Source organism: Lygodium microphyllum, chromosome 25 (assembly GCF_053477565.2).
Source record: "Lygodium microphyllum isolate KBCC chromosome 25, Lygodium_microphyllum_v1.1.10, whole genome shotgun sequence".
NCBI lineage: Eukaryota > Viridiplantae > Streptophyta > Polypodiopsida > Schizaeales > Lygodiaceae > Lygodium > Lygodium microphyllum.
In genome coordinates, this window is record NC_141159.1 from 80963894 (window position 1) to 81035982 (window position 72089).

General features: G+C 40.7%; 1 protein-coding gene across 1 annotated transcript; it reads left to right on the plus strand.

Moving 5' to 3' along the window:
- Positions 1-28396: 28396 nt before the first annotated feature.
- LOC148014427 (uncharacterized) lies at positions 28397-52651 on the plus strand. The gene is made up of 3 exons (XM_087667031.1): positions 28397-28554; positions 28884-29245; positions 51466-52651. Exons 2-3 carry the CDS (start codon positions 28909-28911, stop codon positions 52362-52364), a joined length of 1236 nt encoding a protein of 411 aa, XP_087523157.1. The 5' UTR covers positions 28397-28554; positions 28884-28908; the 3' UTR covers positions 52365-52651.
- The last annotated feature ends 19438 nt before the right edge of the window (positions 52652-72089 follow it).

The window sequence follows — 72089 nt, forward strand, 5'->3', positions numbered from 1 at the left end:
TTCAAAACAAGGTTGTGTATTCCTTCGAGTCACAAACTCAAGAAGAAGATACTTTCAAAAGTTCACAACTCCCCATTCTCATGACATCCTAGCTATGTAAAATTTATCAATGCCATAAGGAAAAGCAATCATTGGGAGAAGCTCAAAGGCAATGTGCTTAAGTATATTATTGAGTGCCTAAGCTGCCAATGAGTAAAACCTATGAACGTTGTCATGCCACTTATCATCCACCATGGGAAAGCTTCCAATGTTGCATGTGATGGGTAGCTACAAGCTTATAGAAATAATGTGATAAAGACATTATCGGCATGGTTCATAATAACACTTTTAGTTACATGTAGTTGCATCTATAAATAAAACCTTGCTTGCTTATCCTTTATTGTGCAAGCATGTATGTAAGCCATGCTAGGATTCAAGTGTGTGTGAAGTGAAGTTTGTCATGGATATCTCTCTAATGCTTCACTAGACACAAATGACATGGTGTTAAAAGGGTGTGGCATATCGTTGCTACCCTTAAGATTGAGAGAATCTAATGTGATGTTATGTGTAACATATAGCCTTTGAGCATGCTTCAATGTTTGAGATGGAGGGTGATAATTAGCCTTAGGTGGCTAAAGGTGCATGGAAGTAAAAAGAAAGAGTGAAAAAGAAAACGCATAGAAGAAAAAAAAAAGATAAAGTTTGTTTAGCTCTTTCCCACTGCATTTTTTGCCATCTGAGACTATTTCAGACCCCGTTTTAGGGTCGCAAGGTTGTAGACACACACCAATTTCAAGGTATACTATGATTTTGATTGTGTTGTGGGTATATAGGTTATAGATTTTAAATCTATGAGTCTTAAGGTGTTTACTAGGAAGCAAACACATGTTTTATCTGCAAACAGGTTGCACATTACATGTATTGTTAAGCAGTCATCAATGAAAAAGGTTGCTTGGTGTATTGCTGTGAACTTGTTATGAAAGATTGTAGAAGAATTGCTTGTTATTTTGTATCAACTTTGTGATAATGGCAGAGGACAGTGGAAATCCCATCGTTGAGAACTTGGACAAGAACAATTACCCATCCTGGAGATTTCGTGTGATGAATTTCCTTATTGGAAAAGGCCTTTACAAGTTCATTTCAGCTTAAGAAAAGGAGTCAAAGAGCTAAGTAACTCTGGGATTGCATATGAATTAAAGGCATGGAAAGAATGGAATGCAAAGGACAAAAAGGTGATGTATTGGGTATCTGCAGTCAATGTTGGGGCATATCAAAAATGTAGAAACTTCACATGAAGCTTGGACAATTTTTGAGAACATGTTTTCAGTAAATACAAAGGCACAAAATAATCAACTCAAGCAAGAATTGAATACCTTAAGAAAGCAAATATGTCTGCCAATGAGTATGTTTTGAAGGTGAATAGCATTGTAGATGCTTTGGCAGTAATTGATGCAATGCCTAATGATGGTGATTTGGGTCTATCTACTTTGGGTGGCCTTAATAATGAGAAGGATTGGAAATCATTTGTCACTTTTATATATGTACAGAAGCCATTTCCAAATTTTGATGAGTTGGTCTCTCTTATGATCACTGAAGAGATCAATATGCAAGGTGAATAATTTGAAAGAAGTGGTGAACCAGTCCAAGCATTTTACTCAATTTTAGAAAGGAGACATGGCAAATCCTCTTCAAGAGGGACCATGGAAACTTTAGAGACAAGGGAAACTCTAGAGGAAGAGGTGGATAGTAGAACAAAGATTCTCGCAATTCTGGTATTTTTTGTCATTATTGTGGCAAAACAAGTAACATTGCAGCTCATTGTTATGCTAAGAATGATGAAATCCGCATAATAAATTGCAGCAAGGAAACTAGGCATCATCTTCACAACAAAATGAAGACAAAAATCAGTGTTTGTTTATTATGCAGCATATCATTAATGTTGTTACAGGAAAGAAAACACATGATGATGTAATAGTATGTCAATTCAGGTGCATCTAATCATATGACCAACCATATTGAATGGTTTGGAGAGATGCAAGATTTACAAAATCCAAGTTATCTATGGATGGGTGATGATTCACGCCACCCAATTTTACACATTGGAAAGGATCCCTTGTCTTTGCATGATGACCGGATAAAGAGTCTGTCAGATGTATTACATGTGCCATCAATCACAAAGAAATTTAGTGACTATTGGCCAAATGGTAGAGCAAGGGTTACAAGTTCAATTTAATGCAAAAGGTTGTTTTGTAGAAGACTTTAATGATAACTGCAAGTTGGTCACAAAAGGAAGTAGAGTTGGCTGCATGTTTGTTGATAAATATGACATATCCTAAGTCATATCCTATGGTTGTATGTATCTATACTACAAGCATATGTAAAGTGTCCTTAAGTTTGGGTATCTATCTTTTGAGGATATCATTTGTGGGTGTGGACTGTTGGAGAAATAGAGAAGAAGACATTGAGCTCCTAACTTATCATCTGATTTACCTCACGGATTCCCTCCACTTCGGTTTATTATGGTATCAAAACCTAAGTCTCTGTTGGGCTGATGATCATGTGAATCGAGAGCCCTACATTTAAGAGGATGGTATGTAGGCTTTTGTGAATGAAGAGGGGCCCTGTAAACCCATTGCGAGCTTGTGGAGGATGACAGTACCCACCTACCGAATCGAAGCTGGAGAAAAAGGGCCCATTTTGGCCAAAAGAGAGTTTGTACAAGAATGCAGAGATGATATTGGGGGGCACAGAGAGTTACTCATTGTATCACCTTCTCAGCTAACAGCGTCTCCCAAGTAGCTAACTTAGTAGAATAATGGATAAGCCACCTCACTGGTGTCGAAGACTGTGATGAAGAACTTGGCCATGATGATGGCACACTGGTGGTTCTGCTATTAAAGAAGGTTAGGATGTTGTGGTAGCTGTGCCTGCTTATTTCAACGAGGCTCAGAGGCAAGCTACCAAGGATGTAGGAGTTATTGCCGGATTGAATGTGGCTAGGATCATCAATGAGCCTACTGCCGCTGCAATCGCCTATGGTCTGGATAAGAAGGGAGGTGAGAAGAACATCCTTGTGTTCGACTTGGGACTAAATAAGTACAACAAGGACATCAGCAAAGGACAACCATGCTCTAGGCAAGCTTCGCAGAGAAGCTGAGATAGCCAAGAGGGCTTTGAGTAACCAACACCAAGCCAGAGTGGAGATTGAGTCTGTCTTTGATGGCATTGACTTCTCGGAGCCCCTAATAAGGGCCAGGTTTGAGGAGCTCAACAGTGACCTTTTTAGGAAGACGATGGGCCCTATCAAGAAAGCCATGGATGATGCTGGACTACAGTAATCACGGGATATGCTAAGCGCGGATATTGCGATGAGGCTTTGAAATGTTTTGGGTGCATGAAACGAGGTCCTCTATGGATTCTTTGGGTGCATTAGACAAAGTGATGACACTAGAAAGGTGCCCTACGTATGTGTTTTTGTTGCCTACTGATAAACATCTACAGCAGTTAAAGTAGTTTGATTATAACTTGTTTGCCAATTTGCTGGAACTAGATATGTGATGGCTGCACTAGACACTACAATACCAGCTCTAGAACCACCAAAAGCATTCACTTGATGTTCATAAGTAGTGACATTCAAAAAAGGTTGTTGTTAATAAGCAGTGGTACTGTTGAATGTCTGTTTCCAGCTAGCAACAACCACACTGCTGGTAGAAACATGTTCTTGTTGCTAAGCAGGCATTTGTGCTTGTTGGTATGCTGCACTTTGTGAATAATTATATGATACCTGTGAATGATTCAAGTAGTGAGATCTATTGAGGAAGCAGTTTCTTTTAAGCAAAACCAAAGCTGATGATTATATTCACCTGGATTTGGACCAACATCACAAGGTGGGGCTAATGGAAACCATGATATTGTGCTATAGATATGACATCTATGAGAATGTAAACTACAATGTGTGAAGTGCATGCAAAAGTATGAGAAGTATGTGATGAGTTTCCAACACAAGATTTAGTCTCTTGGACTGTAGTCATTGGGGCATACTGCTGAATACCATTTCTGGACAATTTGTATTGTTGTTTTTTTTCTAAATTTGCAGTAGTCATAATGTCTGACACAGCAGAGATCACTCAGATCATGGGAGACAAATTGACCAAAGACAACTATAGTGTTTGGTCTTACAGGATGGAGAATTTTTTGATGGGTAGAGGTCTATGGGACCTCATAACAGGTGATGATGAATGTCTAGAAGTTCCTGAACATCCAAGTGAAGAGTAAAAGAAAGCGTACAAGGATTGGACAGGGAAGAACAGGAAGATTTTGCATTGGATCTCCATATGTATTTCAGAAACATTAATTCCTCATATCAAAAAGGAAAGTACTTGTAAGGAAGCATGGAAAATCATAGAAAAAATGTATGGAACATGTACAGAGGCTCGTAAGATACAACTCAAGCAGAGATTACATGGTGCATGGAGAGGTAATCGCAGTATCAGTGACTATGTGGCAGAAATCAAGCAAATTGCAGAAGACCTTGCATCCATTAATGCACCTATTGATGATGATGATTTAGTGTGAGTGACACTAAATGGACTTGGACCAGCTTTCAAATCTTTGGATACCTCCATTTCAATTAGAGGAGGCTCTATGCCTGACTTTGAGGAGCTTATTGGATTGCTACTTACAGAAGAAATCAAGTTGGGATTGAATGCATCTAGCAGTGGCAAAAATGCACGTGGAGACAGTGTTTCCTATCACCAGAGAGGTCGTGGCAGCTCATCTAGAGCTAGAGGCTCTTCACTTGGTCGTAGTAACTATGGTTTTGCTCGTGGAAGAGGTAACTTTGGTCGTGGTGACTTCATGCATAGAGGTAGGGGGAAATCTTTCCCTAGAGGTAGAGGACGGTCTAGTCCTTCTTCACAAAGTGATGGCACTTGTCATTATTGTGGGCAGTTTGGTCACTTTGAGAGGGATTGTTATCAGAAATAGAATGCCATGTCTAGGGGTCGTGGAAGGACCCAATATGGCCACTATGCAGGCACTTATGGTAGTACAGGTTATGGACCTAGAGGTGGATCACCTATAGGTCACCTATTTGCTATGGAGCATGTGCTTGGGAGCATGACTCACCCTCTTCATGAGAATGACTAGTTTTTGGATTCAGGAGCTACAAACCACATGACTCATCATGCTGAGTGGTTTAATAGCAAGGAGAAAATGCAGAATGATGAATATGTTGCCACTGGTGATGATACTTTACACAAAATTACTCATATTGGTAGTGTGCCACTTGTTACTAAAGATGGGATTGAGAACAAGCTTGGTGATGTACTTTATGTGCCCACAATAACTAAGAACTTAGCATTGGTTGGTCAAATGACAGATCAAACATTGCAAGTGAGATTCAATAATTTTGGATGTTTCATTGAAGAATTCCATAATGGAAGAACTGGCAGGGTGATTACTCATGGTAGAAAGAAAGGGAGATTGTTTTCTTTGGATGCAAGTACTCCAGTGATTCAAGACTCTATATATGTTGAGAGAGGACATGGGCAAGATAAGGATGTGGAATTATGGCATAGAAGGATTGGTCATGTCAATTTGCAAAGATTGAAGCAAATGCAATCGAAATAGATAGTCCGTGGTCTACCGCATTTTGGATATGTGAATTTTGATCATGTATGTGAGGCTTGTCAATTTGGCAAGCAATCCAGATTGCCATTTCCAAAGAGGGGGAGAATAAGCAGCTATCCTTTGGAAATAATACACTCAGATATTTGGGGCCCATGTCAAAATGTTTCCATGAGCGGAAGATGTAGATTCTATATCACTTTCATTGATGATTTTAGCAGAATGACTTGGGTGTACTTTATGCAGCATAAAAGTGAAGCATTTGAAAAGTTCTTGGAATTTAAATCTATGGCTGAAAAGCAGTTTGGATGCTACATAAAATGTTTGAGGTCAAATAATGGTGGAGAGTACATGTCATATGAGTTTTGTGACTTATTGAGAGATCATGGTGTCAAAAGTCAATTGACATGCAGGTACACACCTCAGCAAAATGGTGTGGCTGAAAGGAAGAATCGGATTATTGCAGAGGTTGCAAGGACAATGATGAACCAAATGAACATGCCATTGTCATATTGGGTAGAAGCAGTGCATACTGTAGTTCACATTATGAATAGAACACCTACAGCCTTGACTCATAATATGTCACCATATGAGAGAATATATGGCAGGACACCCACTGTTGCATACCTTAGAGTCTTTGGATGTGTCTGTTATGTTTATGTTTCGGATGATTTGAGAAAGAAGATGGAACCTAAGGCTGCAAAATGCATTTTGCTTGGATATCCTGATGAGAAGAAGGGATACAAATGCTATGATCCAGTGAGTAAGGAAGTATACATAAGCAGGGATGTCAGATTCAGTGAATATGAATCATGGTACAAGCCCAAAATTGCAGTGGATGTTGATTCCTATGAAAGTAATGATGATGATGGCTATGGAAGGAAAATTTCAGCAAACGTCAAGGCTGAAAATCAGCATGTGGAAGATGCTTCAGGACCTCGAGAGAATGTGGAAAGCAGCTACAGTCCATGGAGTGGTAGATTGAGAAATGCACAAAAGAGTGCAGAAGTTGCAAAAGGAAAGAGACCTATGGCTGAAAGTTCAGAAGATGCATCTATAGATGATGAGTATGGCATTTTGCATGTTGAAACACCTGGCACTAGAAGTGCAGGAAAGTATGTGGTGCCACCACATGCTAGATCAGATGAGACACATGGTAGTGCACCTCAATTGAGAAGGTCAGAAAGGGTAAGGTATCCAGTTGTTGATAGATTGACTTATAATGGGTTCATGAAGATGCATTATGCATACATGGTTTCTTATGTACAACATGTGGAGCCTATTTGCTTTGAAGAAGCAGTAGAGAGCAAAGAGTGGAGACAAGCAATGGATGAAGAGATGGATGCACTAAGGAAAAACAAGACTTGGGATTTGATGAAACTACCTCATGGCAAGAAATCCATTGGATGTAAATGGGTTTATAAGGTCAAATGTAAGTCGGATGGTTCTCTTGAGAGGTATAAAGCAAGGCTGGTTGCAAAAGGATATGCACAAACTTATGGTTTGGACTATGAAGAAACATTCAATCCAGTAGCTAAAATGACGACAGTGAGATCAGTAATTACTTTGGCTTCTATGTATGGTTGGAAGCTTTATCAAATGGATGTGAAAAATGCATTTTTGAATGGCAACTTAGAAGAGAAAGTGTACATGGATCAATCAGAGGGCTATGTGGATCCAAAATACCCACATTATGTATGCAGGTTGAAGAAGGCTTTATATGGACTAAAGCAAGCACCAAGAGCATGGTGTGATAGAATCAGCAAATTCTTATGCAGTATGGGATTTCAGCAGAGTAAAGCTGACTATTCACTTTATGTGAGGCATACAGAAGATGGTATGGTTGTTGTGGTCATCTATGTTGATGATCTCATTATTACAGGTACACTTGAGAAGGAGATTATTGAAGTCAAGCATGGGTTACATAAAGAATTTGATATAAAGGACCTTGGTTTGTTGAGATACTTCTTGGGTATTGAGGTTATTGACACACCTCATGGTATATGGCTAATACAAAGGCAATATGCATTGGAGATGTTGAAAAAATATGGCATGATAGGATGCAAACCGGTACACCATTGGATCAAAATGTTGAGTTGATGGATGATGGATCTTATGTTGAGGATGTCACTATGTTCAGAAAGATGGTTGGTAGTCTTATCTACTTGACCATTACAAGACCAGGCTTGAGTTATGTTGTTGGATTGATAAGTCAGTTTATGCAGAAACCATGCAAATCACATTTGAATGTAGTGAGAAGAGTTCTTAGATATGTGAAGAAGACAGCTGGATTTGGCTTGTTTTATGAAGGGTGAAAATTGACCGTTGGAGGAGCATGGTGCTAAAGCATAATGGAGGCTCTCTAAGTTTATTAGTAGCTATTCATAACATTGGCGATCTTGAAGAGTCAAGACTAACACGTGTGTTAGGACATCTATGAGTATTTCACATAAGAACTTACTATTTATGCATAGTTTGTTTATGTGGTGATTTGCTACATTTCTATAGAAAGATTATGATTAAGATATCTAATTTCACATCTATTAGCAAGTATAAGGCTAGGCTTGTTGCAAAAGGGTATGCTCAAACATATGGCATAGATTATGAAGAGACATTTAGTCCAGTTGCTAGAATGGAAACTATTAGATACGTGATTGCTTTGGTGGCACCCAAAGGTTGGATTTTGCAACAAATAGATGTCAAGAATGCCTTCTTGCATGGTGAATTACAAGAAGAGCTGTATATGGAGCAACCATCAAGTCATGAGGATTTAGAGCATCCCACAGATGTGTGCAAGTTAAAGAAGTCACTCTATGGGCTGAAGCAAGCACAAGCCAAGGAGAAGGTGGGCCAATGGGAGATGAGAAATGCCAATGGGAGGAGAGAGATGCTAACACCATGGATAACTTGTCCACCCACCTAGCTCAGTGTGAATGTGAGTGAAATTTGACAAATGAAAGAGCCAAGGCAATAGAAGAGTGATGCAAATGCATCAACAAAGTTTTATCAACACATTGCTTGAATTCTTGAAGCCTTGTGTGGAGGATTCTATTGAAAATCTTAGAAGAAAGTTACAACTCACTAGAAAGGCACTTAAAGAGGGCTTGGTGAGTAGAAATACCCCAAACAAAGTACAAAATGATAAGAAAAGATCAAGTGCTGCAGCTAAGAGAAGTGGGGCTCTCAACAAAGGACCTAAATTTGATTGGCCAATCAAGAACCTACTCTAACCACAAAAGAACCACCACCATCACTTCCTACCATTGAAATAGACTAGGATCTAGAGGAACGTGAGGAGCCAATGCCACAAGAATAAAAAATGATTGCAAGGGTTGAGATGAAAGTTTCTCCCTTAGAAGGAATAATATAAGCTATGCAAAGAAGAAGAGAGAAAGTGAAAAGAAGCATGAGAGAATTCACTAGCACTTCTTAGCAAGTGTCAAATGTGTCCTACCCACAAAAATGAGAATACATTTCAATCAATGGTGGTAAGGAGATCACCGCATGGGAATAGTGGAAAACCCAAGAAGCACTGATGTAGTTTACCTTCAAATTTCCACAAGGGCTTAAGAAGTTCCTACCACTCAATGTAATGCAAAAGGTGATTGAGGTGTCCTCACAACTAGCGAAGAGATGTCTTGAGTGTAGAAATAAGTCTCTCGATTGTGGTAGCATGAACTAGTAGACTACTAGCAAGATAAGGTGTTCAAAGTGCTAAGGATGGTGAAATGTTATGAATCTCAAATAGGATCGAGAAATAACATATTGGATGATAACATGGAAGCTTGGGTTTTTGCTTGAGTTGCATTTTTCAATGCTTTATCTTTAAAAGAGGGGATCCTAATAATATGCCTTACCCCAAAAGGCATGGGGTTGATTATAACCCCGAAAAGCATGGAAGGAATGAATTCTATTTGATCTTCAATGTTAATACTTACAGGACAAAAGACAGCCTTAAGTTCCATAAAAAGGACTTAATACCCTCATTCAAGTGATTTATGGATGACTTTTCAACTTGCCCTAACCTAGCTTTTATTATCACATGCAATTTTTTGGGGTTACTCCTCCAACTACTCAACCAGATGAAGGTAGCAAAAGAAGAAGACTTACACCCACTCTTCTTCGATATAAATTCCATGTATTGATACAAATGCCATGGTGAGATTACACCTATGGGCCATGTTTCTACCAATATATCAGTTTGCACCACTAGAAGATATGAGTGCAACAACACATTCACAAGCTATAGCCACCCTTTCCTCCCAACTACACCCCTACTTGCAAGAGTGGCACCACTAAAAATTTACATGATGAGCAGGTCATGCCTTAAGAGACCATTGAGACCACTCCCTCAACCATGGAAGGGAAAGAAAATCAACTCCAATGAAATACCCATAAAATGAAAGAAGATAGGAAAAAAAGAAAAGAAAAGAAAGGAGAAAGAACAAAATAGAGCAAAATCTCCATTATGGAATAGGTGCACCCTGACACATCACCTAGGGGCCCTCAAGTTAGAGGCACATCTTGTGGCATGTTGATTGACGAGCTCCATTCCCAACCCTCTAGACCTTTCCCACCAGATATGTAGGGCACATCAAGTGCAAGATATCCTAAGGTCATCAACAAACTTGTCACCCTAAGCTTTGTACTGCACTTCCCTTTGCTTCAACTAGATCCTCAAGTATGAGATAACACCCAAGCTTGCTTGGGATTCTCGACCCATCTCCTAGTTGCACTCTCACTTGCACAAGTAGTCATGGCACAATAAGGCAGGATCACACGCTTAGGGAGTGGACATCTTTTTCTACTACAGGTCAGTCATTTGAAGATCTGCTCAACCAACCCAACAACATCAGTAACTCTCATTATTTTGGTCTCTTCCTTCTTTCCTTTGACTACAAGATAGCTCTTGAATATCAAATTAAGAAGGTAATTCCATCCACACCAACAATGATCCAAAACTAGAGCATATTTATTTATAACCCTCTTCATGATCCATTAACACCGACCACACACCAGATTGCAAAGTGCCATTGAACTAACAAATGTCTAGGAAAGAGATCATATTAACCCTTTCTCAAAAGGAAAATGAAGGCAATATAAAATTTTAGAAAAAAAGAGTAGAAACAAGAGCATCTCTCAAGAACTTGCATTTTTTGGTAGAAAAATATTTCAAAAGAGAGTGATGCTCATTCTTGTGCAAGCTATAATATGATTTGAGTGAGGCATGAGCATAGAACTTTGGCTCAACAAAGTTGGAAAGGATTTGTAAAACGAAAGAGTGCATACAAAGTGAGAGAAGGCTGGCTTAGACCAAAGAAAAGGTAGGGCACCCAAAAAATTAAGGCCATGTATAAGAGCTAAGAAATGAAAGGATAATTTCATTCTTGTGGTGTGCAATCTTGTGGAGCTCTCTTCTTACTTCTCACTTGAAAAGAGAGAGAGAGAGAGAGAGAGAGAGAGAGAGAGAGAGAGAGAGAGAGAGAGAGAGAGAGAGAGAGAGAGAGAGAGAGAGAGAGAGAGAGAGAGAGAGAGAGAGAGAGAGAGAGAGAGAGAGAGAGAGAGAGAGAGAGGGGGGGGGGGAGGGGGGGGAGGGGGAGAGTGTGAGGTAGGGTGAGAATCTGATATGAGTGAAGCTCTTTTATCATCATCTTCTTCTTTGTCTTCTTCTTTATAGAGCATGTCTGGTGATTAAGAATATGGAGTGCTTGGGGTGCGTCGCTTGAGTCATGGTGTTGTTGTTCTTTGTTGTTTGCTATTGAACAATCTCATTTTTCTAGTTGTAACATTACTAAATTGTAGTTTTGAATTATTTTATGGATGCTCAAGTTAATATTTTTTTGTATCAAGATCATTGATGCTTGCTTTAATGGGTCTATGAACAATATTTTGAACTCGTGAATAAATGCAGTAAAACATTGTGTAAACTTTGTCAAGTTTTCTTTACGCCTGTCAAAATGTTGTCTATAGCATGCACATAAGAACACACGTTTAAATATGATATGTAACGCCCTATTGAACTTGTTAATAAACGTGGTCAGATATTATGCAAACTTTGCTTAGGGTTTGTGATACATGTCTATAGTGTTTAAAGTCAGAGAAGGGTTGGAGCTTACTCAGTGAGGAGCTGAGAGCTCTCACTCATATCTACCATATCATTAACACATAACTGAAATGACTATTTACAACCGAAGGTCTCAAGGTCCATTCACACCAAAGACTCAAAGACAGCTAAGTGTTGAAGTCTAACACTCCCCCTCAAGCTCACGACAACATCTGTACACCAAGCAACTGTTTGAAAACACTAAACTTATCTTTACCCAAAGACTCAGTAAAGATATTTGCAACTTGTTCATCAGTCTTCACATGCATGATATCAACTCTCCCTGCAAGAACCATCTCTATGATGAAGTGGTAGTGTACCTCAATGTGTTTAGTCCTGGCATGGTATATTGGATTCGTAGTCAGGAGTACACTACTAAGATTGTCACATAGTAAAGTCACTGGAGCATCCTCCTATATGTCCAAATCAGAGCAGCCATGCAATCTCACATGCTGCCAATGCAGCACCCTGTACTCTGCCTCAGTCAATAAAGTGACCGTAGGCTGCTTCTTGCTGGTCTAGCTGATCATTCCGCTTCCAAACCCGAAAGCATAGCCACTCGTAGATCTACGGTCATATGAGCATCCTGCCCAATCAGCATCCATGTATCCAATCAATTTCAAGGGCTTATCTCTTACATAGAACAATCCATAATCTACAATGGACTTAGCATATCTCATAATGCATCTAACTGCATCCAAGTGCGGCTTTCTGGGCTTCTGCATAAACTAGCTTGTGAGCCCTAAAACATAGCTCAAGTTAGGCCTAGTGATGGTCAAGTAAATCAAACTGCCAATCATCTGCCTGTACATAGTCACATCCTCAACTTCGGCCCCATTGCTTATGTCTAGCTTTACATTCTGATCAAGAGGTGTATCCAGTGGTTTGCATTAAACCATGCCATACTTCTTCAGCATTTCCATGGCATATTGCTTCTGCATCAACCAGAAACCATTTTCAGTTGTAACCACCTCAATGCCCAAGAAATACTTCAAATCACCTAAGTCTTTCATGTCAAATTCAGTTTTCAGCATCTTCATTACATGATGTATACCCAAATCATCATCACCAGTGATTATCAAATCATCAACATATATGACCAGCACTACTAAGCCACTGTTAGTATTTTTCGTAAATAGGCTATGATCAGCCCTACCAACAATAAATCCCAAGCTTTTCATGTAGTTACTGATCCTTGCATGCCATGCTCTCGAAGCCTGCTTCAACCCATATAATGCTTTTTTTCAGCTTGCACACATAATGCTCAAAATCATGGTGAACATACCCTTCGAGCTGATCCATGTAGACATCCTCTGCCAAGTCACCGTTAAGAAAGGCATTCTTAACGTCCATCTGCTGCAATTTCCAGCCTTTAGCAGCAGTCAATGCAATCATGTGCATATGGTTGCCATCTTGGCAACATGACTAAATGTTTCCTCATAATCAAGTCCATACTGTTGCCCATACCCCTTAGCAACGAGCTTGGCTTTGTACCTTTCCACACTGCCATCCAACTTGCATTTGATTTTGTAGACCCATTTGCAGCCAATGGTCTTTTTCCCTTCAGGCAATGGCACAAGATCCCATGTTTTATTTTCAGCCAAGGCATTCATTTCTTCATCCATAACTACACACCAGTTCTCATCTTTTACTGCTTCAACATATGTACCTGGTTCTTTGATCTCCATCACTTTTTTCATGTAAGCATAGTGCTTTGCAGATTAGCCACTGTACGTCAACCTGTCAATAGGATATCTAACCCTCTATGAGCGTCTAGGCTATGGTGCACTGCTTGATTCCCCTAAAGTCAGAGAAGGGTTGGATCTTACTCAGCGAGGAGCTGAGAGCTCTCACTCATATCTACCATATCATTAGCACATAACTAAAATGACTGTTTACAACCTAAGGTCTCAAGGACCATTCACACCAAAGACTCAAAGACAGCTAAGTAGAGCTTGAATTCTATCATATAGTATAGCTAAGAATTCATGTTTAAATGCTACCTTTAATATCCTATTAAACACATTGAGCATACTTAGAATTGATAAGGTCTTTGGTTCATTCCACTAATGTAATTTTTCTTGTTACTAAGGGAGTAGCCTTCCAAACATGTATGAGCCTCCTTTTCCAAGTGCTTAATATAAAGAAAGATAGTGTAGAGAAAGAGAGAAAGAAAGTAGGCAAAATGTGTCACTTAGCTTCTCTATACATAGTAGCTATAGAGAGAGAGAATAGACTACAATTGAGATAGGAAAGAGTACAATAGAGAGAGTAGAGAGTGGAGGAATGTATGAAATGTCTACAGCTATAATTACTATCACCAAGTTTTGATCCTTGAGATAAAAGGGACCAAACTCATTTTGCTAGTGGCTCGTTGTCACAGCATTGGAGTATTGTTTGAATAACTTCTCACAGTTCATAATATAGTGTGTTTCTTGTAGCTACTTCTTTCAAGGTGACACCTAGTGTGAGCATACCTCAATATCCTCAAAAAGGTGAATGTAGCAATGAGTCCTTACTCATGGTAATTGTCTTATCCTAAAACCCCCATCCCAATTTATGCACAAGTTGGTATTCTTTATGTAGAGGTACTTTTTATTCAAAGTGAATACTTTTGTTGCATGAGGTAACTTTTAATCATGTTTTAAGGATTGTAACATGGAGTGTACAGAGTTCAAGTCTTTATGGGAGTCTTGTTCATGTGATTTCCATTCAATAGTTTTTAAGGATTGCAGCATGGAGTGTACAAAGTTCTTGAAGAGTTATAGCCCAAGGCCACAATGTGTATAGCACTTGAAGGGAAGAACATTCTTAATTTTATTGTAATTTGGTTCTTAATTCTACTATTGAAGTATTTGAGATTTTGTGCTTCAAGTATTCTATTATATTTTTGTAATTGCTAATTTGCAAGATATCTCGTTTGTGTGGCCAAAAGCATTGAAGAGGGATCCTTGAAAGAAATAACAAATTAATTGAATGGTTTTGGCAAGGTTAGTGGATTATATACACTATCTTAGGTTACAAAATGTATACTTTTTGATCTAGGAAAAGATTTATTAGCTTTGAGCTCATATGTACTGTATCTAAGCCAAAATTTGGCATCAAAATATCTACCTAAACTTATGCACAAATTGTGATACAAATAACAACATTATTTTGTCATTCTTTTTTTTAAATTTATATTGTCATTCAATATTTCCTTATGCCAAGCTATGTCTCATGTAGCTTTGATACAACTCACATAACTCTAATAGCTTGGATGTAGCTTGGTTTGGCTCAATTACAAAGTGAGGATTCATAAGCTCTTCTATAGCCTTTACAAATTGCAAGGTGACATTATAGATGACTACATACGTTATTATCCTTTAACCAAGAGTTGGTTCTTGTGAGCCTATTGGAAGGGCCTATTTCCAACACCCCTTGGCCCAAATAATAGGTAAAAAATAAGATAGATAGGATAAGTAGGATAAATACTTAGAAATGATAGATAGGATAAATGGGATAACAGGGCTATGTGGTAATCACTCTGAAATGATAGAAGACAAAATCATTTGGGACTCAAAATAACAAGTCTAGGATTACAAGATTCAAAGACATCTGATACCCATCAACACTAGGACTATTAAAAAACATTTGAAGTCTAGGATTGTAAGAAAAGAAACATCTAGAACTTAAATAATATGTCCTAAATTACAAGAAATAGTGAGGAGATACCAATAATTTAAAAACCTACCCATTACAATGATGGGAATCAGAATACATACTCAAGAAAGGTTTGAGCATATGCTGCAATTTCTTCTTTGTCTTCTACTTTGTTCTCCACCAACTTTTTTATAGTAGGCTCCTTTAAGAATTTGTAATACTTTTCTCCATGGCCTAGTCTTCCAGAATCCTTACAAGGATACTTCAAGAAGAGTAACTTTAACTTGTAAGTGGTCTTCTTGCAGTGCTTGCATGGGTCTAGCTTCCTCATTTTAACTACATAGGCTAGATCTTCTTCATAGGGCAAACACCATGCTCTTGTAAGTGGTCTTCTTGCAATGCTTGCATGGGTCTAGCTTCCTCATTTTAACTACATAGGCTAGATCTTCTTCATAGGGCAAACCCGATGCTCTTTTCTCCTTACAACTTCCAACAGAGAGTTTATCACACTTGCTAGGCTTGGAAAAGGTTCTTTCTCCTTCTGGATCTTGATCATTTGATCAAAGTTGGATGGCATACTTTTTAGTATCAATGCCACAACATGTGTATTTTGGACTGGTTCTCCAACATTTAAAAGTTAGGTCTTCATGCTCTTCATTTTGTTGACTATTGTAGCAACAGGTTCTCCATCTTCCATTTTTAAACCATAAAGATTAATCTTAAGGCGGCTGATAATAGAATTTTTCCTTTGTTTCCAAATGTAGTCTCCAATGTATGCTAGGTTTTGAATGCAAACCTTTCCCCATCCACACGATAGACAAGCCCATGTACAAGGCTGGTCACAATGATTCTTAGCACTTGTTCATATTGCTCATTTTTTTAAGGGCTTAGTTGAGATGCTTGAGCTTGAGCTATAGGTCTTGTAGTTACTCCAAAAGAGCTTAATGCAGCTCTTGATACAATTGATTGTTGACTTTGAGCAAAAGTTATAGCATGCCACTACTTCTTCTTTATGATGTAACTCTTCATATTTGCTTGCTAGGTATGGAAGATTGTTCCAATGAACTTGTTGGTCTTTCAATCCATGATGAGGCTTGGGAAAAGGGGATGAGCATGAAAAAGAGTTGGAAAATGCACTAGCCCACTCTAAGACTAAGACTAGTTACACTTATGGAGGGAAGAAATGAATCTTAGTCAAAACTGACAAGACATGCAACCAAATTGGAATGTTGAGATGTGCTAAATGGAAAACATGTTAATGATTGGAGAAGATACAATGGATGAGGTCTTGTCAAGCTGGAAGTAGCAAGACTAATGCACTAGCTAGCTCTCATGCTCTCTCATAGCTATGTTACAACTTTGATACAAAGTGAGGATCCATAGGCTCTTTTATAGGCCAATACAAGTTGCAAGGTAAGTTGCATAATGACATCATAGATGACTGCATACATTTATTTTCCTCTAACTAAGAGTTACTTCTTGTGATCTTGCTTGGAAGAGCCTATTTCTAATACCCTCATGGCCAAAATAACAAGAAAATGCTAACATAAATAGGATAAGTAGGATAAATAGGATAAATATTTAGATAGGATAGATATGATAAATGGGATAAATAGGCTAGGTGGTACTCGCTTTGAAATCACAAAAGACAAAATCATTTGGAACGTAAAATAACAAGTCCAAGCTTTACAAGGTTCAAAGACATCTAGTATCCCATGAAGAATAGGACTACTACAAAACATATGGAAGTCTAGGATTGCAAGGAAAGAAACATCTAGAACTTAGATAACAAGTCCAAGTTTACAAGAAATAAATCAAATGAAGAGATACCAATAACCAAATAATCTAGCCATTACAATGATGGGAATCAGAATGCATAGTCAAGAAATTTTTGAGCATATGTGGTTGCAATTTTGTGTATCCACACATTCATGAGCTTCACAACATAGGTATGGAAAGTGATACCTTAAAATGCTCATGGTTGTGAGAGAGAGAATGTGTATGTGGAGATAAAAAAGAGAGAAGAAGATAGATAAGCTAGCCACAAAGTAGAATTGTATTCATGGTGATAGATCAAATAGTTGTGTGTTACAAGGAGAATGAGCCTTGTTTTTAGGCTTAAGCAAGTTGCTTGATTACATCATCATTGATATCATAGTCACATAGGTCCAAATACTTCTCTCAAATGGGTCCAAATACATCTCCCCTTTTTTCTTTAAATAAGAGAGGATTCAATGAGCTTATTAGAGATGCATATTTCAACATCCTCCCTAGTTCGAATAATAGGCAAGAGATGAATAAGGTAGGATAGGATAGATTAGGTGGGCTAGGTGGTCTTCACTTCTTAATAACAAAAGTCATCTAGGTGTGACTACCTAACTCGAACATACCTAACTAGTCAAGGACAAGGTTACATGACATCTGGCACTTATAGGGTGAGATCAAGGGACTATATGGACTATAAAAGCCATAAAATAGTGCTAGACATTGTGCACACCATAGGTATCAAGTTGAAGACGAATTTGAAGAGCTGGTGAAAAATGCACCCATTTTGGGAGAAGCTCAATGATACTAGCTAGATGGACTAATAACACTAATTTTCATGACAACTAGGAGCTTCTTGATGTGGATGAAGTGCCTCTAAAGTCTAGCTAGAAATGGCTCTATGGTTGGAGAGAAGCAAGGCCTCCAAGTGGAGGGTAGTAGTTGGCTACATATTCTTGATGTGGATGAAGTGCCTCTAAAGTCTAGCTAGAAATGGCTCTATGGTTGGAGAGAAGCAAGGCCTCCAAGTGGAGGGTAGTAGTTGGCTACATATTCTTGATGTGGATGAAGTGCCTCTAAAGTCTAGCTAGAAATGGCTCTATGGTTGGAGAGAAGCAAGGCCTCCAAGTGGAGGGTAGTAGTTGGCTACATATTCTTGGGCATGATAAAGTTAAGTCAATGTAAGTGGATGGCTAAACATTCTCTCTCTTAAACAAAAGTTGCAAATACATGCTCCAAGGATGAATCCACTCTGATAGCATGTTGGAAACATGGATCCTCATTTCATAAAGCTACACTAGCATCAACTAGAGTTACGAATGAAAGAAATGGAACATAGTCATAATTGACAAGACATGCAATGGAAATGAACTAAAGAGATGTACTAAATGAACAACATGTTAATAACTAAAGAATATACATTGGATTAGCTCTTGTCAAGCTGGAAGTAGTAAGACTAGCTAGCTCTCATACTCTCATGTAGCTATGATATAACTCACATAGCTCTAATAGCTTGGATGTAGCTTGCTTTGGCTCAATTACAAAGTGAGGATTCATAGACTCTTTTATAGGCCTTTACAAGTTGCAACATGATATCATAGATGACTACATACTTTATTCTCCTCTAGCTAAGAGTTAGTTCTTGTAAGCTTGTTGAAAGCGCCTATTTCCACACACAAAAAAGGTGAAATTTTTGCATCGACCCAATGGTGTGGAAGTAATTGATCAGTTGGGGTATAAGAAGCCTTAGTGAAATTCTCAAAACAAGTGTCGTGTCGTACTTGTGACCCTCTTTTCCATGTGATGTGCATAGGTTTAGGCATCATGAAAACATACCTCCTCTCTCTATTGGTTGATTCTTTGCATCCACCTTCATCTATATGCTTGTACAAACACTCAAACTAGACAAAAAAAGTTATAGGCATTATGAAAAACCAAATCATAAAATATGTTCAAACTCCTAGCTTGAAAAGAGTTCTAGTTTTATTGGTTTTCCAAACAAGAAAGCAACAACCATGCTCATAAACAAGGTGGAAAAATCTAGCTGCCCAAAGCAAACTTAGGGGTTTTAAGGGTTTAGCAAAAATGTGTCATAACATGTGTATTGTGTGTCTACGTACATATGTACATGCATGCATGCATGCATATTTGTAGAAACTCTTCTCTACACAAATTTAATAGAATCACATGATGGATCCAGTTATTTGTGCATTTAAATGAGATATGTAGGTTCCAAGTAGCTCACATACATAAATGGGATTTTTTACAGATATATTAACTCAACCATAAATGCACGTCAGATGTTTGCATCTCTACTTTGATTACATTGTAGTGATATAGAAATCATGTAAAGAAGGTTCATAACTGCATTGTGCACTAAATGGCCACCCTATATCCTACACATCATTTGTAGATTTTGACTTAGAAGGAGAGGTATATGCAACAGCCATACTAGCCTGTTTCACAACCAACTTAGGACAATCCTTATTTGTATGATCTTTTGCCTTACATTGTCTGCAAATATATTTTACTCTCTTGTTTCTTCTCATCCTTATCAACCACACACACATTTGTTTGTTTGTTTGATTTTATTTTTGTATAGTTACACATATACACATACATGTGTGTGTACACACACACACACACACACACACACACACATAGAGAGAGAGAGAGAGAGAGAGAGAGAGAGAGAGAGAGAGAGAGAGAGAGAGAGAGAGAGAGAGAGAGAGAGAGAGAGAGAGAGAGAGAGAGAGAGAGAGAACACATAGCTACTATGCAATCTATAAGCAACACACAATCATCATTTCTCCTCACAAAAGGGTTGGCAAAGAATGTAGCTTCATGATAACATCTTGAAATCCTTCATCTGCTTCATTTCTTCCCCATTTCTCCATTGTTTTTCTTTTTTGGATTCTTTGCACAAGACTATCATTCTTGAATGTAATAGGAGGATAATAAATACGAGAAGGAAGTAAAATGTGAAAAATTTTCAAAATGAAGCATCTTCAATATTATCAACAACATTGTCACAATTTCATTGCAAAAGGCACAATCTAAAAAGGTACACTAAGAAGAATCCCAAACTTAAATGATTGTTTGCTTAACATGTTTACTTCCTTAACAAGAATTCGAGTTAGCCCAATTAATCATCTAGGCCAAAACAAATAAGGAAGCCTATGTGTCCCTTTGTATGTGGAAGTTGGAAGTACGATTTGGAGATTCTCCATGCATCATTTGGGAGAAAAAGATATGCTTATTGTTAGACTAGTCAAAGAGAGAGAGAGAGAGAGAGAGAGAGAGAGAGAGAGAGAGAGAGAGAGAGAGCGCTTATTATTGCCACTACTTAAGCACCCAAAGCCAACATCTATCATGATTGTCTTGAAATGTGCAAGTGCATGAGAGAGAGAGAGAGAGAGAGAGAGAGAGAGAGAGAGAGAGAGAGAGAGAGAGAGAGTGTGTGTGTGTGTGTGTGTACGTGCGCGCTCTTCTTCTCCTCACTATAGCACCCAAATGTGACCTCTATTGTGATTACTTTGTATGTGGGAGCACATGGTGTTTGTGAGAGGGGTTGTTGTGGTTGGGGACTTGTGAATCTACCAAGGAACTACAAAAAAATACACACCCAAACACATGCATGAGCAAACATGGTCACCATGAAAATTGGGAATTCAACCTAGGGTAGACTTGTGATTTTTTTCATTTCTTCCACGTTGCCTTTAAGAGATTCTATAAAAAAGACATCTTCTTCTACATAGCATTGTTTTTAAGTCAATTTTCTCTTGCGACATTTTGTTTGCCCTAAATTCATTGGAACAATGGTAGAATTGTGTGTAATTATTGGCAATTTTAACCAATTTCAGTCTAATGATAGCTAATGGTGATGTTAGCCACTATCAATTACAATAGTTGTCTCAATTGCTTGGACATTAAGAACTATTGTGGTTTGTGCTACGCTTACTCTTTAAATGGTATAATAAAATTTTCAATATAATTTAAAAATTTTCAACATGATGGCTGCGGGGTAGCTTTGACATGTGGCTGTGATGGGGGCGCGCATGCCACGAGCGGGGCTTGGGTGAGCTAGGCGGGAGGAGAAGCTGTGGACGGTGAAAGGAGGCAGAGACGAGAAGCTATGGAAGGCGGAGGGAGGCGGAGAGGGAGAAGGCAGGGAGTCCTTTGTCGTCTGGACATGCGACCCGCCACCACACATGGCAGTATGCTAGGCGTTCTGTGTCTAGGCGCTCCATGCAGAGGTTCCTGTCGGAGAAGCAGTGCTCTCTCGCTAGCCATATACTGGCATCGAGGAGGTCCGATTGTCGTGCCCTAGGCCTATGCGACATTAGTGCAGCTGCGTCATGCACGCGTGATTGATGATGCAAGCTCGATTGAGTGGCCCTCCCAAGACGTGATGTGATACTGAAAAGGCCATGTGATGATACATTGGATAACATGCTCCATCTCTGCAGTAATAAGGAGGAGATGGGTGCATATAATTGAATATGGTTCAATGTTAAAATATGCTTTTACCTCATTTTGCAATCTGTGGCAGCTCCAAATGAGGTGAGGGGCCGAGACAAACGTCAAGATGGTGGCCTCTTAGGAGCAGTCACGCGCACTCAAGACATAGCCCCACAGTATTTGCGAGGGGAAGGGAGGGGGATGTGATGCACCTACACTCATTCACTCACTCAGTACACAGCACAGAAAGGTAACATAATATGTGAGACAAAGGTATACTCTTGTATTATTCAATCAAAGAAATAGTACAACATAGGTACATCCTAGGACTACACCCTCGTGACGCTGCACATGAGAGGGTTCACCACTGGGTATAGGGAATCACACTTATAGTGGAAACCAAGTAGGGCTCAGAGTCACTACTATTCCCTATATAGGTGTTTTCGATATAGCAACGCTATGGTATAGATACAAAACCCTTACACTCACGTCCACTTACTGGATTGTTGTCCTCAGCAATTTAAAGGTAGATCTTATTTGACTCATCCAGGGTCTTAACACAGTTTCTGCTAACAAGTTGGCTAGTGTCTGCCAGTCTAGGACTTCAGATATTAGTGGGGTCTTAATGCAGCCTTTACTATTAGACTGGTCAGTGTCTACCGCACTAGGACTTGGGGGTCTTAACATAGCTTTTTCTAGCAAGCTAATTAGTATATGCCCATCTATTTGGGGTCTTTGGTTTATTCGGGTTACCATGCAAGTCCACCCTCGACTCAATTGTATATGAGGAGTGGAGGCATTACTGGCCCTATGATGAGTTCCGTTTGGATGACTTAAGGGACATTGGAAGAATTGGTGGGATTCTCCTTGAGCCAGATGGTGAAGGCATCTTTACCACGTTCACGCACCTCCGCTTATGAAATCTAAGTGGCTTCCTTAAGAGGGCATCCTTTCCACTTGGTGAGGTACTCAGGGTACCCTTTGTGTTCCCAACACTGAAGGAATGCTTCTACTTGAAAGGGGCCACTGGAATGAAGCTATGATATGCGCCGCCCCTATTGGTTGTCGAGATAGAACTTGCACAAAAGTCGACCATGAAATGCATTATGAACACAAATACTTTCTGGCAAGTCAAGTTTGTATATGACTTTATTCAGCACTTGAGTAATGTGGTAAGGTCCATAATAGTGGTGATTGAATTTGGGGCTCATATTCTTTGGGAGTGACATGCGTGGAGCTGACTAGGACCATGTCTCCCTTAGTAAAGAGTATTAGCTTTCGCTTATTGTTGGCTTGTGCTATCATGGTGATGCTCTACTTACCTGTGGCATTGGGGTCTCTCCATTTCTTCAAGAATTCTTCATCATCCTGATCTTCAGCTTTGGCTGCTTCTCTTGAGGCTAAGGCAAGGGGTGAAATGACTTATTTTCCTGTGGCTAACTCAAAGGATGTGTAGCTTGTGGGACGGCAGAGTGGATTGAGCTATTGTAGTGAAACTCCAGTACATTAAGTTACAAGGCCCAATCCTTTTGGTCCACTCGAGTGTAGCTCCAGAGATAGTCTTCAATGCCTTGGTTGACTAGCTCTGTTTGCCCATCGATCTTGAGGTGGAAAGATGATGAGAATCTCAATTGTGTTTCCAGGAGGCTTGAAGAGTTCCTTCCACATGTCACTCATGAATTTTCCATCTCTATGTGACACTATAGTTAAGGGTAAACCATGCAACTTGAAAACATGCATGAAGAAGAGGCAGGCTACCTCATTGGTATTCAATGGTAGCTTGGCAGGTATGAAGTGAGCTTGCTTTGAGAAATAGTCCACCACTACAAAAATGATGGTGTAACCATGGGATTCGGGGAGCTCCACAATGAAATCCATGCTAATTATATCCCATGGTCGGCTAAGTACTCGCATTGGTTGAAGTAAGCCTACTGGCTTAGAGCGTGGTGCCTTCACAAGTTGGCACGTATAACATGTCTTGATGTAGTCTATGACTTCTTCCTTCATGTTGGGCCAAAAAACTGATTTCTGAGTACTTCAAGTGTTTTGCTTTGTCCCTTATGTCCACCTAATTCTCCATCATACACTTCATGTAAAATGACTTTCTTTAATTCCATGCTATTGGGAATATACAATCTCTTTCCTACAAATAGAATTCCCTCCTCTAGGGTAATACATACCATGCGGTGTCTTGTCAGCTTTCACCTCTTCCATAATCTAGTGCATGTCTTGGTCTTGTTCCAAAGCCTTCACTAAGTCGAGGAAGTTGCTACTAACCCCATTGACGACTTTCAAATTAGCTTTGTGACTTAGAGCATATGCTATCTTGTTGGTGGATCCTGGCTTGTGTTTGATCTCCAAGTTGAATTCTGCTAGGAAGTCGAGCCATCGAGCTTGTTTGGCAAATAGCTTTTTGGTTGGGATTGGAAGTATTTGAGGGGGATGTTGTCAGTGAAGACTACTGTGTGTTTGTGCTGGACATAATGCTTCCATTTTCTAAGGCAATGAATTACTACTAGCATCTCCTTCTCATATGAGCTCCATTTGGTTGTTTCAACATCTGTGAACTTCTTGGATTTATAAGCTATGGGGTGGCTCTCTTGCACCAGCACGTCCCCAATGCCATAATGTGATGCATTTGTGGAGATCTCGAAGGGTTTGGTGAAGTTGGGTACTTTAAGGATAAGGGTTTAACTCATACATTTCTTCATTAGCTCAAAAGCAGCCCGATGCTTGCTTCCCCATGCAAACCTATTATCTTCTTTGGTGAGGTGGGATAGTGGTGCAGTGATGAGGCTATAATCCTTGATGAATCTTCTACAAAACACGGTGAAACCTAGGAACTCTCACATTTCCCTCACAGTCTTCAACACAAGCCAATTCTTGATGGATTCTACTTTCTTCAGGTCCACTTTAATGCCAACCTCTCCTACAATGAATCCTAGAAACTCTAATTCCTTTACTGCAAACTCGCATTTTTCTGGCTTAGCATATAGTTTGTATTGTCTCAACTTCTTAAAAACTAGGCGTAAGTGTCTTTCGTGTTCCTCTAGAGTTTTGCTATAGACTAGGAGATCATCAATGTAAATGAAGACACCATCCATGAGACCACAAAAGGTGCATTGCCCATTACTCAATCCAAAACCTAAGACTAGCCATTCAAAACTGCCATATCGAGTATGAAAAGCTGTTTTCGGGATATCTTCTTCTACTATGTGAATCTAATGCTACCCTAACTTAAGGTCTATGTGGCTAAAGTATTTGGTTCCATATAGCCTATCTAAGAGGTCCTCAACTAGGGGCATGGGACACTTGTTCTTTATAGTGATCTTATTAAGGGCCCTATAATCTACACATAGCCGAAGTCCCCCATCCTTCTTCTTGACAAACAACACTGGGGCACCTAAGAGGGATTTGCTAAGGCGAATGAAACCTTGGTCTTCCAATTCATATAATTGCTTCTTCAACTCCATGAGTTCTATGTGCTTCATACGATAAGGGGCTCTAGCTAGTGGAGTGGACCCTAGAATGAGTTTGATCTTGTGATCCACATCTCTTTTGGGAGGTAGGCCCTTGGGTAGTTCTGCTAGTATTGTTGAGAAATGTGCAATCACACCCACTATATAGCCCCTTTGTAATGAATAGCAAGGCAAAGGATCACATTGCAAATAAAGCCTCAGACTAGGTCATGTATGCATGGTTTATTAAAACCACAATTGGTGAATACCATGGACTCTTTCCACCTACCAATACCACCTACTGTAAGCCTATAAAAGGCACTCATCCCCACACTCAATATATCCATCATTCTCATTCAATTGTACTTGCATTATGCTTGAATAATATCAATTATTCTTATTTGTCAGTACTTATGTCTCATTATGATTGTCTACTAGCTCATTAGTGATCCACCCTAACATGCATCCTCAATATTTTAACATGGTATCAGAGTAGGTTTCAATGCTAATGAGTCATTAGGCCACTAATTAGGTCATTTCAGTTTGAATTTTTTGCTCCTTCCACTTTCCCATGAATCTCTCACCTACCTCCATAGCTACCCACCGTCATTGGAGGGCTTGAATCTCTCCATCCACGCATTATCAGTCTTTGTTCTCTTCTAGAGAACTCTTCCTCTGCTCCATGTGCTCCTCTCTATCGCTTCACAATGTGGCATTGCCCAACATACTCTCCAACATTGCACTTTTTCTCTGTCTCGCTGCCATTTCTGGTCGTACTACTGCTGCAAGTTAGACATGCTGAGATGGTGATGATTTTCATAGGGAATTTGAAGGTTGGCTCATGAGCTCTTTCCCCATCAAAGGATTCATCAAATGATTACCTCTACATGCTACTCTTACCAAAAAACCAAATGCTTGTAAAAACCCTAAAGAGGGCAGCCATAGCTATCAAGCTTCAAGCTCATGCTTCACTTCCTTCTCTCACTCCTTTGGCTCAAATAAAGTCACTAACTCTCTAATCTGCCCTAGCACTCAGTTCTAGCAGAGCTCTCACATCAAATCAGCAAGGAAGGGATTCAACTTCGAGATCGAACATCAAAGGCTCAACTTGCTAGTATCTCTTGATACTCACATAGTGCTTTTTGGTGCTAGTGATTCTTGTGTCTTTTGACACACTCAACTTTAACTCTCTTGTTGGTCTATTCTCAATTAAGTGCTACTACTCCTGCCAACAAAATGGGCAAAGATTCACCCTCATGCCAATTCAACGATGTCGGGTTCCACACATGGCAAACTAGAATCAAACTGATCCTGATGAAGAAAGTCTTGTGGTCAATCACAATCAAGTGGTCAAGAGAAGAAACTAATGGAAAATGCACTCTCAATAATATGGGATAAAAATGATGATAAGGCTCAAGCTATTATCAAGCTTGAACTTGATGACAGCTACATTCATCATGTTGATGATTGTGAAACCTCTCAAGTAGCATGGGATCAATTAGAAACCTTGTTTGGAGCACACTCAAAATCCTCCAAATATGGCTTGCTAATTGAATTTTTTAGGCTTGATATGAAAAGTAGTACCTCACTTGCAACTCATTTGAATTATATGGAAAGCTTGTTAACACAACTTGTAGGAATCAACTTGAAGATGGACGAAGGCATTTGCATTGGAGTACTTCTCAAAAGTCTTCCACCTGAGTATGATAATGTGTCTACCACATTAATCAACATGCCAAAGATGAAGCTTGTGGATATTAAAGCTTCTCTCCTTGAAGAGGAAAATAAAATCAAGTGTAAAGGAGAAGCAAGCACCCCAAGAGGAGACCAACAACTCCTCTATGTGAAGGACAAAGGGAAGAAGAAGGGCATAGTTTGTGATTTTTGTAAGAGAACTGGGTATATTGAGAAGTTTTGTCATGCTAGGAAAAGATCTCAAAGATTATATCTTGCAATAGTCAAAGAATATAAAGACAACAATGGAGAAGAAGAAGACATCCAAGAACAAAAGGATAGGACTCACTAGTCCCTCCTTTGTAGCTCATTTTTCTATAGACTTTTTTAGGTTTTGAATGTGTACTTGCCTAATGTTCTTACCATAAGCTCTTATGCTCCTCATCCGACCTAGAGAGAGAATGCTATGATGGTTGGGATCGCATAGAGAGGCCATTGATAATGATGATATCACATATGATTAGGAGTAATGCCTCTACACCGCACCCTATCATCAAAGCAGAGCTAGGGGAAACACCCATGGTTGTAGAGGCACTCATTAGACTAGTCATCTTATAGCAACTTTGGTAACTCAATTGCGACTTAATTAGAATGTGATTTAAAAAAGAGTTTGGGATCCTAGACTTTTTTGGATATATTTAGTAAGAATGTAAGTAAAGAGTTTGGGATCATAGAATCTTTTGGATATATTTAAAAAAGAGTTTGAGATCCTAGACTCTTTTGGATATATTTAGTAAGAATATAAGTAAAGATTGATACATAATTCTCCAAATTATGTAATTCCAAGCCATAGTTCTAAGGATAGTGCCATAAACTTTCTTCTCTTATTCTTTAAAAGTCTCTCACTTCTTCCATGCCAACATTTGATCTGGGGCTCTTCCTTCCAAATGGCATCTTTAACTCCATTTGGTAGAATCATGTCATTTGCATCAATGACTATTGGAGACTCAATTTGTCAAGTATGTGGCATCCTCCATGTTTAACACGATCTTTTCAAGAAGATCACAATAAGATTGCAATTTTTGGCTTGGTAATCAAATTCATTCCAACACACTCATTAGAAGGGAGGTTTTTCACATGAATGCCAATATATACTATTCATGCAAAGTTTTGGAGATGGCTTTAGGTGGCTCTAAATTTAGGGAACATGATATTTTATGTTCATGTGTGTCCAAGCTTTAACAAGCTAGTTAATTTTAAAATAAGGTATCTTTTATTGTTTCATGAGATAGGCTTCGAGAACCTTGCTCAATTTACGACAGTGTTAAGTTGTCAAACTCCACTACTCTCGTTATGACATTCCATCTCTTTCCAATATTAATCCTCATAGGGATATCCTTCGAAACTAAGTCCTCAAACACTACTATCAGCAGAAAGGAATCTTCCCGAAATGGCAATGCTCATGCCCATCAATGTACCCTTGTTTATCTTTTTCATTGAAAGATAGGGTTTAAAAATTGTTTCTCCTTTATTTTTTCTAAAGTGCATCAATTTTGAAATTTCGAGACATTGATAAACCATAGTGTCTTGCAAGGGTTTATCGAGAGTTGATATAAAATATCCATTTTTGCAACGAAAGAATATTCTTTGTATTTTATTAACCCGGCCCTACGTTACGAGATGGTTCTTCTTTTCTATTCACATGTAATCATCATCATCGTCATCGACTGATCACAATAGGACATACAGACGGACAGGAAGGAGGAGGAAGAAGAAGCGTTCTGATTAGGCCTCCTCCATTCCCTTTCGAACAACAACAAGAACAATCAGGAAAGGAAAAAAAAGGTCTGATCTCTGCATCCGCCTCTCCGATTGCTTGTATCAGTGATAAGTTGAACAGCATCCTCCAAACATGCCCTTGCGCATCCAGCTCTGCTCAAATACATATGAAACAAGATGGGAAAGATAAAATGGAAGAAGGTCGAACATGAGGCAGGGGAAATGCATCACCTGGCATTCTGTATTGCATCTAGAAAAATTCCCTCAACAACTTATGCACTTGCACGCAAATGCAAGAAAATCAGACTAACTGCAAATTTTCACTGAGTTTTGTATGAGAGGATGCCCTCAAGATGCTCTCTGTAACATTCTGACTTCTAACTTTGCATATGCAGTTGCAGATATGTGGCATTGATTGAAATGATAGAATGCACTGGTACTCAGCTTAGTTCAGGAACAATGGTTTACAGCTGTAACAAAAGCCTGGCATCTACTATTGAAAATTCGTGCTTTAGGCAAGAAGCATTTCCAAGTAATGATTGCAGCCATGACCGTTTGCATACGTTTGTTCCCAATTCCGACTCTGGTGCTGTAGTGGCAAGGTTTGTTTGGCCAAGCTACTTTGGAGTGAAAGCTTGTCAAAAGATTCCAGTGAGGGTAAAATCTAGCCATTGTCATTCGATGTACTTGCGGTTCAGCATTCCCGAGCAGATACATGTTACAGGAAAAGCTCGAGTCAACCAGAGATTATTTGGTGGTATGTTGCCTGTCTACCTTTGTCCAATTTCCATCTTCAGATATGCTGTTGGCAAATAAATGCTCATCTTTGTAGTTGAATAACAAGTTATTGTGCTTGCTTTTAATATTGAATTTCATACCATGTAATTCGGGATGCTGTACTCAATATTGTGTTGAGAACAGTCCTTGTTTATATGCCTCATGTGAGTGTGGGACTTTCTCCAATGAATTTTTCTCCCTCATTCACGCGGACATTCTTTGCATGGAAACATATAGTCACAGTTTTTATCAGACACGTCTGATTAGCCAATCAGATGTCTGACAAACATATGACAATAGGAGCATGACATCCTGCTTCATACTTGAAATAAAATTTTGGGGAAAAAAACAAGTTGGAAAAAGCACAAAATGTCGTGATTTTGCCAGAAAGGCTCTCACTTGGCAAAAAGCCTAAAAACACTTGACAAGTTTACCCAAGAATGTGTCACCTTGCTGTCGCCTGCTTCTTCTCTGCCCTAAAACGTGGAAAACCTGTTCATGGGCTGTGCAACAGGTCAATTTAGCCTTCAGCCTTGATATTGACTTCCCCAAAGTTGAGAGTAAACTTTTTCTTGCTGTTTTCCCCTCTCTCTCATTTTTTAAATGTGCTGTTTTTGTCTGTCTGAAATCTCTCTCTCTCTCTCTCTCTCTCTCTCTCTCTCTCTCTCTCTCTCTCTCTCCCCCACCACCACCACCACCACCACCACCACCACCACCACCAGCATGTCTCTCTCTTTCTCGCATGCCTTGATTCTCAAGTCTGAGTGGCTGATTACTGTTGCAAATTTCTTGGACTGAAGTCTGAAATTCTAAAACGTTCAGAGTCTCTCGCATGCCTCAATTCTCAAGTCTGAGTGGCTGATTACTGTTGCAAATTTCTTGGACTGAAGTCTGAAATTCTAAGACTTTCAGAGATTTCAGACATTAACAGCCATTTAACTCTCAAATTGTTGAGAAACACTCTTTTTCCCTTAAGTATTAGCATAAGAATCTCGAAATCTCTGATTAGAAGTCTGAAATTTTCAGAAATTTCTGACATTAGCCACTAAACTCTTAAATTCTTGAGAAACACTATTTTTCTGTTTAGTATTGACTTTAAAATCTCTGATATTTCTGATTTTACAGCTAAAACTGACATTTTAACAAGTTAAATTAGTTGTAATGTCTTCATTTGATGAAGCTTCATTCCCATTCTTTTGCTTCAGGCCAACACAAATGGGAAAGAAGCAAAAGGTGGAATGGGAATTTGTAACAAGTGTGAAGCAATGTGAGGGGGCAATTTACAGGCAAGTGCAAGTGGTGTCAACACACTTGGAATGGAGGCCCATCTTGCATAAGAGCTTATTTTCTTGGGCTAAAAGGTTATGTAGTGGATAAATGCTTGCAGCTACTTGCACATGTGAAGGAGACATGCCGGCAATTGCATGTGGAAAGTAGGATTTGCAGACCCTTATGCAATGATTAAAAAGTCTATAGCCAACTTGGGAAAGGGTTTGCATGGTGAGGCAAGCATTGTAGGTGAGTGTGCATTTATCCCTAATGTTTGAGCTACAGGTGCAAGTGCTTTCACTTCATGTAGAATTCAACCTCCAAGCTTAAAGGAGCAAAAATTTTGCTCCTCACATGATATAGGGACCTTTAGAGAAGACTTGGAACATGCAAACAAGAAGGCATAATGCTGATCTTGCCCTTCTCAGGTTCTTTTGTATTGAGGACATCCCTCATTGGAAAGTTATGAGTCCATGCTTTTTGGACATGGTCAAAGCAATTGTGGAAGTTGGGCCAAGCTATAAGTCCCCATCTTACCACATACGTCGTACAAAGTAACTTAATGAGTGAAGTCAAATGCGTTGATAGAGAGTTGATATTAGAGAGAAGTGGAAGAAGTGTGCATGCAATATTTTATGCGATGGATGGTCCAATCCTTGTGGTAGACCCAACATTAATTAATACTGTTTTCTATTTATGGTCATCTCTTCATGAAGGTAATAGACACAAGTGGACAATATAAGTCTGGAGAGTATATCTATGAGATTTTGAAAGATGGGATCTTGGATATTGGGCTGTAAAATGTGGTGCAGGTATGTATGGATAATCCAGCAAACTGTGTGAGTTGGACAATTAATATAGTTGCAATGGCCTAACATTTTCTTCATGAGGTGCACTTATCATTGCTTGGATTTCATATTTGAGGATATTGACAAATTGTCTTTGGTTACTCTTGTATTGGCTAATGCTACAAAGATTATCACCTTTAAAATTCACAAGGATACAACTTTAGCATTGTATCGCAAATTCAGCAAAAAGGAGCAGGTAAAGCTAGCTCAAACACGCTTTGCTTACATGTTTATTTTGTTGGCAAACTTACTACATAAAAGGTGCTATAATGGCTTGGAATGCATGGTTGTGAGAGAAGATTGGACTAAGAAGAGAGTGTATCGCACTAATAAGGCAATGCAAGTGGCTAATATCATTTTGGGGATTACTTCTGGCAAGATGCCATTTATACAAATAACACAATACAAATAGCCTTGGGGTTATTCCCCAAGGCAAGTGCAAAGGCTATCAATTTTTATTAATACAGTGAAAAGAAGTTGTAGAGAATGCCAAGTACATATGTCATGATTCATTTGACAAGTTAGCATTGATAATGAAATTTCAACGAGTACAAAGTTGAAAGATACAGAAGTGAGATGTGATTGAAGTAGACAATCTACTTTGATAAAATCAAAATGTCAAATGACAAACAGAGTCAAGACTATTGCTAATAAAAATACAAAATGGCATATCATAAATGCCAAGGCTCGAGATACATGGAGTAAATATAGATCAAAATGGGCCATTAGTCATGCCATGGTTGTAAACATCAATCAGAAACCTCCTCATCACGACAATCGCTGTGATCCTCCTCATTCTCATCTTGATGGAGCTCCTCTGGCTCTTCTGTCTATTGCTCTTCCCATTTCACAAAAGGATCTACTTTTGCAATCATGCTTTTACCAAGTATATCCAAGTTGGTACTCACAAAAATTAAATCATTTTCCTTTTGTGTGCCAAGGCAATTCCTTTTTTTTGATGCTATATGGTTGTAGAAACTCCACAATTGCTTCAAAAAAGATGAGCTAACTGCTTGACTAAGTATATGAATGGTCAAATCTTGCAACTCAAGCCTATCAGTACCAAAATATTCCCCCCATAATGTTGCCCCAATCTTAAAACGGTCCACAAGTGCATCTAGACAGTTAAAAGAGCCCTCTTGCTCTCTATACCGAGCTAGTTGATCTCTAATTTTTCTTCTTGTATCAACATCATGTACCATTCTCTCCAGGATAGTTCTCTTATACTTCTTTATCTTTCATTTGATTGCCACCTTGAAACTTTGGATCCAACACAAATGCTGCAACATGCAAGGAAGAATAGTAGGAATTCCATTTGTTGATGCAAAAGTCATCGATGGACTCATACCTGTTTGCATGGGGTTCATTGATGGACTCATACCTGTCTGCATGGGGCTTTAAATCCTTTCATCTCTCTATCATCCTGTCCATGGTCTCATAGACCTTGCCAATGCATGGCTACATACCATCCACAAGCCTCAAGAAATGCATTATTGGTTGCACCATAGCATCAATGTGCTTCACATCCTCCCAAAATACAAGATTCTTTGCCATTCTTTGCATTCTATCCCTGTAGGAGTGATAGAAAATGGCGAAGAAGTAAATTCATCACTAATAAAGAGTTGTATTAGAGCACCATTGCATGTGCTCAATCTACCCAACATAAAAAAATTTGAATGCAAATTGAGTCTTAGAATATTTCAGCGGCATTTTGTTGGACTTCTTGCTGAACTCATGGCACAAAAGTCAATGATTCAATACAAATGACACCATCAAATTTGCATTGTCAATGATAAGCTGTATCCATGGCAACCTTCCAATATCTTTTAGCAAGTTCAAACAGTGGGCCATGCAATAAGAAACAATAATATGTGCATAGACATTTTGCAAAATAACACTTGCTGCCCTATTTGCGGGCTCATCATCAACAACAAAGCCCACGACAAGATCTCTACCAATGAACTCCACTACATTTGCCCACTCGTCGGGAGAAAGTGTGTTAATTGATTTCCCTATTCGTGAAGCATCATGAGATGAAATGCAGTACATCTCACCTCAAGAGTACACAACCACCCCATGGATGGATTTTTTGCGTGTGCCACTCCATTCATGTGCAATGAGTGATATACCATTCTTTTGCCATGTACGCTTGGTTTTCTTAGTTGCTTGCTCCACCACTTGCCTTTCCCTTTCAAGCAATGTGGTATACAAGGCCTTTGATGAAGGAGAAGTATAAGTGGGCCATACTCCCCAATCTTTTTGCACATTGCTTTAAAATATTTTGATCTCGCAACATTGAATGCAATGCGATCATGGAAAAAGAATTGTGCAATGGCAGCATCAACTCTTTTTTTTTGGATCCCAAGCAGCGTCAAGAGTGTGTTGTTGCTGGGGAAGGATCAATTTGATGCTTGCCCAACAGATGCTCCTATTCCAAATGCATCTCAAATAGATAATGTGTGACTAGCATTAGTACTAGATGGTGCATGAGATGCCTGCGAGGTCGATGCCGTCGCAAATGCAGCAGGGTCAATGGTCAACACACGTGGTGCTCTTCTCGTTGAAGACGAGGCCCATAGCCCTGTATCCTTCTCTGTGAGCTCTCCTCTTCTTGAGAGTCACATTGGGGCAATATTGCACTTCATACCCTTCAATGTGCAAGAAGTGAGCTCAAACTTTGCTTGTCCCACTTGTGTGACAATATGGGCACAATTTGCACATCCATGCACGAGATCCTCCACTGCTTCTTGGGCGCTCAGCATGCACCGCATCCCACCAAGACCATGTGTCACACCTCCTACTTCTGCCATGATGACCACCTTGGTGAGGTGGTTACCCCGTGCTTGGGATTTCAATGCCATGAGATAATGAGGAAGATTGGATGTGGAGAGAGAGAGAGAGAGAGAGAGAGAGAGAGAGAGAGAGAGAGAGAGAGTTGAAACTTGAGATAGGCTGCAGAAAACGGAGTGCACTGTGCCACAGTTCAACTTCTGTAGACTCGTTAGCCCTTTTTGTTGTCATCACTTGGAAAGAGCTGCCAAGTTTAAATCTGTTAAACATCCCATGCCCTTTTCCAATGTAGTCTTTAAAGTTTGTTGGGAGTCTTCATGAGAGTCATGTGCCTTACATAGTCTGAGATGCTTGTCCGCATTCTCTGCATTCCAAACTGAGCTGTCTTATGGATTTGGCATTTGCTCCAGCCAAGAGGGTGGACAGAGGTAAATTGTGAGCAAGGGAGCAAATGTGTGTTTGCACTTGGCATGCATAATCATTTGCTGCCTGTAGCTCATGCAAGGTATTGGGCCTTAAGATCTGCACATACTTTCTTCTAATGAGCTTCAGAATTCAAATTCTCTGTGAAGGTTAGACTAGTTGATATTTATTTTGAGATGCTAGTTAATCAGGTACCATTCTATGTTGTGTGCTTGTGTTGTTGGCATTGTGATTACCAAGATCATTATAGATAGGTAACATATGTGCAGTAGGTGAATACATCATAAGTCACTTTATTGTCACTTTATTGTCACATGGATGTAATCATATCTATCACATGGACACACCTCCCTTTTTCCACCACTTCACAGCAAGTTCCCATGCTCTTTTCTATGCCTAACATTTAGTACTCATTCTTATGCTTTTTGACCCTAACAATACATGTGCAAGACCACAATATTTTCAACACCTTTCCATGGTCCAAACATGGCATTCTTTGGCTCATGTGGATTTCGGTTGAGTTTTCATCAAATATGAGATGGAAGGACTCGAGTTTTACATTTGGACTATCAAGCTAATAGCTCAAGAAAACATCAAGTTTGACATCTTGGCTACCAAGAGAAAATGTCTACTACTACTATTAAACTACTATTCCAAGTATGTCTACTTGGTCTTACAACTTGGCTACTATCCCAAGAATACTTGTCTAACTAGCTACTAAAACAAAAATATATAAAAACATTTCAGTTTTTATCAATGTCCAAGCTACTAGGTCCTTTGCATTTGTTGATGATGTCCCCAAATCAAGTTTGTCCAAAACTCATCATGTTGTAGATTCTCCATTGGTTGTCTTCATGGTGATATCCCTTCATAATGAGAATACAAGCATAGAAGACCACGCTTGATGGCAAGCACACAAGATGGCATCCAAATGTAAAACTTGTAATGAAGATAACCGTAAACAAGTTAGTATGGAATGAGTTTCTAGACAAATCCACCTTTGTGTTGTTGTAATCCACATGGTTGAGACATTTGAGGCATTGTGTATCATGCTAGTGAAGCTTGAAAGAAGCCCTCCCATGGCTTGTAGCATCTAAATTTGCTATTTTCTTGGTGTCATGCCCTTGAATTGGCATTATATTATAATACTAGGAGAAGTTTTTAAGCTTTATGTACACTTGGTGCATCTTCTTGTGTGAAGATGGGGGCTAAGAGTAATTCAATGTGAATGAGAGCTAGTGCCCTTAATGTGAATGGAGGCTTGGCAGGCTTTAACACCTTAATAAAGGTACAAGCTTAAAAAGCTTATAATGGGTTATAAAAGCACTGATCAAGTTGTTGATTGTGGATGTGTTGGTGTTGTGATTATTGTGTTGGATTTGGAATTTGCTTCTATGGATTGCGTTTGGATTTATGATGACATTGAGTTTTGGAACATGATAGTTGCTAGAGTGCCAATTTTACACGTTTAGCTTGTGTGAATGTCGTGCTAGAGATTGAAGCAAAGGTAGGGCTGTTTTGCATTGATGTCAGTCTATAGATCCATGTGTTGAAGCAGAGCTAGTGCTTTGTTAGGATGACACCTTTGATGACTGTCGAGTTGCTGCTAAATCCGACGTTTTTTAATGATTGTGATGGGATGTTGAGATGCTAGTATACAATTATTATTGTGTAATGGCCGTGTGTTGGTTGCTATTGAAGGTCCACCAAATGTTGCTTAGTATGCTGGATTGTGTTACGACAAAGTTGATGACTGTGAAGGTTCATGAATGGCATGTTGTTGTTGATTGCTGCTTGTGAGCTTGATGTTTATTTTGGGAGTAGATGAGTGAGTTAATAGCTCTAATGAAGGTAGGTATTGTAGGTAGAGTTTTTAACCGTTATCAATGAAAAGGATATGATTGAGAGATAGATGGAGGTGCCAAAGATAGTGAAGAGGTGGTTAGAATGAAAAGAAAAAAGAAAAGTTAGCTTGTAATGATGGAATCTCTCTCTCTCTCTCTCTCTCTCTCTCTCTCTCTCTCTCTCTCTCTTTGTGTTTCTCTCACTATTTCAAGATCGTAGGTCGGATGAAAAAGGAGAGTGAGTGGAGAAAATAAGGGGTGATGGAAGAGGATCGGTGAACTAATGAGTAAGTTGACGTAGTTAATGGCAATGAGAAGTTAATATTAAGTCAGTGTGCACAAGCCTAGATCAGTGTGCTATTAATCAAATGTGCAAGGTTGTTTAGCACATGTGATGCACATGGCAGTTATTTCATGGTAACAAGCCAAGGACCTTGAGGATGCAGTGGGTGTCAAAGGCAAAAGTTGTGATAATTTATGCCGATTGGGTTTTGTTGGTCAGTTGGTATCAGATTGGACCCTAGGGCAATGGTTTGGCCAATAAGTGTCAGTGGTGACAGTAGGGACTAGCATTAATTAATTAATTAATGCAAATCTAAGGGTCAATAGAGGTTGGGAACTACTCCAGGTTGCAAATGGCCTAGTCAATTTAATTATGGATGGGCACATTTAATTTTGGATAGGGTTAGAAGAGTTGAAATTAATTTCAAGATTATTTAATTTTGTAAACTAACTAAATGATTCAATCATGCTGAAAAATGGGTTTAGAAGGTTGTTACTTGGCAAAAATGTCCATGCAAATTGAGAAAGCGTTTTTGGGGTTTGGGTCTCAGCCATTTAGTTAGTTCATAGCTTGAGAGAGAGAGAGAGAGAGAGAGAGAGAGAGTTGTTGGTCCATTTTCTGATCAGAGAACACCAATTTGCTGTAGAAGACAGCCATCTAGGGGCCTCAGCAGCAGGCAAGGGACAGCAAGGAGTCACCTTCCAGGGGTTGACAACAACATTGTTGATCAGGTGACAGTATTTTGGAGGTGTTTGGTGTTAGACAATCATTTCTTGGATAGTTGGTGGACAGGAGAGTACGGTAGAGTGCCACGTCAGTAGTATGGATGTCAGTAGCCATGTCAATAGTCTGCACAGGTGCCACGTGGCAGCCTGCAGCCTAACAGTTTTTTATTATTTTTTCTGCAGTCGATTGCACTTAATGCAGCCGACCTGGTGCTGGGCATTCTTTATTTTTTGGCTATTTATAGTCAGGTTGTGGCACACTCCCATCTATTCACTTCAGATTTTGATCTCGAGATCTGTTGGCTGAGACAGACTGTGCTCGGGCTGATGGAGATTGAGGTCATCAAGTTGGAGACATATGCAGATATTTCCTCTACCCTTGTGTATATTTCTGTACTCTTATACAGCATACTACACTGCAGATTTTCTGTGTTTACACTCCTTTTCTCTCTCTCTCCTCTCTGTGTTCACTCTCTCTTAGTCTTTGTCCTACGCTCCCGCATCACTGCACTGTGACATGGTATCAGAGCGATAAAGATGGACTGATTGAGGGTTGAACCTATCTGAAGAGGAGATTTTAGTGCGACACAAGACGGCGTTTCCAGGATTCCAAGGCAAGCGGGAGGGCTGCGCATCGGATCAAGGCTGAAGCGAGCGTGGGCGTGCGGGAAAGGAGTCTAATCGGTGAATTCGTTGCAGGTTATTGCTGTTCGAAGGGGAGGAAGGCTGCGTTTGAGGCCTTCTATTACAGATTTTACCTTTTCATCGCCTCCAGTGGGTAAAGAAGGTTTAGGCAGCGGAGGAACCAGCCCTAGAAGGCTACGTTTACACAGTCAGAGGGGGCTGATTTTGCGTTTGTGCAGGTATTGCAGGTTAATATGTCTATAGAGATTGATTTGGAGTTCTAGGCGATAATGGACAGGAAGATGTCTGTCCTACGAGCTCATCCATCGGATCAAAAGCTTGATAGTGACAATTACTGCATCTGGCGGGTGATGATGTTGGCCATTTTGGAGTCTTATGATTTGGCGGAACTGGTGATGGAGATTAACAGGTCCTCGGTGAGGGATGAGTCCAAACTCTCTTTCAATGCTCGTGCGGAGTTGACCAAGGCCCGGTCTCATTGGGACAAATTGAATGCCAGGATTCGATCTTTTCTGTTTCTGTCTTGCACTACAGCCGTGATAGCTCACATTGAGCAATTGACGGTGGCTCGAGAGATATGGCTGGAGCTCGATCAGATGTACAACCGGATGACCGTGATGAAGAGGGTTTCTTTGGAGATGCAGATGCGGACCTTGTTCGTGAATAAGTCTTTTTCGCTTCGGGAATACATCAACAAGCTTCGGTAGCTTCAGATACAGGTTCAAAATGCGGGGAAGCCTATTTCCTCCAAAGACATGGCGATTACTTTACTATCCCAGTTGCCACATGGTCTTGGACCAGGAGAAACAGTTGAAGGGCTAGAATGCTTCCAAATCAGAGGCTTTGGTTGGTCAAGCCTCTCAGAAGAAGGGGAAGGACCAAAAGAAGGAGGACAACAAATCCAAGAAGGACAAGGAGAAGGAATCGACTTGCCATATTTGTGGAAAGACCGGTCATTGGAAGAAGGATTGCCCCGACAAAGACAAGGACACTAAGAAGAAGGACATGAAGGATTCTGGAGTGGTGGCTGCACCCTCATCAGCTGTTTTTCTACACTTAGCAGTCATTGAGGACTCTACACCGAAGACTTCTGATGTTGCGATAGCAGCTTCCCAGGCTTGTGAGTGGATCGTGGACAGTGGTGCCTCCCGGCACATGACTCCTCTCGATGGTGTTGCCCATTTGCAACCTTCGCGTGGGCAGATTCTCATTGGAGACAGCTCTTCTGTGTCTATTGTTGCGCAGGGTGAGATGCAGCTTATTCCAGATGGACGTGGTGGTACCCACACTTCTGAGGTGTTGCATGTGCCAGGTTTGGGGTATCATTTACTTTCGGTCCGTAAGACTTGTGCTCTTGGCCTCTTGGTGGAGTTTGACAATGATATTGTTAAGAGTCCTTGATGTGGATCGAGAAAGGTTCTCTCTGCAGGGTATGAGGAGAATGGCGTCTACAAATTGAAGTCTTCTTTAGCTCTTACTTCTCTTCTTCTTACTTCTCAGACAGAGTCCGAGTTATGGCATGCTTGGTTTGGCCACCTGAACTACGAGTATCTTCGGAAGGCTTCGCGAGGGTCATTTGTCCGAGGATTGCCGGACATAGTGGTGAGCCATCAGTCATGTGTCTCTTGCATTCGTGGGAAACTACATCAGGATGCGATTCCTAACAAAGCTTCTAGACGGTCTACTTCACCCATGGAGCTTGTGTCTACGGATCTTTGTGGCCTGATGAGGACCAAGTCCTTGAAAGGGAGCTTGTACTTCATGTTGATCGTAGATGACTATAGCAGGATGACTTGGGCCTATTTCTTGACTTTGAAGTCAGAGGATTTCTCTCACTTCAAGGATTGGTTTCTCTTTGAGGAGAACCGTTCTGGCCGATGACTGAAGACCTTGCGTTCAGACAAGGGAGGTTAATTTATGTCTAATGAATTTGCTTGTTTTTGTGCAGATAGGGGCATTTACCAGGAGTTTGCTAACACCAACACTCCCCAAGAGAATGACATTTTGGAGCGGAAGAACTGAAGTGTGATTGAGATGGTGCACACCATGATGGAGCACCGATAGACACCTCAGTTTCTGTGGGCTGAGGCTGTGGCTACTGCAATTCACATCCTCAATCGATTTGTCACTTTGGCTGTTTACAGGATGACACCTTTTGAGGCTTACTTCGGGACTAAGCTTGATGTCTCTTATTTCAAGATCTTTGGGTGTGATGCTTATGTGCGCATTTCGAAGACGCAGCGTGATAAGTTCGAGGCAGCTTCTCGACGACAGGTTTTTGTTGGCTATAGCTCCCAGTCCTAAGGTTATTGTTTGTTTGATCTCATCAAGCGGGATGTCTACACGAGCCGAGATGTGCGATTTATGGAAGTTCCGGCCACAGAGAGGGGTGAGGAGCACCCCGTCCTTGGAGATCCAGAGGAGAGTTGGGCTCCCGAGATAGTTCCTTTGGAGCCAGAGCCTCTTGATGGAGATTCTTCTTCTGATTCAGAGTCTTCTCTTCCATCGGCCACCCTCGAGGCACTTCCGCCGGTGGACGTTTGTGAGTCTTCAGTAGATGGAGAGCGACGGGGAGAGGTTCGTCCTCCTCCTCGTTGGGCCTGTGACACACTTTGAGATTCAAGGATCGAGGGGGTCCTTGAGGAGTGGGAACCGCAGGATGGACCGCGGAGGTAACGGAGGAACCATGCACATTCTTCGGAGCTTGTTTGCTCCAACTATTGTTTGCTGACCCGTGTTATACAGGATTGAGAGCCCACTTTAGTGAAGGAGGTTTTGCAGTCTGATCATTGGCAGAAGGCCATGGAAGCCAAGTTGGAGGATATTGAGAGGAATGGCTCTTGGTCTCTTGTGCCTCGTCTCTCTCACAAGAAGGTGTTTGGTGTCAAGTGGGTCTTCAAGACCAAGTACCTTAGCGATGGTTCTTTGGACAAGCACAATGCTCGCCTTGTTACTAAAGATTTTGCTTAGCGCCCAGGCATTGATTTCCAAGATACTTTTTCCCCCACTGCTCGTATGGCGACTATTCAAGTTGTTCTTGCCTTGGTTGGCCATAGAAGATGGCCTGTCTATTAGTTGGATGTGAAGTCGGCCTTTCTGAATGGTGACTTGCAGGAGGTGATCTATGTTGAGCAGCCTCTTGGCTTTGGATCCTCGGATGGCAAAGTTTACCAGTTAAAGAAGGCCTTGTATGGCCTCAAGCAAGCTCCGTGTGTATGGAACGAGAAGATTGACTCGTTTCTTCAGTCGAAGTTGGGGTATTGGTGCTCAAGGCCGATCCGCAGCTTTATATGCACACTTCCGACGTTGGTCGTGTATTGTTTGTGTTATATGTTGATGATTTGATTTTGACAGGGGATCATGCACAGAAGGTCCAAGAGACCTAGATAGCTTTACATCAGGCATTTGAGATGATGGATTTGGGGCTTCTTCATTTCTTCTTGGGTCATGAGATTTATCAGTCTCAGAGGGGGATTTTCATCTCTCTGCAGAGGTACATTCAGGAGCTCTTGGTGACTTTAGAGATGGAGACTTGTCGGCCCATTACTACTCCTATGGATCCGAATTGGAAGGCCACTTCACATTGAGATTCTCCCATGATGGATGCTTCACGCTACCGTGAGTTGATTGGATCCTTGATTTGGCTTCTCAACACTTTGTGTGGATTTTTGTTTTGTTGTGGGTCTTTTAGCAGGGTTCATGACTGAACCCAAACAGGTGTATTGGCAGGCTGCCCTGAGGATTCTTCGGTATTTGAGGGGAACCTTTGACTTAGGGATTTCTTATCCCGCAGGTATAGATGTTTCTGATTTGGTTCTTGCAGGTTGGGTGACTCAGATTGGGCTGGTGATGTGGACCACCAACGGTCTACTACAGGCTACTGTTTTACCTTGGGTACAGGTGTTATCTCTTGGAGTAGCAAGAAGCGGCCCATGGTAGCCATTTCTTCTACTGAGGTGGAGTATCGGGCTGCGTCTTCCACCACATGTGAGGTTGTGTGGCTTCGGAGATTGTTGGAGCTTGGCTGCCCCCAGACTTGTCCTATTCTTCTGCAGTGCGACAATGAGAGTTGCATTGCCTTGGTATGGAATCCTGTATTCCATGCTCGGACGAAGCACATTGAGATCGAGTATCACTTCATTCGGGAGAAGCTTTTGGATGGGACCATTGATGTGGAGTATTGCAAGACGGAGGATAATCTTGCAGATTTGTTTACGAAGGCGCTTTCCCAGGCTCTTCTTCGGCAACATTCCAGATCTTTGTCTTTTGACCAGTCCAGGATCTGAGAGGGGGTGTTAGACAGTCATTTCCTGGACAGTTGGTGGACACAAGAGTACGGTAGAGTGCTACGTCAGCAATACGGATGTCAGCAGCCACGTCAGCAATACGGATGTCAGCAGCCACGTCAGCAGTCTGCGCAGGTGCCATGTGGCAGCTTGCAATCGGACAGTTTTTTATTATTTTTTCTGCAGTCGGATGCATTTAATGCAGCCGACCTGGTGCTGGGCATTCTTTATTTTCTGGCTATTTATAGTCAGGTTGTGGCGCACTCTCCCATCTATTCACTTCAGATTCTGATCTTGAGATCTGTTGGCTGAGACAGACTGTGCTCGGGCTGACGGAGATCGAGGTCAACAAGTTGGAGACATACGCAGATATTTCCTTTGTCCTCGTGTATATTTCTGCACTCTTATACAGCATACTACACTGCAGATTTTCTGCGTTTACACAGTCTCCTTTTCTCTCTCTCCTCTCTGTGTTTACTCTCTCTCAGTCTTTGTTCTACGCTTCTGCATCACTACACTCTGAGCTGGGCATTCTTTATTTCCTGGCTATTTATAGTCAGGTTGTGGCACACTCTCCCATCTATTCACTTCAGATTCTGACCTTGAGATTTGTTGGCTGAGACAAATTGTGCTCGGGCTGACGGAGATCGAGGTCATCAAGTCGGAGACATACGCAAATATTTCCTTTGCCCCCGTGTATATTTCTGCACTCTTATACAACATACTACACTGCAGATTTTCTGCATTTACACTGTCTCCTTTTCTCTCTCTCTCTTCTCTTTGTGTTCACTCTCTCTTAGTCTTTGTCCTACGCTTCCGCATCGCTGCATTCTGACAGTAACCCCACATTGTGAGTGACTCTCTGACTATAGTGGTAGTAGACATGGTGTTGTTCACTTGAGGGGCAATTATGCATGTGATATTGCAAGGATTGGCAGTGTGTAGTTGGCATTTTAGAATGGTTCAATGTTCACTTTGCACAGTGAGATAGATATCCTAGCTCAAGAAGAGCTTGATAAGCATAGGGCAGCTAGATGATGAAGGCTATCATACCACTTTTGGGGATAGCAAATAGAAGATATGTAAGGGCTCTAGCTAAAAGTGATATTCTGTATCCATTATATGTATCTAGTGTGCCTGATCATGTTTTCGCTATAACTGAGAAGCTAAGTGTGTCTTTGTGGCATAGCCGGTTGGGGCATATGAGTCAAACTAGAATAAAAGTGCTTTCTCATCTGGGTTATTTGCCGCGTTTGAGGTATGCTGATTTTGACCCTTGTGATCATTGTATTTTTAGCAAGCATGCTCAAACATCATATAAAAACTCTCTTTCATTAAAATCTTGATCCTTACAGTTGGTACATTTAGATGTATGCGAGATACCAAGGTTGTCTCTAGGGGAAAAGAAATATTTTATCACTTTTGTTGAAGATGCCACACACAAAGTATGGGTTTATCAGATCTGTGTAAAGATGAGGCTTTGGATAAGTTTAAAAAATTTGTGGCACTTGTTGAAAGTATGACCAGCAAGACATTAAAGCGTCTTCACTCTGACAATGGTGGGGAATGTGTGTCCAAAGCCAAGTATAAAAAGGGAGCTCACTGCCCCTTATAATCCTCCCCAAAATGGTGTTGCAGAGCGTATGAATAGGACTATTTAGGAGAAGGTCCGTACCATGCAATCTCGTGCTGCATTACCTCATGGATTTTGGGCGGAGGCTATTATGACAGCCGTACACTTGATAAATTGGTCACCAAATAGGTCTTTGGGAGGAGGGGATAGTTCCTCAAGAAGCGTGGTCGGGCAAGCCACCTTCGTATACACACTTGAGAGTATTTTCCTAGGATATGGTGACAAGGGAGAAACTGGGGTATAAGTAATGGGCTCTCGAAAAAAGGAAAATTATACGCAACACTGATGTTATCTTTCGGGAAGATCGTATGTGTAAATAGCCGAAAAGACAGAGAAAGTGATAAGGATTGTGTTCTGAGAAGAAATACCTATAGGACAGCAAAGAGTGGCCACTGTACAATAGCAAAGACCTGCTATAAATGACCCTATGTCATATGATGCTGAAATTAATAAGCAAGAAGTTGCCCATGATATACCACAATTTCAGCAAGAAAATGTGCCATTGAAACAACGGGAACAGGTAGGACAGCATGCTGAACCTTTTGAATAGCAAGCTGTTAATGCAGATTTGCAGGCTGAACAACCATCAAACATTGATCATTGGGCTTTGTAGATTTGAATGCTCTATCTGTCCATGAAGAATCATAATTGCAAGTTTAAAAACAGTAGTCACGGTCAGTGATGAACGATGTGGACTCTGTAGCAATAGCAATAGAAGGTGCATTTGAAACTGACATCCTAGACTCCTTTTTCTCCTTCGCGCATTCTTGTGATATAATGACTTGGCTTTTTTTACAGTAATGGCACTTGCCCTTTTTGACTTGTGTGCCCCCCTGCTTCTTGTTGTTCTGTGAAGTTTCAGAACTTCCAAAACTCTGTGGAGCATTCTTGGGCTAATTGCCCTTGCCCTTTTGTTTTGCCATAAAGCCTTATTTAGAAGCTATAACATCCACTTCATTATTCTTCTTGTTTGTTCTTCTTGCAGTAATAAGCTAACCAACTGAAGAAAAGTAAGTGGCTGTGTAGAAACCCACATTGTAAGATTCAATGCCATATGAAAGGCCAAGTAAGAATGTGGCAAAGAGTTGAAAGTCGTAGAAATCATTTGAGCATGAGAATAATACTCATCTACATTCATCAATTGCTTGTGCAAGTCCTGAATTTTATTAAGGTGATCTTATATAGCATTACCTTCTTCCATCTTTACATTTTCAAGCTTCTTCAAAAAAGAAATGCGAGTATCATTTTTTCCTGCAAACATATGCTCAAATGTAAGCCATGCTACTTGTGAAGTAGCAATAGAATGGATATGTGGGATTATTGACTGTTGATGGGTCCCATCTCATCCTCTCTAATGCTTAGACGGGCTGCCATGTCAATTGAGATGAAGTTGGCTCGTGTACCATTATCAAAGAAAATCAATGTATGCTTATTCCTAATTTTGCCCCATGCTTTGCACAAGTCAGTAGCATCATCATTGGGCTGATCACTAACAACATCGGGCACCAATCCCATTGATGTTTTGGGCTTCTTTCCCTTATAATCTCCTAGATTTTCTGATTTTCTAGCTTGCTGCCTATTGGTATAGTCACTTGCAATGTGATCCTCCTTTTGACAAATGAAGCATTTATTTGCAGCTATCAATTCCTTATGTTGCGCCAATGTTTTCAAGCTCTTTCTTTGTTGTTTTGGCCTCTTTTTAGGCTGATTTTCAGATTTGTTTCTTTTCTCAACCTTAAATAACTTTTTATTTGGCTTCTCCCCACTCTCTAGGAAGCTTGAATTCTTCCCATGCAGCAGAGTATGTGCTGTAGCAGCAGTCTCTATGAGGTGAGACATGCTAGACATGATGGATTTAATGCAAAAATCCTTGATTCCTTTGGGCAGCCCGCAAACATATTTTTCTACTTGCTCATGAAGGGATACAGGGTGATAAGAAGTGATAGGCAGCAATACATCCCAAAACTTCTTATTATATTGCTCCAAATTCTTACATTCCTTAGCATCCAGCTTATTCTAAGCTGCTATGATGTCCACCTCAAAGGTACTTGTCAACCAATCCAATGCAAACATTTGCTTGAATTGTATCCATGTTGACAGTGCTTTACCTTGCATTAAAAGAGTGGACCACCACTATAACGCATTCCCCTTCAAGAAAGTGGCCGACTTTCAAATCTTCGAGGACTCCGTGAAGTTTCCCCCTAAATAGGCTGCATTAAACTGCTAAATGAACGTCAAAGCTTTCAGCCTATCTTTTGCACCATTGAAGGACTCAAACTTCATTGCTTCTCTACCCTCATCATAGTCTTTTGTTACCCCTTTGGGTGTCAAGTTGTCATACATTGGCCATTGCAAAAAGGGTGCATTTGTTGAATTTACATCAAAACCAACACCAAACGGAGCATTTGCATGACATGCACTCATCCCTTGAGCCCCATAAGCATTTGGGGGTGCAGATGCATTATCAAATATGCTACCTTGTGCCCCAGGCATCAAGCCAATGCTGTCATACATAGGGTTTTGCATATTTCCAGCCATACTAGAATACATTAGGCCTTGCACACCATGCATTGGTCGCTGCATACCGTAGGGATTTGTGCTATACATTTCTGTATGCTGTCCCTGTCCAACCATAGGATGAAAAATTGTGCTACCACCAAAGTATCCTGGCTGCCCCATCATAGCATAAATGCTCAGTTGTTCAAAATTCATTGGATTGACACTTTCATGATGGCCTTGCATTTGTATTCCTTGCCCCATAGGTACTAACTTTTTTGCTTCCATAGCATATTTGGGAGCCTCAAATGAAGGCTTTGGCATTTCCTTCGATGCACCTTGTTGTCTTGAAGGTGTAGAAGATGACTTCTTATTCTTGTCCTTCTTGTTCTTCTTCGGAGCATTCAAAAATCGGGTGAACTGAGGATCCTTTACCAATTTAGCAAAGAGATTTGTTGCTATCCTCATTCGGTTCTTGAATTGGTTATCAAATTTCTCGTTACTTTGCCGGTCATAACCTCATTATGCCTTGAAGGCCTTGTATCTTGCCCAACAATAAGATTTTCAGCTTGCTATCCATGGTTTTAGCTTTTGTCCAAGATTAGGCATTACATTTCCTTCTTCCCCATGTGTGTGTCCATATTGAGAGGCATCATCACTGCTTGATTGCATCTCATTGTATGAAGATATATTGCTGTAATTTCTCAGTTGAGAGCAAAAATCAGTACTAGCACAAAGCTTTGACTTGCAATTAGGTGCCTCAGGTACACCAAATCAAGGGATTGAGTGGAATCCTGGCAATGGAACCATGAAGCCAATAATCTTCCTTGAATATTGTGGTAAAACCTGATCAAACACTTAATTACAACAATTAGTAATTGAGCATAAACTGAAATGCACATCTTACGTTAATAATCTTGGACAATAAACACCTAGTTGGCCCAAAAATTGGTGTCGCTTTTAGTATTTCTTTATGCTTAATTGCTAATGGATAGTGTACAACAATTGCTCATTGATTTTCACCCAAGAATTTCACAAATGGAACCACCAACTAGCCAAATACTACCCCAATTTACATTGGATGACGTGGCATTTGAATCCCTGTCAATTCCATTAATTTCAGGTGTTGATTTTGGTATATGATGACTACTTCTGTTGGCATGGGTTCAGGGTGGCTGTGAAACCCTAATTTTTGCAAAAATTTAGGGTTTACAGTAGAAATCGTCTTGTTGTCTGCCAAATTTGCTGAGATTTGACGAGAATGATTGAGAAATGTTGAGATCTTTTGAGAAATTATTGGAGAAGTTGAGAGAAAGCCAAGATGAGAGAGAAATCTGATTTTCTTAGCCCAAAAAATCCCTAAAATCTGCCTTTTGTCTGCTCCAGCTTGCATCTAATGCAGTCAGCTATTGCCAAGCACCTCCAAAATGCTGTCACTTGGTCAACAATGTTGTTGCTAGTCCTTGGAAGGTATCTCCCTGTTGTCCCTTGCCTACTGAGGCTCCCACATGGTTGTCTTCCGCAGCAAATTGCTGTTCTTTGATTAGAAAATGGACGAGCAGCTCCCTCCCTCCCTCTCTCTCTCTCTCTCTCTCTCCCTCTTTCTCTCTCTCCTAGGCTGTAAACTAATTGAATGACTGAGATCCAGCCCCCAAAAATGTTTTCTTAGTTTGTATGGGCATTTTCGCCAAGTGGCAACCTTCTAAATCTATTTTTAAGCATTATCTAACCATTTAATTAAGTTTCAAAATTACATAATCTTGAAAATTAGTTTCAGTCCTTTCGATCGTGCCCGAAATTAATTGTGCCCATCCATAATTAAATGGGCTTGGTGTCACACTGAAATCTCCTCTTTAGGTTTGCCCACAATTGATCAGCCCCTTAAGGTGCTCTGATAACACGTTAGAGTGCAATGATGTGGAAGTGCATGAAAGGATTGAAAGAAAAGAGTGAATAGGGAGAGAAGAGAGAGTGAAAGCAAAAGTAGAATGTTGAAGACTGTAGAGAATGAATGCTGAATTCAGAATAAGAAAGGTAGTATGTGCAACAGGCTGTGGAAGTATATAGAGCTGAAGATCTCTCTTACCCTGAACAAGACGAAGTGAAAATGACCCCCCTGGGGGGAGGGGCAGCTATAACGCCGAAAAGAAACAATAAACTGGCTGATTGTAGTAGAGCTGGCTGACTGCTCTTAGGCTGCCACATGGCACCTGTCCAGCCTGCTTGACTACTGATCACAGTCATCTAGTCCTTGCCCGACCTGCTTGGCTGCATTGCCCTAATTGCTGCACAGAAGCGTAGCTGCCCTATCCAACCTGCTCCTGAAGGTGATGATGCTGTCCATTGTGCCCTGCCCAAGCCTTGTCCTATCCAAGACGGGACCAAATCTCTAGCACACCTTGGGTCTTGTGCCAAAGAATTGAAACTCTAGCGCTTGGAATCAGCTGCTGAAAATTGGGCATTTTCAGAGATTCCAAGAGGTTAGCCCATCTTGATTGAATTTGGTTCTAGATTTGAATTGAAAGGTCAATCCCCTGTTAAATCAAGGGGCAAATTGGTTTGAAGGCTTGCTGGTCATTTATGATAGCAAGAGGTATTGGATTCCGAAGGAGATTGGAGCAATCTCAATGTACTTCCTCAAATTGCAATAAAGTTGAAGGAATACTGCAAAGGGGTGCAAATGTTTGGGACTAGTTGGGAGTCTATTGTCCAAGATTTATTTAGTCTACGTGAATTTGCTATAATTAGTGTATAATCAGGTCATTTACCACCCTTTCGCAGAAGGAAGGTTTGTTTTAGTAGTGTGAAGTGTGTGGTCAGATTCTTCATCTCCACATTTATTGTGGTCAAGGTGTTAGCTTTGTGGGGGGTCGGGCGATGCATAGATGCCATGTTGCTATTGTCTTGCTTGCTCATAACTAACTCGTATTCGTAAAGTCACTTAAAGATGTTGCTTTACTTTTGTATATGCATTTAGGTACTTTCTTTGTGAGGTAAGACTTCCATTCGTTTTGTACTCAATTGGGACTAGACCCAGCTTGCAAAAGGTAAGATGTTCCCATTAGTTTTCTATTTTGCATCTATCTAGTGTCAATAGGATTTTCACCTTAGATATGAAGGGTAATTGTTGGCTACTCTCGTTAGCATATTTGAACATGTTTTAGTGTGTAGTTGAAGTGCGTGAACACACTTCACATTAAAGGTGGTCAAGCCTCAAGGTGTTAGCTTCAACCTAGTGTTGTAAAAGACTAAGGTTTGTAAGTGTCTTCGCACAACAATTAATCAATCTTCAATGCAAACCTGCTCTCTCTCTCTCTCTCTCTCTCTCTCTCTCTCTCTCTCTCTACCATTAAAACACACGTCTGCTTTTTCCAATTTGCAAGTGAAATGGATCCAACTTGTAGCACGTGACATGACACAAGCTATATCCATGAATATAAGGGGACAAGACATCAAACTCACCTCCTAGCCGTAGAGTCAAACGTGCTTACCCCTGAGCATGGGAGCTAGCAACACTCAGGGTCATGGCCATGTCCCAAGGATTGGTGTCCTATACCACCATACGATCCCGGTGTATGGACGTGCCGGCCTATGGGCCAAGAGTTCGATAGTGGTGATCACACCATTATGTGCATAATAGGGCCTTGTTCTTTTATAAATAGGACTCCGCTTCCCTAACCCTGAAGCACCCTTAGTGCATTCAGACTAAGTTAGTTCATGACCACTATGTCCAAGGATGCAATGCCATCCCTCTTATGAACAATTGCTGTCCTTAGGAATATTGTCAGAAACAAACTAGGGAAAACAATTTTCAATGAATGTACCGATTTCCAAGCAGCCTTTGTTTGTGGGTGATTTTTCCACTTGACCAAATACTTGGGGTAAATGGTCCAACGGGATCATTTAGTCATATGATCTAGAACCAATTTGGGTTTTTTGGAACATGTCAAGTAGTATCCTTGAGTTGTGGGACTTTCTTAATTGGAATTATCAGTTCATCTTGTCCCAATGAGTCTTTTAAATGATTGACATGAAACATAGGATGAACTCGGATCTCCGGAGGTAAATTAAGCTCGTAGGACATGCTACTTGTCTTCTTGGTGATGTGAAAAGGACCAAAATACCTTGAAGATAACTTATAGCACTTGTCGGTAGTCATTGAATCACAATCCTTAGGGACTTTAAGGTAAACACACATGCCCTACTAGAGCCCTTGAGGAGTATGATGTTGGTTAGCATAAAATGTGGCATGATCTTGCTCTGATACCAATGAAATGTCCACCCAGGATCTAACTTGCAACATGTGACATGACAAGCTATATCCATGAACATAAGTGGAATGGACATTAGACTCACCTCCTAGCATAGAGCCAAACAGGCTCACCCCCGAGCTTGGGAGCTAGCAGCACTGTGAGTCATGACCATGTCCCAAGGACTGGTGTCTTATACCACCAATCCCCACCATCCTAATGTACAGACGCGTCCACCTACGGGGCCAAGACTCCAAAGAGTAGTGATCGCACCATCGTGGGCACAACAGGGCCTTTATAGGACTCAGCTGCTCTAACCCTGAAGTGCCCTTATTGTATTCACACTAAGTCACTTCATGGTCATCGTGACCTATGCTTCTAGTGCCCATCCAGATATCCAAGGATGTAACAGCAAGGGTAAGAACAAACTCATAATATACCTTCTTTTTCTAATACACATCTTCACAAGTTTAGCATTTGCGTGATGCATTCATTTCTGTATTTTCAGAAATGGATCTGACAATGAGACCAATTTGGGTGTTGGGACTGATGTGTCCATTGATATACCTAAACTGAAATTTACCTCCTAGTATGTCTTCAATAATGCATGCACTGTACCTGGCATTAACCTGTGTCTGTTTTTGCTTGATATCATTTATTTTCCCACGATGGTATTGATAAAAGTTTTGTTCTGCTGATGGAGTGCAGTTGGACTCCCAGCTAGTGGCCATGTTTGCAGGGGATCCAGACAAGAAGGCACTGAACAATCTTCACCAGAAGAAGATTCTGATGCAGATCAAGATGCTTCACGTGGAAATGATGGGACCTACTCTGACGATGATAGTGTTACTCCCTTGGAGCCAGATTGGCGAGCCTTCCGTGCAAGGCTGGTTGCAGGCCAACAAGCTGGTAGCATCAGTGGAAAGTCAGATACGGATGGGGAATCACCTCTGGGTTGTGTAACAGTGGGGCCTTTGCGAAAGATTTGGGCACATCCTCTTCATGTTCCGGAAGCTGGATGTGTGCTTATTGCGACTGACAAATTAGATGGACAGGCAGACTTTGAGAGAACTGTCATTTTACTTCTTCGTGTTGGTTCAAATAAACCACGGGAAGGGCCCTATGGTGTCATTCTCAATAGGCCAAGCCCTCAGAAAATAAATGATTTGAGGCTCACAGATATGGCTCTCTCTAATGTGTTTGGAAATTGCCATTATTTCCATGGTGGACCACTAGAGTCAGAGACATTTCTGTTAATGCAGGAAGGAGGAAAGTACAAGCGCTTTTTGCTGGAAGGGGAAACCAAGCAGTTTGTAGAAGTGGTCCCTGGAATTGTCTACATTGGAGCAGAGGGATTGCCACACGCTGTAAACCTTGTGAAGCATGGTGGTGTTATTCCAGATGACTTCCGTTATTATGTTGGCTATGCAGGTTGGGGCTTTGATCAGCTGATGTATGAAATTTCATCAGGTTACTGGTGTGTGGCAGCCTGCAGTCCTACTGTTGTCAAGGCAACATCGCCCAATTATCTTTGGGAAAAGGTTTTGTTGCTCATGGGAGGCCAATATGCTGATCTGAGTAGAAAACCAAAAAGTGGTGGCTACTGAATGAATAAATCTACTGCACAAGAGTTGGTGTCTAAAAGGCACACTTTTAGGTCAGGCTGATGGTAAGTTGAAACTTTAAAGATGCCTGATGTAGCAAAGCTAACTAGACTAGGTTACCTATTTGCAAGTGACCCTTGTACAGAGCTTGAGAAGGCTTACATTAGAGTCCTTGTATGTGGTACAAGATCAACTGGTCATATCAATTTGGAGCGTTACAACGTGCTTTATATGTATGAATAATTTGTGGTGTTTGCATCTCGGAAGTTCTAAATTGTAACCTTTTAATATTTGAGTGGCAAGATTGAAGTGATTAAAGTGAGATGTCTTTCAATGCAAGGACAGCTGGGTATTTTTTGTTCTAAAACTAAAATAATTTGTACAACTCATAGCCAAATGCATTTATCTTTATTTGAGCACTAGATCATGACTGTCTCGAGCTGTTTATGCTACAACGAGAAAGCATTAATGTCCAGCGCTGTTTATATTGTAGGAAGTCCAAATCAGCATGCCTTGCTGGCAATGATTGAAGTGATACAGTAAATTCAATCAGTTTCTGCTGTTAAGAGTCAAACCAACTATTTCATAAGAAAACAAGTGTTCTGTTGTTAAATTTTCTTGACTACAAGCATTCAATTGCTTTAAACAGACATATTTTCTTCATGAAGGGAAAAGTGGCCGAAGCTCAAACTCAGACATTTAATTTGGAAAAAAAGAGCTATTCATCATTTTAAAAACTTACAAAGAGGATAGTTCCCAGAGTAAAATTTATCCAGAAAATTTAATAAAAAATGACTATAAATATTGACTGCATATTATTATGTAAGGCTTGCTACAATGAGTTGCTAAAACAACTATAGCATCAAAATACTTGGTTTCAAGGACCATACTGTTTCTTTTTCTTGCCCAATATCCAATTCAGTGGAACTAATGGTTGGGTATTACAAAATTAGGTTTGCTATTGTCTTTGTAGGTTAGGTATTTGAGATGATAGGGCAAGGAGACGGTGTTGATTAGGAGCATTGACGCCAAAATTTCCTTAGTGTTAAAATGCAATTCATTGTTCCATGTTTTGCTAAGCTGCAATTTTTGTAAATTGAATGGCTTGTGTTCATGTCAAAGAGCATTATTTGTTGTGGATGGAGTAAAATACATCAGGAAATCTAATGAAGAGTTTTCATGTGAAGAAGATGCATGACGATCCATATAGTGATATGTTTGAGCTTTCCAATGCTTGTGTAAGTCTTGTAGTAAACAATTCACAATTTTGGCTATTCATGCATCTTAATAGAATAAAAATACATATTTAGAGTGTCCTTTGTACATGTATCTTTATAGAACATACATTGTAGTATTTTTGTAGTTCATGTCTTGTGGGGAACCATCCACAATTTTTGGCTCACAAAAGAGAAAATTTTAAGGTCATCATTAACAATTGCTTTCAAAAAGATGGTCAAAATTGAATTTATAACTTTTCTCCACAGACCTTTATGAAAGATAGTTTGATAGGAAAATCAGTAGTCTGTAGGCATAATATGTCACATTGAAATTGTTGTCATGTGAAGTGTTTGAAATCAGATGTGCAAGAAAATTGAACTCGTCTTGGGAAATTTTTAAATCAAAATTTTTGAATAGTTAAATGCATTGGATATTCAAAATGGATTAATTAACTCTATGTTCATGAATTTGGTAATATCTCAATTCCCACATTTGAAAATTTGAAAAAGTGGGAGATGTATAACATCTCCATAAGTATCTCAAAAGTCCATCATATAACTTTGCCTTTGGAAACTACTTTGACAATGGAATCTAGTGAGTTGTTGAGTAAAAAATTTGGGGCAATAGGTTTTAAGCTATGATAAAAACAAAGATTTAACCATGAGTCCCAAACTTTTGGGAAACTTCCAAAATTTCCAATTTTGTGTTGATCTCAATTTTCATAACTTTTGCATACTGCATGTAAAACCATAACCACCCAAATCTAGATTTAGCCATTTATGTGGATTTTCTTGGTTTTTGTGTTGAATTACAACGCTAGTGCTTTGTGTTTCATGAAAGTAATAGTTAGGTTGATAAGGTTGTAACAATAAAGCCATGATCTTTGCATGTTAAGTGTGCATAAATTGATGCATGCCCACCCCCACAAAATTGAAGCCCATCCCCTTCACTAATCACTCAATGCACTCACCATTCCCACTCAAATATTATTTGTGGAGGCCCCAAGCAACCTAACCATGCCTAGGTGTAATGTACAATGCCCCCATGCTGTGATGCACCCTGGAGAGCTAGGCCTCAAGAGATAGGTATCCCCAATATATCCACTCCCCCTACAAAAAACTCGAAGCCCACTTTGAGTTGTGTAGCTACTATGATTTTATAGTATAAGAATATATCCAATACTCATAACTAGATTAAAAAAAGTGATTATAACTATATCAACGTCCCCATTTAGTTATGCTCTCAAGATTTATTTACAAGCCACATGGTGTTGCCTTTGCCATGTGAGAATGTGGCAATGCTAACATGTGGTGTCGGCCTCACGACCTATCTTACTTGGCCAACAAGCTCTTGGTAGCCAGATTATCCTTTGATGCCTTGTTGGAGGAGGTCATGGTAGCCTATCAAATGGAAGCATACCGCTTGGCCCTCCTCTTCCTGTCCATCATGCCTATGTCGATGAGTTTCCCATGTCATGCCTTGATCATCTTCTGAGTGCATAGATCAACTCCAATCGGGGGGTTAGACTTGGCGGCTCCTTTCGTGATAAACCATCCTTGCAAAGGTAGCATGTCGCTTGCGTAAAAGTGTGATCCCACTTGGTTGTGTCATCCTTAGGCCTTCCTCTTCTATTGGAGATGCCCTTTTTAGCATGGATCTTTGGTGAAGTGCTCGTGAAGCACACTTTGACTCCTTTCAAAGCCGTGTGTCGAAGCGCTTTCCTTGTGAGATCCATCATCCCCATGTGTTTGATCCTTCTCCTTTTTGCACCACCACGCATGGAAGGGGTGTGGAAAAGGAAGGGGCCCTGCCTAGCTAGATCTAACTTGACTGCCCATGCTTACTGAAATCAATCATGTTGGCCCTCTTTGGCCAAATCTACATCGATGATGCACAAATAGTTGTAGAAGCCATTGTTATTGGATTGCCATACTGCACTAGCTTGGAGTAGAAGGCCCTGCTTGGCCAAATTGAGTTGGAACACCCATGTGTAAGTTTAAACAATTTGATGAGAACCATCAAACATTCTAACATGTAGCATGAGGGCCATCTCCCTCACTATGTCCACCTCGACATAGCCCTGTATGTCCTGATGTTGCAAGTGGGTCTAGAATAGCTTAACAAGTCAATATGTGGGGTTGTTGTATACCACCTTGCCCTTACAATGAAATCCATTTCTTTGGCTCTTAATAACGGCCTCTTATTGCTGAGATAAGACTTTGTGGCCCAAGTTGAGACAAGCCTTCACACTTGGCCTCCTAAGGAGCAACCAAGTTGCGCTCCTCACTGAGCTGGATCCATCTTTGGTTGCTTAGAGGGTAAAGCCTATGTGCAATCTACTCAATTCTACCATGAAGCCATCTAACCACAATGACATCACCTAAAAGTTGCATCCCTTTGGTCTTGAGACTAGAATGCGTTTGAGTGCGTATGTAGACTTTGATGATGAATAAGATTCCTTGAAATACACTCTCATTTGAAGTACAAGACTGCCACCATCCTACACCTTTGCAATTTGAGTCCCATTCCAAAAGATCCACTCGTCATTATCGACCCACACTAGGGGCACCCCAGTACCCCCATCTTGTTTGTGTATGAGGGATCACCTCTCTTGTAATTAGCCAATGTAGTATACTCTCTATCCTCCTCAATTGTGTAAGAGTAAACATGTAACTCATCCGCTGAAATGCACATGTTTTCTTCTGCTATAATTGATTCTGGTTCTTGAGGCTTGGAGGTTGATTCCATCATCTTGGCCTTTGCCTTGTGGTTTGAAGCATCATTGAATTGAGTCCACTCCCCAGCTTGGGCCTTCATATCTATCCTCTTCTCCTCACATCTCTTTTTGTTGCCATCAGCCTCCTTGGTCTCCATTTTACAGGACTCTGTCTCCTTACATGGCCCCTCATGGCCCACCATCTCAATAGCACACAACATCTCATCACAACACATGACCTACTTCTTTATACTCGCTGACTACGTGAGTTCTATGCAGTCTAGCCACTTGGCCTCATCATCCTTCTCTCTCTTGCACATGACCATTCATTTGGACTCACGGCACACGAGTTTTTCTCCCTTTGGCCCCTTGGCCTCATCACCCAACTCAATACGGATGGAACATTCATTTAGACTCGCAGCTCCACGAGTTTCATCTATCTCAACCTTACACACAGCCATTCATTTAGACTTGTAGCTCATGATTTCTTCACATGTTGGCCACTTGGCCTCACCATTCACCTCAACACACATGGCTCGTTCATTTAGACTCGGGGCTCCACAAGTTTCATCATGTTCCACCTTAGAATTGACCATCATTTTAGCTTCTCGGCTTCAAGAGTCTTATGCTCTATGGCTCTCAACACATTTAGTTGTTTGTTTAGACTTGCGGCTCAAGAGTTCTTGAATGGTTGGCCCCATGACTGCATCTTCTTCCTTTGCAGTCATGTAACTTTCAACATCTGATTTAGTATCCATCTCATCCAAGAAAAGGGCCTCTACCCACATGTTTTTCTCTCCTCAAACCAAGTTGTCACCTCATCAAATCATTCAAGCTTTGCCCACTCTTCAAACACGTGGTGTTTCAACCTATCCTAGGTTATCTATACTCCTCCTAGGTGCACGAGTCTCTAAACTTGTCCTGATTTCTTTATACTCCCTCTAGGTGTATAGTAGTCTTTGGCCTCACTGTTGCATATGTCCTCTACATGCTCATCACTCAGTTCATTTGCTTTGTGAAAGTAAGAATCATCTTCTTGGGACTCCTTTTGCCTCATCCCCCTTTGCACACTCCTCAAGGATCACTCCATCTACTGTTGGTAATAAATTTGACCCATAGGTCATCTTCACTTTTGCACATTCTTCAATGAGTACTCCATCAAACATGAAACTCAGCCCACATGACACCTCTATGAGCTTTGGAGACTCTGTGGTCACAGTTTCAATTATTCTTGCCCCCGTTGTCACAAGTTCTTCAAAGTGCCTTGACATTTAGCCCATCGGCCCATGATTGCTCTGCTTGGCATAACATGTGGTCATCATCATCATAATATGGCCCGTAGGCCTCTTCATTTTTACCTTGATGCCACTCATTATCATATGCTTCATAACTTGGTTCAAAATATTGTGCATAGTAGTCTTGGAACCAATCTTCATCTCTTTCTTCCCACCTCGAACTTGTGTATTGGCTATCTTGATCTTCAATCACCTCATCATCAACATAGCCCTCTTCAAGTTTTTCAAAATGATCATGGTATGGCTCATCCACCACCCACTCTTCTTTTCAATCCATTCACTTACCTTGCGCATTTCTTCATCTTCAACATCATCAAATCAGTTTGGATCTTCATCTACTAAGGCAATCTCCTTTTCGATTTGTTGTGCCTCCTCCCACATCCTCCCTTCTTAAATTTTCCTTTCTACATCCCAATCTATCTGTTCATTCAACCAATGCTCATCTATAAAGGTATCCAGCTCATCGGTCTCTGAATCCTCATCCTCAATCTCGCCCATGGTAGCTATTGGCTTGACAGTTTTCACATATTGGCTTTTGTGCTCTATCAGTCCCATTCTCAACATAGTCATTAGAACTGTTATGGTGTGTTGCATTGTTCTCCACTCAGTTGTCCACTTGACATCATCGTTTCAACCATAGACAATTGGTTTTCCATTTCAACATAGATGTTTTCACCTTTATCCACTTCACTCTCACCACTTTCACTATCTATCTCACTTTTAGGCTCAAATTCTTGCATTTTAGTGCACAACTTTGCTTGACACACTTGGGGTCTCTTAGGTTCTTCATTGTCATCTGCCATGCCCTCTCGTGCTACAACCTCATCATACTCTTAAATAAGTTTCATTCTCAATTCTCTTTCCATAAGCAACAGCTCATAACTCGGATCATCTTTCTATTCCTTAGATCAATCTCTATTTTGTCATTTAGTGTGCTCGAAGAACTATTTTGAGGTATCCTTTTGCTAGTCTTTCACTTGATTCAATCTTCTTTTAAAATCATTCTCTTCCCTTTTTGAAAATGTATAGCCAGTTTTGAACCAATGCACCTTTGTTGCCCACAACATTGTTCGTTCATCCTCACAATCTTGCCATTCAACCAAAATTTTTCTTTTTGATGCATATACATTTTCAATTCTATGCTTTTTAGCATCACTTTGAGCTTTTTCCTTTTCTTTGGGCTTACTATTCATTTTTCTTAGAGCTTTCTTATTTTTACCCATTTTACAAGTTTTTAGCCTTCCCCCCACCTCGAGACGTCACCACTGTGTCATGGGGGTCCAACACTAATACCAAGTGTTATGGATCCCCCTCGATCCTAGCTTTGCATGTTGCACTGCGGACCATCTCAACACGGCCTCCCAAATCGACATGGCATAGCACATCATGGCTCCCCCTTCGGAGTAAGAACCCACCTCAACATGCCAACCTAGCATGGAAGTTGACATGACATGGTATCACGTCATGGCATAGTGCAAATGCATCACAATAGTCCACCTTGACACCTCCCCCCAACGAATAGGGAGTTCACCATGTCAGCGAAACGTTTTTGTGCTCATGTAGCATTGCACCCATGAAACCCTTTATGGTAGCACAACACCCCACTCACCTCTCCCCACAAAACTAAAGCCCATTCCCCTCACTAGTCACTCAATGTACTCACCATAATCCCCACTCCAATATTCCATGTGGAGGCCCTATGCCACCTAACCATGCTCAAGTGTAATGCACAACGGCCTCATGCCGCGTCACACCTTGTAGAGTTAGGCCTTGAGAGAGAGGTATCCCCAATATAGCTGTTGTGATGGTCCGTGACCATCAGAATCTCGTAGGGCACTCCCATGACCCTGTCTAGACTCCTAATGAACACTAGTACCACTATGCTGCATCGCGACATTACCAACTCAACATGACACGGAAGGAACTCAACATGACATGGCATGCACAAGAGAACTCAAAGAAAGCACATAAGTTTGCAGAATGGCACATCTTGAGGGCAAGGGCTCATATTCATAGCAAGAGTGTATTTACAAGGTAAGCCGAAGGCATAGTGAGGGACTATGTCATGGGTGAGGGTGGAGCTATCAACACGTATCCAATACAAAATGTGACACATGGGATGAGGGAGTTAGAGGTACTCACTCATACATACCTTCGCTCAAAAAAAACTCGATGTCCACATTAAATAGGGAAGCACAACTCACTGCATCTCAAAAATTAGCTTTGACTTAGATTCATACTTAATTTTAGGGGTCTTAACACGCTTTGCTACTATCAAGGCGGTCAATGTCTTCTCGCTAGGTGATATGCCCACCACCACTGACTCTATATAAATGTGGAACATGGACTTTTCAAAACTACAACTGCGTCCCACCCACCATTGACTCAATTTGCAAACATGGAAATTGATATGGGACTAGACAACCTAGAACTGACTTTAACTTTATTATGTAGCTCAACGATCCACCTGATGACCATATTTACAAGCACAGAGTGGAGAGTAACCTAGTTAGAGCACGTTATGCACCCATGATCCACCAACTTAGGGCCAGACAATTTGAGTGTGCCAAACTGCTTGTAGAATAGGACTCGGCACCAAGCTTTCACTTTGAATGCCAAGCCCAAAATGCAAGGCAATGACACCTTGCGAGAGGAAGCCCACCTTGGCCACATCTGTCAATATGCTGCCGATGAAGAAAACAACATGTATCCACCTTGGGGTGGCCACATGCTGCATAGTGTAAGAGGTGCGCTTTGCCTTGAATGCACCTCTCCTTGAAAAGAAATGGGCCTTAGTTGCTCGAATAATCTTTGAAGCATGCCTCTTTCTCTTCTTGCCCTTTGTAGCTTGAATCTTTGTTGGGGTGCCCTTCATAGCTTTTCTCTTAGTGCCCTTAGAGGCACAGATTTGACTTGAAGCTCTTTCAAGTTTCGACCACTTGACTTGTTGAGTTACAGTAGCATGCTGCTTGTTTGGCCCTCCTTGTGAGGTCCATTTCTCTTGCATCAAGAATCCTCCCCTGCTTTGCACCACTTGACTTTGAAGGAACATGGGGGAGTCTTCAATTGGCCTGAATTGCACGGGGAGAATGCGAGGCAGGAGTGAACCGCATGACATGCCTACTAGGATTTGCATGCTGTTTGGCCCACTGCATCATGATATGAGATCCATGTCTCTCGTATCAAGTACCATCGCCCTCTTTGAGTTGCACACCTTTGGAAAGATAGGATGAGAGTACCAACCTTGATTGGCATTAGGAGAAATATGGGCTCTCTTTTTTGCCCCTTCAAGAGTGAATAAACAAATATAGGCCTAACCAATGAGAGAGCCGGGATTCCAGATTCATGTAACATGAATCTTCTAGCCATATCTTGGCCCAAATATCCCCTCAACAATAAAATAAGGAGAAATGTGGGGAATAAAATGTTGTCACTTTCTTGGAAGTTTGTGACTCGAATTTTTATTTTCTTATTTTTTTATGTTTGACTTTTTATTTCTTCCCTTTTCAGCTTCCCCCTCTTTCTTAGACGGAACTCAAATTTATCATATCTCTTTCCCTACTTCTTCTTTCTTGAGATGAAAATTTTACAGCCTCATTGTTGCTTGCTCTATCTGTAACCCTATGAAATTTCATTTCCTCTACACAAACACAAAGTGAGTTTCACATGTTCTACGAGAATAGAGCTTGTTCTACCAAAGCCCTAAGATTTTCTTCACAAAACTTTTCAGGTATATTGTTCTATTCCATGGATGTTCTATGATAAAGTTTTATCTCATTTGGACAAAACTTGTGCAAGTTATGTGCATTATTTAACATGTAATTTCTTTTGTTTTGGTACTCTAGGAGTCTCTTACAATCAATAACAATGACTTTTTGAACACTCAACTTCTTCTTCAACATCTTAGGGTTTCTCTGTAAACAAAGTTATAGGTATGTTATTTTGTTTTTTTGTTGCTCTATAGTTAAATTTTATCTCGTTTGGACAAAATCTATGCAAGTTATATGCATACTGAGCTTTCCTTTGTTTTTGTACTCCAAGAATCTCCGAGGGTGAAAAACAATGATTTTTTGAAAACTCAACTTCTTCAACACATCTTTGGGCTTCTTCGCAAAGAGAGCCACATGTATATTGTCATTTTTTTTCTATTGCTCCATGGTTAAATTTGAACTCATTTGGACAAAGTCTATGTAAGTTATATGTATGCTTTGATCCAAGATTTCTTTTGTTTTGTTACTCCTGGAATTTGTCAGTGAAGATACAATGGTCTTGTTATAAGTCAACTTCTTGCTCAACATCTTTGGGCTTCTTTATGACAAGAATTAAAGGTACAATGTTTTTTTAAAAAATTACTCCTTTTAAATTTCATTCATTTGGAGAGAACATTTGCAAATTATACACATGCTAATAGGAAACTTTTTTATTTGGTTATCATAGATGTCTTCATGGAGGAAAAACATTAGTAACATACTTTGTAGTGGAGGTCTTCAATAGGAAAGATAGTGGTGGTAATTGGATTTGTGATAAGTACTATAAGTTGGATTGGATTTTGATGCATCTAAGTACCTGAGGAGTTTCAAGGTCAAGCGTAAGGATGTTGCAAACCCCATCAAACATTGGAAATGTAGAATTTTAGAGTTCAGAAAAGTGTTTAATGGAACAAGTACAGTAACAGAAGTGTTGATCCAACATGTTTATACGCACAAACAAATCTCTGTATACGACAAGAACTACATTGCAAATTATAAACAAAACAGTAATTTTTAAATTTTATCATTGCTTATTCTTTTGCATCAGAGTTGTTTTCAAAAATTTAAAAATCTTTACAGTGTTCTAATTCAACCTTGTTTTATTGACATATCTATATCCATCAACTTTGGATGAATGTTAGAACGTGAAATGTTTGAGCAACAAGATACATGTTTGGCATGAAGACATAGGTTCTTTGATCTATAGTAATAACTATGCAAGTCAACTTGCAACTCAAAATAACTTTTTTTATAATTCTTTGTATGTAGTAGAAGGCCAGAGATTGCAGCATGTTCCATTGCTGCCACTATCTAGTGGTGAATGGTTGATTGGTAGCTTGGAGTTGTTAGGAGCATGTAAGTCCAAGATAAAATTTGACATCAATAGTGCTATGAAACCCACCACAGGATCCAAAGATGTACATCTTAATTGGTTTATTCCATTCTCATTGTCTGCATATTTGTTTGGTTCATGTGATGTTTTGAAGGAAACAAAGATTACTTATCAATGCAAGTGTCCATCTGAGAAATGGATGAGTCAGCTATTTGGTAAGTCAAAAGAACACGTTTTGATGAGATGATTCTGTGAAGGGTCAACCAATCTGATCTTACATTCACATAAATCTTTTTACTACTTTGCATGCCTTGATTTAATTGACATGGTTTTGCTTAGATGAATTGTTATGTTAGTCGCATTTACTTACCATTATTTTTGTTTTTATTACAGGTATTTCATCTCTAAACAAACTCTGTGCATTTGCTTTTGATATAGAAGATGGCGGCTTTTGTGAGGGGAGTGGATCAACTTAGATCAAGATACTCAAGATGAGACACACACAACTCTCATAGATGTGGTTATCTTGTGGAATGATTATAATCCTTTTGTAGTTAGTATAGAGAGTCATTGGCCCATTTCTTTTCTGAGACAAGAAATCCAATTAATGTCCAATGAGCCCCTTTGCAACTTCTATTTCAAGTTAGATGATATAAAAGTCACAACTCGTAGTGAGCAATCCATGATATGTAAACAATGTGCTTCTCCACATATCCTTGAGATAGTGGAATCCTTGTAATTTTTTTAAATAAAGAGCGAATACAAAGATTTTTAAAACTTCTAAGTACTTTCAATTTTGATCATTGTAGTTTATTGTGATCCAAGCGTGCGATAATACATACTGTAATTAGTCAATCATGCTAGTTAAAATCATAATTAAACTATAGGCTACTGGAGCTCTATAATCTATGGAATATTGTCTTTGCATAATGATATATTGTAGCTCATCTCTTATACTAATTTTCTAAATTTAAATATTAAATTGGATCCAAAGAGATTTTGAACGTCTTTTAGATTTCTTTTCTTAAAAAATTTCTATATTTTCTCTAGTTGGACTTGAATATACTCAGTGATCCAAGCATATTCGAGGATATAATAGTGTAGAACGAAGCATTTGTCTATAGAGTAAATTTAATAGTAACTTTAAAGTATTGAAATTTTAAAAAAAAGGTAAGAGTTTTAATTTGAAACTTTAGGGTTAAAAAATATTTAAGAACCTTTATTTAAAACCCTAGATACATAAAAGCTATAACTCCAAACTCATTTTCACTTTCATTCTCTACTTTCCTACACTTGTGCTCTCCTTCCTTCTCTCTTTGTGTGCCATGGCTATCACTCTCGCATTCACCACATGGATTAGCTCCACATGCTATACGCACATAGGACACCACAGATATACCCTAGGTTTTGTGTGACCTTGAGTCTAGAGAGCTCGCTTTTTGCCATAGACCCTAGCTCTAGTATAGTGGCATCGTTTTGTGATGCGGCAAATCCTCTCACTTGCTCTATTCTAGAGTACTCTACTCTCATGTGGATTCCCATAGATTTCTTGTATAGTCTATGTGCTAGATTGAGCCATGCAAAGGTGATAAATTGAGCCTTGGTGCATGTGGGGAAACATCTCCATGCTAGAGCAGTGCTGCTCACCTTGTCCCAGGACCACACCACAATGGATCTCATCGAGTGCGATGATGCAGCCTTTGCCATATATGTTTTGTGCATTGAGGTGCAAGAGGACAGTGGCAAAGACATCGACGCACCCTCTTGACCACATTTAGAGTATTTCGAGAGGGAGCCTAAGGAGATCGCTCTTGATTCGAGTGTAGAGGCAGCATAGAGCTTAGCCATTGTGTGCACCCACCTCTTTGCCCTGATGAGACACCGATGAGCAATGAGCCACCCCTTGCTTCTCTCCATGCTATTACCATCAAAGGTGTGGAATATCTACTCAAGCAAGATGTATTAGAGATTTCGGAGCTAAGAGAAGAACTATACTGTATCATGGTGCATGAGGCACCTGATGATCTTATAGATTTTGATATAAAGGATGCCCCATCACATATTGATGAGGTGGCTCGATATGATGGCACGAGCGTCAATGACATCTCTACCATTGTGAGCATTTAAGAGTAGATTGAGGATGCGATGCCACAATATGATATCTTTGATGAGGAGTTTGAGTAGTTGTAAGAAAGCCTTTTTGGTCCTCGACTCGCTAACTACACAGTACCTTCCCAAGAGAGAGACGAGGGTGGCCTAGTTCTAGGAGCAGACCTGGATGCTCCATTATAGCAGCAACAAATAGATGATGCAAAGAAGGTAATGTTTTAGTTTCCCATGCATCTTCACCAAGTAGGGCATCAAGACCCTCCATATCAAATTTTGTCAAGATCGAGTCCCCAAAGTAGCCTTGGATGGAGGCTCACATATGGGGGACCTAAATCTACACATTCAAGCCCCGAGACACAAGCCTTGGCAGTCTTGGGGCCTGATCCCGACAAAATTTGATATGGAGGGTCTCGATACCCTAGAGACCCTACTGGTGAAGTTACGTGTAAATCTGATGTATATATCTTTAGCACACTCTATGCATAGTGAGTGTGATACTATCTGAAGTTGAGGGCACTAATGAAGGGTGGGCCTTCAAGACCATCTAGACCAACTCCAACTTGAAGAAAGTAGTGTTGCTTGGACCTTCGAAGTTGCTCTACTTATTCACAAGTACTAGGTCTTGGCCCACTTTTCTCCATGGTGGCCCATGGCATGGTTGTCGGTGTTGAAGACCCCACTGTCATTAGGTGCGAGCTACTAGGTCAAAATGTATTTTTGTTTATGATCAAGAATATCCCTGACCATGGGGAGCTTGGCTCAAAGAAGCCTAGGAGGAATTCTGAGAGAGATTTGAAGACAAGCAAAAGATCAAGCCCAAGTACTTAGGATAAGGGCAATGTTACTGACTCAAGCCAGGACCTAGTAGAGATGCCAGGAGCCAGCAGAGATGAAGATGGAGCTAGCTAGATTACAAGAGATGATGAGATGACCAACGTGCCCTCACGTCCAATGCGTATATTGTGGCGGAAACCACCTACCAGTTGAGTGTCAAGACCCTCGATCCCAACCTTGCACCAATCGTGGTAGGTTTGGCTATGATGCCATGCATTGTACACTGCCACGAGGAGACTCTCGTATCCGCAGCTATACAGTCAACCTTACCTAGTGAATAGGCCATCGAACTTCTTCGGAAGGGGAGCCCCATTGACTCTCACGAAACCCAATGACACCAAGCTAGCCATTCCTAGAATGGAGATAAACCCTACGGGCATCCCAAGACTACTTGGACCCTACGTGATCCATCCCTTGACTAGTGATACTCTAGTCCACTATGTGGAGGAGCCAAACGACGAAGAGCCTTACGTGCACCCTTATGTCTCATATGATGAAGAGGAAAATACAATGACCAGTACTGGTGATGGTGTTGGGTAGAGGAAGAGGTAGAGGCTTAGGAGAGCAGACCGCCAATCACGTGTTGACTTGTAGTCACCGAGGACATATCTCTTTGCATTGCCCTGAAAGGGAGCAAGCAAATCGAGACAAGGCTGATTAGAGATGCACTGAATGCGGAATCACACATCTCTTTACCTATTTCCCAAGACAAAAACCATCTCCTAGTTTGGTAATCGTGCTATCAGTCCCATTGGGATTGTTGAGACACTCAACGGGGAGGCCACACCTATCTCGTTACATATCATGACTCATGCACATATGAAGTAGGTTGGTATATCATTGCCAGGGCCTAGCAACTTAGACATAGCCTCAATTGGAAAAAAGAGCCACAGAAGAAGGAATAAGAAACTAGACGCAAAGGTCATGTTGAAAACAGAGAGTGCTACAACGTTGCGTGTTGGAAAGAAAGTGACCAGATATAGAAGCAGAAACATCATTTCCAAGGACGGCTGAGAAGGGAAGTGCGAAGGTCAAAGAGTACCCCTACCAAAAGTGCCAACTCGAAGCCATCGAAAAGGTGAAGGAGTGGCTAAAAGAAGCCCAGGAACACCTAAAAGACGCTGAGCCCATATCGGAGGATGAGATCAATGATCTCTCAAGCATGAGCACACCAGTATCACCTCCACGACCAAAATCGAGAGATGCGGCTGCACCACAAGCAGTGCCGCATAGACAAATCCTAAACGCTACAGGCCAGTGAATCAGTCCATTGGCCCTAGGAAACGCAGGGACAATAGAGCGGCAAGCAGTTAGCAATCTCCGACTTGTCTTTATAGCCGATGACTTGACTAAGAAAGAGGAAACAATTCTCTGATTACAAAAGAGTTTAGTGTTTCCTAGGCCATAGAGGATATTATTGGTGGTTTGTGTTGAACTATGCATTGATTGCTAGACCTCTATACAAGTTACTGATTATATTCGAATGGACCGAGGAATGCCAACGTGCATATGAGGAGTTGAAAGAGGCTTTAACCACTGCACCAATTCTACAAGCCACAGACTCGACAATCACCTTTCATGTTCACATTGACACTTCTAAGTTCACTGTAGGAACGGTGTTGTGCTAGCAACTTAGTGAACACAACTTAGACTATCCGGTGAGCTTTGCTAGCAGACAACTCACAGACGCGGAAATGAATTATTCGACAATGGAGAGAGAGTGGTTAGCCATGGTGTCTGCTGTGAAGAAGTTTTGGTATTATCTTTTGGCTATGCTCTTTACCTTCTTTGTTGACCATCAAGCCCTGCTTTACCTTGTTAATAAATTGTGTGCTATAGGATGTATAGCTCGATGGTTACTTCTACTTTTAGAATTCAACTTCTTTGTGGTTGTGCGTAAAGGAAAGCAACATTATATGGTTGACCGTATGTCTCACATCCCTGCAGGAGAAGCCATTGGATAAGGCATTGTAGAGAAGAACTACCTCTGATGCCCATCTATTCAGCCTATCCCCAGCATAAGAGATTTGTTTAGAGCTGATTTGATGCCTTATTGGGTAGATGACATAGTCCAAGTGCTAGAGCATAGACTCCCAGATGAATGACCAATAGAAAAAGCCCGACTTAGGCAACTCATTCTCAAAGTCCAATCTTATCAGTTGATAGCATGCCAACTCTATTGGCTAGGGGCAAGACGAATTGCTATGCAGATGTATGTGTGAGCATGAAATGCATGACGCACTTGCAGACGCACACAGTGGAATAGTAGGAGGGCATTTCAACAGAGACACAACAGCCCGCAAGGTGCTATAGTCTCAATTATGGTGGCCTACTCTTTTTCGATATGTAGCACGATTTGTCAAGCGGCATTATGATGAGTGCCAAAGGACCAAGGTACCAGTTCAAGGACAAAATGGAGTTGAGTCCAATCATTGCAAGGAAACCATTCAAGAAATGGGGAATCGAATTCATTAGGCCAATTAGTCCTGCAGCACAATACTCACAAGAAAAATACATCATTGTTGCTAACATACTATCTCAAGAAGTGGGTAGAAGCACGAGCTATGAGAAAGAATGACGCTAGGACCACCACCAAGTTCCTTTGGGAATAGGTAATCTCAAGATTTGGCTGCCGTATCAAACTCGTTAGCAACCAAGGCACGCACTTCATCAATGAAGTGATCGCTCATCTCCTATCTACCTTTCTAATCATCAATCAAAAAACCTCACCATACTATCCTTAGGCTAATGGCCAGGCTAAGTCTACAAATAAAATTCTAGTAAACGTCCTGACCAAGGTAGTCTTTGCTTTACGCAGTGTAACTAGGATAACAAACTCATGGCAGCCTTGTGGGCCTACTGCACAGGTTATAAAACGGTTGTGGGATAGACTACCTTTAGGTTAACCTACAGGACTGAAACAACTCTATCTATAGAGTTCTTCGTTTCTAGCCTAAGAATCACTCATCAAGAGAGATGAGATGGAAAGGAGGCATGGACAGAGACACCTATCGGACACTCGACTTCTAGCCACCCACGTGCTAATATGCAAGAAGGTAAGACACAAAAGCTGGTTTGACAACAAGAACATCAAGTAACACAATTTCAAACAGGGAGACTTGGTATAGCTGTACTCAGTCAAGGGACATAAGCAGAAAATGAAGTTTAGAGGGCTAGGGCCTTTCCGAGTTCACACTATAAGTCAAACTGGGAATGTAGAACTCAAAACCCTAGAGGGTGAGGGCATACGCTTTTTCAATGGCAGCTGCATAAAGAAGTATTACCCTCCTGTGCACCCACTGCATGAGCTTCCAATGCTAGAATCCCCTATAAATGTGTGAGTGGCCACTATCACAGAGTATGGCGATGAGGATGAGCAAGCAGTAGAGCTATCCTACCTATGCATAATGGTCATCACTGCCAAGAAAACACACACCCTCAATGCATTGATCGATGATGGAGCTGACTTTAATGTCTTAACTCATGATCATTGGACTCACATTGGCAGATCGTAGTTGCAGCCCATCAATGCCAAACTTAGCCCATATGGGGGACCAATCATATGCACTCTTGGAAAAGTGCAAGGATGCAGTCTCTATTGAGTATGAAAGTATACCAATGATCTTCTATGTGTTGCCAAACACCAAAGATGCAGGTATAGAATCGTTATTAGGACACACATTTAAAAAGCAAACTCCTTGCAATGTCTTACTACGAGTCCCAGCGTATCCACCTTGCCATAGGCAACATACGTATAGTCACCACTTTCAACAAAGGGTTGTGCGACTCCTTTAGAGTCCGTAGCCACTAGTAGAGAAACCCACCATCATTAAGTTTAAAGAGGGGAGTCATGACTCGCCACCACCCGCCAAACCCAAAGACTTGCAACCTGCTAAAGCCAAACTAAGACCCTTGAACCAAGGCTTCAATGGATACCTAAACATCAAGGCTTGCCACCTAGGAGCAAAAAACCATGGCCCTAAAAGACTAAGGCCCCACACTCAAAACCTAGGAGGCCAAGATGAAACTATAGACATCGATGTATGGTCAACGGGTCCCCAAGACCTTATTGCAAGTGCAAGGCTACTATGTGGGTAACACCTAGATGTGGGTACCTAAAGCCAAAACGGTTAAAGGCCCTACTCAAACATCACTTGACCACATAAAATATTAGGATAGATCAAACACTCAGGCCACAAGAGACTCAAGTTTCTAAGTCCATAGAACCTCCAAAGCCCAGCCCCGCAGAATCTAAAACAATCTATAGGCCAAAATTGCAGCCTATTGCTCTACTAACAAACTGTCTCAACCTAGGCCTACTAGTGCCCCTCAAACCTCAAAAGTACCATTAGAAGACGCAGCCTAGCCTATTGAATAAGAGGCCAAGCCACAACCTTAGAAGAAACTAGAGCCACAACAATCAACTACTATTGATATTAAACTCTCTAGTTCAGTCAAGCCCCACCCACCTGCTGCTGCTGCTGGCAGGCCTTAGACCCTCTTATGAGCAGAGACCAATTCGAACCTTGGCCACGGACTTTGTTGAGAACACGTGGGATAACTTGGTTGCTTGCCTTAGATGCTTAGATGCCACCTTTCGGTCGCTTGCTAAAAGCTATGAGACTGCTTGGACTTAGACCTTTTGGAAGAGCCTTTAGCAACAACAGAGGTGCGTACGCTACCTTACTCATGGGAAGAATCTGAATTTGTATTCATTATTGCCAAAGTAGTTGAGGAGTTAATGGCCACCGACATTTCCCGTGCGAGAAAGCATAGAAACAACACCTCATCACATCATATGACAAGCGCACTGTCTATGCCACCGATCAAGAAATCAAAGAGTTGAAGCAACTTACTGACAATGACTCTTCCTTCTTGAGGAAATGGTATGCTCTCCAACTTCAATGGGAATTTGAGGGTTGTCAAATCATGACTAATGCTTAACAGAGACGTGCTATCAAAACCTCGGAGTATGACCCTACTTATGTACCTCCAATCTCCTCTAGGGTTTTGACAACAATTCGTAAACAGACCCCTAGAAGAGCACGCACCTCCTGACCCATCCGTCTTTAGATCATATTCTAACTGAGGAGGAGTGAGGAGTTACACATTGCTACACGAATCAATTCTAGTGACTTCCTAATGGATGTCCTTACCTACATCACTCGTAGGCATTCGACCTATCGACATGGACCGCTATGCTAAAATGGAATATAATCCAAACTTCTATGCTTGGCTCATACGGATGTGAAGCACCGTGCACAAGCATTGAATGCCCTTAACCCTTTAACCTCTAATCCTAGGAAGGATCCTTCTCATTCTCAAGGGGGGAGGGGGTAAAGTGAAATCAAAAGGTAAAATCAAATAGGTAATGTGAGTAAAACATGCAAGGAAAACTAAAAAGCCTCATTCAATGTCTAAAATAGATGAAAAATTAATTTGTGAATTGAGAAAAAATGTCACAAAATCTTGGAATGAAGAGACTACTTGAAGGAAAAGTCTACTAATGTGCTTAAGCATCTCAAAGCCAACAAGCATGGAGTCTTTCCTTCTACGAGTAATTCTTTTGAAAAGCACTAATGGTGAATATGGCTTCATGACGGGCGACCATCATGGTAGACCAAGAAAACACTGGAAAATTTTCTTTCTCAAAAGAAGAATAACCTCTTGGTGGAGATGAGGGCTTTCAACAACGAGTTTAAATTTTAGCATATCTTCAACCTAGAAGATGTCCGTGAGGCAGATTATTGAGCACTGTAATTTGCAAATATATATGGAATTAGTGGGTCAAGGGGTAGATTACATCCATTGTGTGGAGTTCTTATGAACTTTTCATAGGAACCATGGCACTGTGATTGTGCAGGAGGGAGAAGAAACTAGTTAGGTGCAGATTGAATTGACCCCAGAGTTGGTAGAAAGAGCATTGGGCATGGCAAACAAAGTGGAGAGAAAGCCAAAGAGAGATGCCTACGCCATGCTGGGGATGGACAAGGTGAAGGTCCACACCAATGATGGCATCAGCTTGGCGGATATTCCGGATCCTGAAATCCAACTCCAGGAGGCCAAGATGGTGCACACATTGTTCTCTAGTCAGAGATATAACACAATCATGAGCTGCATTAATGTCCCTTTGCTAGAGAGCATTGTAGCACGATCATTGGATGAAGTGAACCTCAATGTATTTGTGAGAAAGACCATCGATACCTCAGCAAAGCCACAAGCAATAGGAGGACAACCCGTGGGAGGAGAGTCCCCTGCCACCAAGGCTAAAATGAAAGCTTCATCTTCAAAGGCCTCAACCATTAGATTCAGTGGGGTCCTGACTGCCATCATCAGAGAAGCCTTGGGGCAAGGGCAAGGAGGAGGAGAAGGATTTGATGAAACCCCAAGCAGGTTGCCACCTCACTAGGAACAAGAGGCACAATCTAGTGAAAGGACGATGAGTGAGGATGAAGAGGACATGAAACATGACGA

What these genes read in the sequence shown, in the direction of transcription:
- LOC148014427 (XM_087667031.1), top strand. Translation starts at nt 28,909, where the DNA reads ATGATAGAATGCACTGGTACTCAGCTTAGTTCAGGAACAATGGTTTAC. An exon ending in CAACCAGAGATTATTTGGTG is followed by an intron (nt 29,246 to 51,465) that starts GTATGTTGCCTG and finishes GATGGAGTGCAG; the next exon opens with TTGGACTCCCAGCTAGTGGC.